Source organism: Cetorhinus maximus, chromosome 31, assembly GCF_964194155.1.
Source record: "Cetorhinus maximus chromosome 31, sCetMax3.hap1.1, whole genome shotgun sequence".
Classification (NCBI taxonomy): domain Eukaryota; kingdom Metazoa; phylum Chordata; class Chondrichthyes; order Lamniformes; family Cetorhinidae; genus Cetorhinus; species Cetorhinus maximus.
The window spans coordinates 9,196,191-9,268,279 of record NC_135909.1 but is presented as its reverse complement, the minus strand read 5'-3'; the positions used below and the strand labels follow the sequence as shown (position 1 = coordinate 9,268,279).

The 72,089-nt window shown below is 44.4% G+C and overlaps 8 non-coding genes across 8 annotated transcripts; 4 read left to right on the top strand and 4 right to left on the bottom strand.

The window, feature by feature from the left end:
- Window positions 1-2,975: 2,975 nt before the first annotated feature.
- Window positions 2,976-3,065, top strand: trnar-ucg (transfer RNA arginine (anticodon UCG)). Its single transcript is given in 2 exon segments — window positions 2,976-3,012; window positions 3,030-3,065. It is a non-coding gene; the product is annotated as a tRNA-Arg (tRNA).
- Window positions 3,066-11,687: 8,622 nt separating this feature from the next.
- trnag-ucc (transfer RNA glycine (anticodon UCC)) lies at window positions 11,688-11,759 on the top strand. Its single transcript has one exon. It is a non-coding gene; the product is annotated as a tRNA-Gly (tRNA).
- An 8,751-nt stretch (window positions 11,760-20,510) lies between these two features.
- On the top strand, window positions 20,511-20,583 carry trnaf-gaa (transfer RNA phenylalanine (anticodon GAA)). The gene has a single exon. It is a non-coding gene; the product is annotated as a tRNA-Phe (tRNA).
- A 3,003-nt stretch (window positions 20,584-23,586) lies between these two features.
- trnas-gcu (transfer RNA serine (anticodon GCU)) lies at window positions 23,587-23,668 on the bottom strand. Its single transcript has one exon. It is a non-coding gene; the product is annotated as a tRNA-Ser (tRNA).
- Window positions 23,669-24,298: 630 nt separating this feature from the next.
- trnap-ugg (transfer RNA proline (anticodon UGG)) lies at window positions 24,299-24,388 on the bottom strand. The gene is given in 2 exon segments: window positions 24,299-24,334; window positions 24,353-24,388. It is a non-coding gene; the product is annotated as a tRNA-Pro (tRNA).
- Window positions 24,389-35,069: 10,681 nt separating this feature from the next.
- Window positions 35,070-35,141, top strand: trnam-cau (transfer RNA methionine (anticodon CAU)). The gene has a single exon. It is a non-coding gene; the product is annotated as a tRNA-Met (tRNA).
- A 10,827-nt stretch (window positions 35,142-45,968) lies between these two features.
- trnat-agu (transfer RNA threonine (anticodon AGU)) lies at window positions 45,969-46,042 on the bottom strand. Its single transcript has one exon. It is a non-coding gene; the product is annotated as a tRNA-Thr (tRNA).
- Window positions 46,043-71,580: 25,538 nt separating this feature from the next.
- trnaw-cca (transfer RNA tryptophan (anticodon CCA)) lies at window positions 71,581-71,652 on the bottom strand. Its single transcript has one exon. It is a non-coding gene; the product is annotated as a tRNA-Trp (tRNA).
- Window positions 71,653-72,089: the final 437 nt, after the last annotated feature.

Here is a 72,089-nt window from a genome sequence, read left to right as displayed (position 1 = left end):
TGAGAAAGAATAGAGAATGACGGAAAAGACAAAATAGCAAAAAACACATGAAACAAGTTGGAAACAGAGTTTATAATCTAAAAATATTGAACTCAGTGTGAGTCCTGAAATCTGTAGGGTGCCGAGTTGAAAGGTGACCGTGTTCTTCCTCGGGCTTAAATTAATCTTCATTGGAACGGTGCAGCAGACCAAGGACAGAAAGGTCAGAGTGGGAGCAAGGTGGAGAATTGAAATTACAAGTGGCAGGAAAGTCGGAGTCAGGCTTGCGGACTGAAAGGAGGTGTTGGCAAAGCGGTCACTCAGCCTGTGGGGCCTCATCAAGTAGCGGAATCCATATTGTTAACACCAAATACATTATGTTAAGTTGAAAGCAGGACAAGTGTATCACTGCTGCACTTGGAATGAGTGTTTGGGGCCTTGAATGTTGAGAATGGAAGAGGTAAAAGAGGAGTTTCAATTCAAGCACTTGCATGGGATTGTGACCTAGAAAAGGGAAGGTGTACTGGGGGAGCACCAGCTGTCGCCGAGTGAATGGCCCGTTTGGAATGGTGATTGTGGAGGAGAAGGGAGGGTGTTTTTGGTAGTCATATCATGTTGGCTGTGGTGGAAATGTCGGAGTATAATGTGTTGAATATGGAAACTGGCGGGCTGGACGGTGAAAACCAGCGCCACTGAATCAACTCCGCTCAGTTTACACAGGATGCAATAATCCGCATTTCCCGGTCAGCAGCAATTACCACCTCACACAAAGATTTAGCCTCCCCGATGTTCCTGCACATTTCTCCAGGGATCTTGCCGTCCTGATGTCAGAGAAATGAACAGCCCCGCCCCTATCTAACTCCCCCATCTAAACCCAGCGGCAGAGTCATGGGACGAAAGGACGTGGCCCCTTTTTACAGCATTAGCTGCCTTATTCTGGTAGTTTAAATATCGAGTCATTGACTGTGGATGAGCGAATACATGACTGACTGGGTGAGTTGGTGAGGCAGTTTCTGGTGGACTGTGTACAGTTTTAGTCTCCTTAGTTTAGAAAGGATATCATTGCATTACAGCGGGTCAGAGGAGATTCAGTCGACTGATTCCTGGAATGGGAGGGTTTTCTTATGAGGAAAGGTTGAGGAGGTTGGGCCTCTGCCCATTGGAGTTTAGAGGAATGGGACGTGATCTCATTGAAAGATATAAAATCCTGAGGGGACTTGACAGGGTGGCTGCTGAGACTATGTTTCCTTTTGTGGGGGCCTCAACAATCAGGTGACTCAGTTTAAAAATATCGGGCTCTCCCATTTCAGACTGACAGAAGGTAATTTATTTTCTTTCTCTCTCAGTGGCACATTAATCTGTCGATTTCTCTTCCCCAGAGAGCAGTGGAGGCTGGGTCATTGAAAATGTTCAAGGGGAGTTGGAGAAATTTTTGACAAAGGAATGAGTAAAGAATTATGGGAGGCAGACAAGAAAGTGGAGTTGAGGCCACATTCAGATCAGCCATGCTGGAGCAGCTTCGAGGGTCTGAATGGACTGTTACTGCTCCTGATTTTCGTGTTCTTGTTCTTGTGTGCCTCTCTCGGCACTGCTGTCCCTGTCCTGCTCACCGTCTCTCTTGCCGGACTGCTTGGCGCCTCAGTAACCTCCCGCTCTCCGGCCTGCTCCCTACCCCTCAGCGCCTCACTTGCTGTTCTGCTTGTCACAATCTCCTCAGTTCTTGTGGTGAGATGGGCGGCGACAGGGGTCAGGAGGGAGGTGCCGAGTGGGAGGTGAGGGGCTTGGTAGTCGGGTAGCGAGCGGTGCGGCATAAGGGTCGGCGTGTAGCGCAGCGAACGAGGCGGCGAGGGCCTGGGGTCAGGGCACCTGGCATTCGGGAGCAGGGGAGTGAGTGGGAGGCAGCAAGTGGGCGACGGTCAACGGCTGAACAACGAGGACGTCAGCGGTGGGAGGAACGGCGTACGCACCGGCAGACTGAGTGGGTGCCGAGTTCCTGTTCCAGCTCGGTGTCAGGAGTTACAGTGTAAAACTGATCACAATTCTAGCATTGCTGAGTTCTGATGAAACGTCATCGACCTGAAACATGAACACCCTTTCACTGTCCACGCTGCTGCCTGCCATGAGGTGTAATTCTTAATTGTTTTCTGGTGTTACGACAGAAACCCAAAATGAGGGTTGACGCACTCTGGAGGACAATGAATGCATATAGCGGTTATCTCGCTTACTTGTGGAAGGCTCGTTGGTCTAGAGGTATGATTCGCGCTTCGGGATTTTCATTAAATGATTATGCCTCTCGGGTTCAAATCCCGGATGAGTCCTCGTGTGTCGTCACTTAAAATCCAAATTCATTTGCGAGCGAAAAGGCTGATTTTACTTAAACCGGGGCGAGGTTTCATAACCTGAGAAGCCATTACAGCGAAATTATCACTGCAAAACACGTGGAGTAAATGAAGAAACTGTTGCTCATGTAATTGGACGGTTAATTTATCCTAATAAGAGAAGTGTAAAAGTTAATTTATCCCAAACCTGGGTTCGATTGCGGAGAATGCATAACTCAATGTCTTCAATAATATTTCAAGGAGAAAATTTCAGATACAGATAAATAACCATTTTCTCACTGATCCATCATATATTTGATGAATACAAATCTGTCAAACTGAGATTTAAAATTGAAATGTTGTTTCCCGATGGGATCTCTGAAATTCCAGTCCCCTTTTTTGAGAGATGTTTCCTAATTTCACTCCGGAAACGTCATGTTTTTTTGACTGAGCCCCAATGCCCGCACACCCCTCCCCCTCTCCCAATTCCGAAATTTGCAGAAGTTTCTCTCTCTGACACTATTGTCTTAACATGTCGGAAACATAGATAAAATTGCTCATTAATTCGGTAAGAACGTCTTCCTTTGGTAATGATTTATATGAAGGGGCTGTTCTATGGTTTATTTTCTGAAATTTAGCAACGGTAGAGGGGAGGCCACGAGGCAGAGTGTAAGAGTTGGCCGCGTGGCCTAATGGATAAGGCGTCTGACTTCGGTGGTATTTGAAGAGGCTATCAGAAGATTGCAGGTTCGAGTCCTGCCGCGGTCGTTGTATGCAGAAATCTGTTTAACTTCCTGAAAACCGCGATTTCATTCGTCAGCTGAAGGTTCTGCGTTTCCTTCCAAACATTTCAAGGCTCTTTCTCACACTCTCTGCTCTTGTTAATTTGTGCATTAATTTCTAACTCATCTTTGTATTTTGTGTAGTTTGCTTCTCATCATTCAAAATGACCAAAACTTATCCCACAACCTGCAGCACACTCTGAGTCACAAGGTCTCAATGATGAGGCAGAACGGCAGCTGAGGAGAAGTGACAGGAAGCAAATCCTGCACTCCGGATCTCACTACCTCTCGGGACATCCTGTCCCCATGTGTCCAAAGATCTGTGGACCGAGAATTGAACTGTTCACTCACATGAAGACCCATGGCAGAAACTCACGGCCCTGAGTGGATGTCATCATCGTGTCGAGGAACAGACGATAACTATTGCTTGTTACAAAATACATAAAAGAAAAGGTCAACTCCACTCTCGTAGTATTTCTAAAACTGTCCCTTTCCAAATAATGTGAACAAGTCTTCTCGATTGTCTCTGATCTATCAACTTCACTAAATCAGAATGTGCTGCCATCTACTGGCCGCAGCAGAGCGGTAGAAACTCACATTGTCGGTGTCGCAGAAACAGGTCATTGTGAGGAATTTGTGATGTGATGTGATGGGGCAGACATAGAAATACAAATATGAAATACAATTTAGAAAACATGATTAATTAATTTATTCCCATTGAATCGGCAGCAGTTACAGGCCAACTATCGCCTGAAACAACTGAGACGATTTGATAAACTGCATTTAAAGGAAGTCAAGATAAGTATAGGAGGGAGAATGAATTTCAGGGATAAACAGAGAATGTTACATGAAGCATTCTAGGTGGAGGATCTTGTCGGGCAGTTTACCTGTTAGAACAAATGGCCCACTTTCAGTGAGGCATATTCTGCGTTGAATGAATCCAGATTTGTAAAGTGTCTCAGGGACTGACAGACACGTAATGAATCCCACACTCAAACTGAGTAAAAGACAGAGAGCTCCAGAATGAATCATTAACTCAGGCCTGGCATCAGTGACTGACTGATACACATTGAATCACACACTCTCACGGTGTACAAGAGACCGAGCGATACAGAATGAATCATACACACAGGCACAACATCAGAAACTGACAGATCCCCGATAAATCCCGAAAACAAATCCCGTCCCACGGACAAAGCGAAAAAGAATTAATCCACAGAGACCGACAGAAGGAGAATGAATTCCACATTCAAATCCTGTTCCAGCGACAAAGTGATGCAGAGAGAACCTCACACACGTACAAGTGGAAAAGTTACAGCAGAGAAGGAGACCATTCGGCCTTTTGTCTGTCCTGAGATTCTTCAACAGGAACTCAGCTATCCCAGTCCCCTGCCCTCTCTCCATAGCCATGTAAACGTTTCTCTTCAGGCAGTTGTCCAGTTCCACTATGAAAGCATCGATTTTAACCTGCCTCTACCACCTACTCCAGACAGTGCATTCCCGATCCTTACCACCCACCATGGAAGATTAATCCTCATGTCCTCATTGATTCGTTTAAAACCGGTGCCTTGCACAAAGAGAAGCTGTTTATCACTGTCTAATCTGTCTCAATCTGTCGCGGCCTCGTCGTCCTGTATTCCCGACCGTCAGGCATGGTTTCTCAGTCTGACCCCATCCCTGCAACATCAGAAAACTTCTTGGCCGACCCCTGCTCCTTGTTCGCATGTTCCATCAAATTACTCGATAAATCGGAATGAAGAACTTCCTTAAAGAAGCAGTCATTGGTTTAAATGAAGGGACTGAGTGGTGATTTAATTTCTGTAACTATGCAGCTTCTGGAGGGAGCCCAAGAGTCAAAGTGTGGAGTGTGGAGGAAGTGAAGATGGATAGAAGGTCAGCGATAGTGGGAACAAATGACAGATTGACAAAGGTGCCATGAATTAAAGGACAAAGGCAATTTCAATGGTAGCGATAAGAGCTAAAACAAATGTGTTGTTAGTGGTGTAAAGGTAAGAAAGCAGAATGTGATAATAGGAAACACGGATAGCATTGTGTGAAAGAACAACATGCAACAGGTAACAGGGGACCCTTTGGGGGATGGGGTGGGGGTGGGGTCGGTATTGAGGAATAAAAAGTTAGAAAATGAGATAGAAGGGGGGCAAAAAGCGGATTAAGCAGTCGATAAATGAATAAAAATAAAACTAAGTGGATAAAAAGTAAAATATTAATTTAGAAAAAAAGGGGATTAAAAGGGGGTGCGGATTGAGGAGAGAGTTCCTGGTCTGAAGCTGTTGAACTCAAGATAAGTCCGGAAGTCTGTAAACTGCCTAATTGCAAGATGAGTTGCTGTTCCTCCAGTTTGCGTTGGGCTTCACTGAAAAATCGCAGCAGGCCAAGGAGGACATGTGGGCATGAGAGCTGGATGGTGTGTTGAAATGGCAAGTGACAGACATGTCTGGCTCCTGCTTGCGGACAGACCAAAGGTGTTCCGCAAAGCGCTCACACAGTCTGGGTTTGATGTCTCCAGTGTAGAGGAGGCCGCATTGGGAGCAGCGAATGCAGTCGACCAAATTGGAAGAGGTGCAAGTGAAGCTCTGCTTCACCTGAAAGGAGTATTCTGGACCTTCGACGGTGAGGAGGGAGGAGGTAAAGGGCCAGTTGCTGCACCTTCTTGGATTGCATGGGAATGTGCCATGGGATGGGGATGAGGTGTTGGAAGTGATGGAAGAGTGATCCAGGTTGTCCCCGAGGGAACGGTCCCTCTGGGATGCTGACGGGCTTGGGGGGGTGGTTGTCGGGAGGATCAGGGGAAGGTGGTGGCATCATGATTGAGTTGGACGAAATGGCGGAGGATGATCCTTTGAATATGGAGGTTGGTGGGGTGGAAAGTGAGGACAAGGGGGACCCTATCGTGGTTGTGTGAGGGAGAGAAATGTGTGAGGGTAGAGGCGCGGGAGATGGGCGGGACATGGTTGAGGGCACTGCCAACTACAGTGGGTGGGAAACCTCGGTTAAGGAAGAAGGAAGTCATATCAGAAGAGCCGTTTTGGAAAGTTGCATCATCGGGACACATGCGAAGGCGGTGAAGGAACTGAGAGAATGGGATGGAGCCCTTACAGGAAGCGGGGTGTGAGGAGCTGTAGTTGAGGTAGCTGTGGGGGTCGATGAGCTTGTATTGAATATTGGTGGACAGTCTATTACCAGAAATGGAGTCAGAGAGGTCAAGGTAGGGAAGGGAAGTGTTGGAAATGGACGATGTGAAGGTGATAGAGGGGTGTAAATTGGAAGCAAATTTGATATATTTTTCCAGATCCGGACAGAGCATGAATAGGCACCGAAGTGAGTCCACCAGAGTTTGTTGGAAGTTTATCAGCATTCATGTACCCATTCAATGCATTTACGCGCTGATTGCCATTACCTCAGTCCTAGAGGCTTTCTTTAGTTTAAACACAGCCTGAGAGTCCCACAGTTTGATTTTGATTTGGCCGGATCAGGGTGCGTTGTCCAAGAGGTTTTTCAAACTTCTTTGCGTTCGAGATGGTGACAGTTATTGAAATCAGGAGCATGTTTAAGAACCCGAGAAATCATTGCAGACAGTATATCACTGCAATACACGTGAAGAAAATGAACGCAAATGTTAAAGAAGGTTAAAGAATCTGGATTGATCCTGATGCTGAAATCAGTCGGGTTCAATCGTGCCTGAATGAACATAGAAACCGACAGAACTGGAGTCCCGCAGTTTAATTTTATTTTATCCACACTTTAACTGGATTGTGGTATTTACACTGAGACGAGTTTGAGCCTTTTCTTGTGTTTGAGCAATCCGGTTCAGAGGGAATTAACAATCAGGGATTTGAGCAGGAATGAAATAAATTACTCAGCAGAATGTGACTCACGGGCACAGTAGGACAGTAAATGTTGGAGTTGGAGTATCTTTGGACAGAAGGTGTCGGGGTGTCAGTTTCTCGTGACAGAATTGATACCCAAGTTCCGCCGGTAAATCAGCAGGAACTCGATCCAACTCATCCACACAGTCAAGCTGGTGAAACAAAATGACTGGCGGCCTGGCTCTTCCGCAGATCACTCGGCTCTCGGCCTCCTGCAATGTTCCTATGAAGCTCAGGTACGCTCGAAGAACAGCGCCTCATCTTTCAATTAGACACTTTCCAGCTTTCCAGTGAGATCATTGAGATCAACAATATCGCTCTGGAAAAGTGTCCCCAACCCACCCACCCATTCTCCCTCCCTCCCGCGCCCCATTTTGACTTCGCTTTTCCTGTTTACAGAGGTTATTTCGAGATTCCTTTTCCACGTGTTTTTATTTTCGGATGGCAGTTGTTCATCAATCTGCCATTCACTCCTCCTCCAGAAACATCCTTTGTTTCTTTACTTGTTCCATTGATCTTACAGAGAGTTTTCAAGGAGACGACGGGCCTCATTTTGTGCTGTTGAAAATCTAAGAGCTTATGTTTCCCTCTCTCTGGCCATGCAGCATAAACTATTTTCTCATTTTTTTAACCGGCTTCCAAAATATCACAGGCTGTCGCTTTTGATTTTTTTTTTCTTTCCTTACATTGACTTACAGCTTATTACAAAACTAACTTTTCCCAGTTCGGGTGAAAGGTCATCGATGTGAGACATGGACCCAGTTTCACATTCTCTGTCAATACCTGAGCTGTGGTGTAACTCTTGCATTTTCTGACTTAACAATTGTGATGTGACAGGTTGGTTAAAAGGATTTGGGAGACAATGAAAGTTATCTTTGGTTCATGTAGCGTCACTGGCTGCCTCGTTGTTCCAGTCTTTAGTGGTATTATTCTCATTTAGGGGTGTTCTTTAAATTAGTTTGCTCGAGTTGTCAGGTTTAATTCCCGGACGAGCCCTCCTGAGATGTTGAAGATATTGGTGCACTTTTCAACCTCAGAGACTCGTCTTCACTCACTCTAAGTTGGACATTCCATCCCTGCCTGGATCCCTGTGTTAGGCGCAAGTTCAAAGTTGTTCATTTTATAAAAACAGTAAAATTCACTCTAATTATAAAACAGGAGTTTTAAAAGTACCGCAGCTGAAAATATAGCTATAAAAGCGGGAGAATCCGATCATGTCAGTGATTATCTGTGAAGTGTGATCCTGACGTGAGTGCCCGAGTCTAGAATGACGGGGATCCATGGAGACAGAGAGTGTCTGAGCCCAGAGTTCCGGGTCTCTGTGGAGGGACAGGAGAAGGTCATTCAGTCCCTCCTTCCTGTTCCAACACTCAGTTAGACAATGGCTGATCTGCGTCTTAGCTCCATCCAGCTGCCTTGATTCCATATCCTATTATACTGTTGCCTCGCAAAAACCTATTACTCACGGATTTGGAATTATTCATTGAGGCAGCATTTACTGCTTATTAGGGAAGACAGTTTCACACCTCTATCTTTGCGTGAAACACTATTTTTAAAGTCTCTCCTGAATGGCCCGGCTTTGTTGACATTCTGAAATAAAAACAAAGAAGCTGTTGAAAATAACTCGGCAGCTCCGGCAGCATCTGCGGCGAGTGAAACAGAGCCTCCCGGAACTGGCGAAGAAGTCACATTGGAATCGAAACGTTCGCCCTGTTCCAGGTCTGGCAGCATCAGTGGAGAGAGGGACAGAGTTAATGTTTGATTCTTCGCGAGAGATACTGTCAGACCTGATTCCAGAGAGCGGGGCCGGGAAATTATTCTGAATAAAACCAAAAAACTACTGCGGATGCTGGAAATCCAAAACAAGAACAGAATTACCTGGAAAAACTCAGCAGGTCTGGCAGCATCGGTGGAGAAGAAAAGAGTCGACGTTTCAAATCCTCATGACACTTCAATAGAACTGAGTAAAGTTAGGAGAGGGGTGAAATATAAGCTGGTTTAAGGTGGGGGATGGGGGGAGAGAAGTTGGGCGGGGAGTGGTAGTATGGACAAGCAAGCAGTGATAGGAGCAGTTAATCAAAAGGTGTCACAGACAAAGGAACAAAGACGTGTTAAAGGTGGTGATATTATCTAAGAGAATGTGCTAATTAAGAATGGATGGCAGGACACTCAAGGTACAGCTCTAGTGGGGGTGGGGTGGAAAGACTGACAGGGCATTACAGGTATATATTTAAAAATAATGGAAATAGGTGGGAAAAGAACAATCCGTATACATTATTGGAAAAAACAGAAGGGAGCGGGAAGAAACGGAAAGGGGGTGGGGATGGGGGAGGGAGTTCAAGATCTAAAGTTGTTGAATTCAATATTCAGTCCAGAAGGCTGTAAAGTGCCTAGTCGGAAGATGAGGTGCTGTTCCTCCAGTTTGCGTTGGGCTTCACTGGAACAATGCAGCAAGGCAAGGACAGACATGTGGGCAAGAGAACAGGGTGGAGTATTAAAATGGCAAGCGACAGGGAGGTTTGGGTCTTTCTTGCGGACAGACCGCAGGTGTTCTGCAAAGCGGTCGCCCAGTTTACGTTTGGTCTCTCCAATGTAGAGGAGACCGCAATGGAAGCAACGAATGCAGTAGACTAAGTTAGGGGAAATGCAAGTGAAATGCTGCTTCACTTGAAAGGAGTGTTTGAACCCTTGGACGGTGAGGAGAGAGGAAGTGAAGGGGCAGGTGTTGCAACTTCTGCGTGGGCATGGGGAGGTGCCATAGGTGGGGGTTGAGGAGTAGGGGCTGATGGAGGAGTGGACCAGGGTGTCCCGGAGGGAACGAACCCTACGGAATGCCACCAGTGGGGGGTGAAGGGAAGATGTGTTTGGTGGTGGCATCATGCTGGAGTTGGCGGAAATGGCGGAGAATGATCCTTTGAATACAGAGGCTGGTGGGGTGATAAGTGAGGACAAGGGGGACCCTATCATGTTTTTGGGAGGGAGGAGAAGGTGTGAGGGCGGATGCGCGGGAGATGGGCTGGACACGGTTGAGGGCCCTGTCAATGACCGTGGGTGGAAAACCTCGGTTAAGGAAGAAGGAGGACATGTCAGAGGAACTGTTTTTGAAGGAAGCATCATCAGAACAGATGCGACGGAGGCGAAGGAACTGAGAGAATGGGATGGAGTCTTTACAGGAAGCGGGGTGTGGGGAGCTGTAGTCGAGATAGCTGTGGGAGTCGGTAGGCTTGTAATGGATATTGGTGGACAGTCTATCACCAGAAATTGAAACAGAGAGGTCAAGGAAGGGAAGGGAAGTGTCAGAGATGGACCATGTGAAGATGATGGAGGGGTGGAGATTGGAAGCAAAATTAATCAATTTTTCCAGGTCCCGACGAGAGCATGAAGCAGCACCGAAGTAATCATCGATGTACCGGAGAAAGAGTTGTGGGAGGGGGCCGGAGTAGGACTGGAACAAGGAATGTTCCACACACCCCATAAAGAAACTGGCATAGCTGGGGCCCATGCGGGTACCCATAGCCACACCTTTTATTTGGAGGAAGTGAGAGGAGTTAAAGGAGAAATTGTTCAGTGTGAGAACAAGTTCAGCCAGACGGAGGAGAGTAGTGGTGGATGGGGATTGTTCGGGCCTCTGTTTATGGAAGAAGCTAAGGGCCCTCAGACCATTCTGGTGGGGGATGGAGGTGTAGAGGGATTTGACGTCCATGGTGAAGAGGAAGCGGTTGGGGCCAGTGAACTTGAAATTGTTGATGTGACGTAAGGTGTCAGAGGAATCACGGATGTAGGTGGGAAGGGACTGGACAAAGGGAGAGAGAAGGGAGTCAAGATAATGAGAAATGAGTTCCGTGGGGCAGGAACAGGCTGACACGATCGGTCTGCTGGGACAGTTCTGTTTGTAGATTTTGGGTAGGAGGTAGAAGCGGGCCGTCCGTGGTTGGGCGACTATCAGGTTGGAAGCTGTGGGAGGAAGATCTCCAGAGGAGATGAGGTCAGTGACAGTCCTGGAAACAATGGCTTGATGTTCAGTGGTCGGGTCATTGTCCAGGGAGAGGTAGGAGGAAGTGTCTGTGAATTGACGCTCAGCCTACGTGAGGTAGAGGTCAGTGCGCCAGACAACAACAGCACCACCCTTGTCAGCGGGTTTGATGACAATGTTGGGGTTGGACCTGAGAGAATGGAGTGCTGTAAGTTCAGAGAGACAGGTTAGAATTGGTGAGAGGAGCAGAGAAATTGAGACGACTAATGTCACGCCGACAGTTCTCAATGAAAAGATCAAGAGAAGGTAAGAATCCAGAGGGAGGGGCCCAGGTGGAGGGAGAATCCTGGAGGTGGGTGAAAGGATCCGTTGAACGGGGGGAGGACTCCTGCCCAAAGAAGTGAGCACGGAGGCGAAGGCGGCGGTAGAAGAGTTCAGCATCGTGCCGAGCCCGAAATTAATTGAGATGAGGGTGTAAGGGTATGAAACTAAGTCCTTTGCTGAGCACTGAACGTTCAGCGTCAGAGAGGGGAAGGTCAGGGGGTATAGTGAATACACGGCCGGGGCTGGGATTGGAAGATGGGGTGGGGACGGAGGGACAGGCAGGGGTGGAGGGTCCGAGATGGGTGTTGGTGTCGATGAACATGGTGAGAGTTATTGCAAAACAGTTTATCAATCAGTAACAAAATGTCAAAGATATAGTGTGTTTCGCGGTACTATAAATGCTGACTGTGATGTAAGGAAGTGTGCGATGGTGGTATAGTGGTGAGCATAGCTGCCTTCCAAGCAGTTAACCCGGGTTCGATTCCCGGCCATCGCAGCAGCGGTGTATTTTTTAGCCTTACCCGTGGTCAGACCACAATTCCGGACGCGTGGAGGTAATCTCTGTGGTTTCCAAAATGAGATAAAGAACAACAGAAAGTGTGGGGAGATTTCCAACAAGGAAATAAAGGACTAACAAAATAAAATACTTCAAACGTTTTCGTTATCACGTTTTTCGAACGTAAAATTCGGGCCTTGGTTGGAAAGACGCCTCACCTCCTCCCTCTCGCCTATTTCCGATATGTGGATGATACGTTTGCTATATTTATATCCGCAGTTGCATGTAACAATTTCCTTACATGTCTTTATGGGCTCCATCCTGCGCTCAAATTCACCTATGAAATGGAGCAGTCAAAATAACTCCCCTCCCTTGACACACTAGTTGAGGAATCTTCCAGAGGATTCTCTAGCAGGTTTACCGTAAGCCGACCTTCACTGGTCAATATACGCGTTGGGATTCTTATAGTTCCACGCTCTGTAAGATTGGTCTTATCGGCAACCTTGTAAATAGGACCCGAGCCATTTGTTCACCGTGCAAGCTTGATGCTGAAAGCGGGCTCATCAAAGGCATCCTGCAGGGTAATGGCTACCCTGATCAGATCATTTCGCGCTGTGTATCACACAAGCTCATGACCGGGCCTAAGACCGTCACTTTCCACCCTGAAGTATATTCTCTATCAGTATAAATTGTTGTCTTCCCCTTATATTGGTTTTCTTGGGAGTGTCCTGTTGAGTACAGAAGGAAAAGCTTTGACATGTCTCTTTTTTCAGCCATTTTCAAATACATTGGGGCTTATTTTCAATTTGAAAACCCGTTTCCGCTCTGCCCGTTTGGTTCAGTCAATCTCCGGCCCATTTTCTCATTGATCTTTGAAAGTTGATGAAATAGGCTGCACTCTGATTGGTTACAAAAGCCACCCAACAAGATTCCGAACACATTGACCATTCAGAAGTGGCCGACTGCATTCCCCAGAAGATAGGGGAAAGGTGAGTGCGAGAGGAATTCTTCATTCGTGGTGTCAGTGTGTGTAAGATTGTAGAAAGACCGGCGGTAGAGCCCAGGACAAAGCCAAAGTCAAGTCTCGCTCCTCCCGGGCTGGACTGCAGCTCCCCGCGGGACGTGTTCACAGGCTCCTGAGAAAGAGCAGCTATGCTGAGCGTGTGGCTGCTGGAGCGCTCCGCTCTTCAGATTGTAACATTCCCGGCCGCTTTCAGGGGACAGGATCAGAAATCAGCCGTTTCTCTCTGTCCCAATGAAGCCTGTGTGAAGGAGTCGGTTGGTAACCTATAGTATTGCGTTTCCAGTGAGCTGAGATTGGCTCTGTTTTAAATCGCTGCTTTGTTACAGCCGGTTACAGATAAGAGATTGAGAAAGTTAATCTGTTCCTAAAATAGCGCCAGGATTCTGTGACGCAAAATGCAATATTACAGCTCCTAAAGTGTGAGATTAAAATTGCCAGGAAATTAAGCCGTTTGGCTATTACCTATTTTTCCCTCAAATTGGCGGGCTTTTCGAGTTTGAAAATATAAGCCAATCGGCACTTCCAATTCCTTCTACCGGGCTCTCCGATTGGTTGAAGATTTAGATTGAGAATTGACTGACCAATCAGAGCTAGAGCCTGGCTAAAGCCTCTCAAACCATTCACAATGATTATTTATAGAGGTCAAACTGATGGAATCTGTATCTTCCACCCCACCTGCACTTGAGTCCTAAAATAAACTTTTTTCCAACAGGCAAATAATCGAAGGAACCAGAATAAATATGGTGTTTCCTCCAGCCAAGCTAGAATGAAGATACCCGCCAGCTCCTCCCAAACAGTCCGTACATTATCACTGACAGAGCGCAGAGACACAGACAGGACATCAATTTCACAGTCTCAGACAGCAGAAATAGTTCCAGAGTCACACTTTCCATCCATCAATCAAACAGCGCAGGAGAGATAGACGTTGTTCCAATGTTATCTCGACTCAGTACCACAGACGGGTAATCCACATTCTCACCCACGATACAATTTGCACCAGGCCAATCCCACAATATTACAGCCTTAGCTACAAACTAAATGTCAAATAAAACTGATGCATGTTTCCAATTTCAAGTTTACAGTCTTAACCTTAATAATGTACACTGAGATTCATGTTATGCAACGGTCCAATATTTGCACACATCATTAGTTTATAAATTGCATTATTAATTCCCACATTGTGTTCTGACACATACATTAGATGCAAATCCAAACCTTAAGTGCATTATCAGTTTGAGATATTATGAAAGTGAGTATAACCTGAGATCCAAACTCAGATTCTAGTTAAAACTCACCCTGATTAAGAAACTGAGATACAATATTAATTTGATGAGTATGAATTGAGCTATAAACTTCATGCTAATTCTCAATCCTCACACAGTGTCAAATTAAAGATACTTTACCAATTCAGGACTGAGCTCCATTTTGCATTTGTGTGGAAATTCTGACTCACAATCAGACACAATGCCACATATCAAATTGTTTCGTACAAGCAGGAGTTACACTTGCGGACCACTCCAGGATCAGATTAAAGGATACATTATCTTTCACAATTGTATGCACAGTGACAGATATTTAATACCATTGTTTGCTTTAAAGCTACCATATCAGTGGCCTTTTTCTCTGCTGGAAATGTATGTGGAATGAATCCAAAAATAAAATTAGTCCCAGAGACTGAAGGTTATATAATGAATCCCACACTCACACAGAGAATAATTCTCAGGCACATTTTCAGTGCCAGATGCTGAAAGATACAGGCTGTTCACTGCACGCACTCACAATAGCTGAATCTGAGTGATACTAAAGAAATATGACACACCAATTGTACCACTGAGAGATTTAGAAAGAGTCCAAGCATCACATAGAGTAACAGATGCTGACAGATACAAATGGGAGACCACACACTAGCACACACACTATAAACTCCACTTTCACATACAATACCAATGATTGAAAAAACACCAATTGAACCTCACTATTTTTTATACCAAAGTTTGACAGACCTGATTCAGAATGAATCTCATGCTCACAAACAGAACCAAGTGATGAAAGAAACATATGATTCCCTCACTTCTTTTACAATATCACAGATACAGAGTGCCATTGACAGATCTGTATTGAATCTTATACTCACACACGTTACGAGAGTCTGACATGTATGTAACGGATAGAGAATGGATACTACACTCAAAATCCTGACTTGGAAATATATTGCTGTTCCTTCACTCACTGGGTCAAAATCCTGGAACTCCCTTCCGAATAGTACTGGGGATGTACCTACACCACATGCACTGCAGTGGCTCAAGAAGGTAGCTCACCACCAGCTTCTCAAGGGCAACTAAGGATGGACAATAACTGCTGGCCTAGCCAGCGAAGCCAACATCCCACGAATGAATAAAAAAAGGGCACCAAAGACTTCAGATTCAGAATGATTTCCACGTTCACATGCAGAAGTACTGATTGATAGAGTTAAACACACACACATCATTAAAAGATTCAGAATGAGTCCCAAACTCATTTGCATTTCCAGAAAGTGATTGAGTACATAACACTTGCACACCTGCAGTTCTACGGGAAGGCTCAAAAAGTGTCCTCATACAATACCAGAAAATGCAATATGCAGTCTGAATATGACACAGGTATATTGTACCAGAGAATGAGAGACACAGAAAGACTCCAACACTCACTTTCAGCACCAGAAGCTGACTGATGGAGCAAAATCTTTCCACATGCAGTTCCACTATCAGTTTCAGAATGTAAACCACCTCTCTCAGTATCAGAAAATACTGATACAGATAGGAATGGAATATAACGCAAATATCCTGTCCAAGAGAGTGACTGTTACAGAATAAATCCAAACATATTGGCAGATCCACTGACAATGTCTCCACACTCACATACAGTAACCAGGACTGACAGGTTCAGAATGTCTCTCAGTTTCACACAGTACCAGTGAGTGACATAGATATTGAATCCCACATTTACAAAATGGGCCAGAAAAGGGCAGTGAAGAATGTATCTCACTCTCAAATACAAAACTACAACCTGACGGTTTCAGCACAACATTATGACTTCTGCTTGGTATAACAAAATATTATGAAATGTCATCTTCACCGTTAGTAATTACAAATAAATCCCTTCGCCGTCCAATAAAATATGAACGGTTCTTCTCTGTCCTGTCGCTCTCTGAGTGTGCTGACATCTACTGGCCAGGGCTGAGAAGTGCACAAGAGCGGAACTTTTTTAAAAATTCAATGGATACGAGATTCGCTGGCTCGGCCATCATATTTGTACAACCGGGAACACGTTTGTACTGCAGGGAAGCATTTTACACAACAACAAAGAACATTTCTCAACACCAGAGAGCACAATTCCACAGCAGGAAATATATTCTAAACATGTGAAACACTTTAAAACTATAATGGAACAGTAGACATTAAAGACCAAGCAGCAGAGTGGCGCAGCGGAAGCGTGCAGGGTCCATAACCCAGAGGTCGATGGATTGAAACCATCCTCTGCTATTAACATTCTCATTAATGCCAAAAGGGAGCATTTTCTGTTGCCCACAAGCATGTCCGTTATTTGCATGAGCTTAATGCAAAAATTCAATCTTGAACATGGTGTTTAGTCACAGACGGACACAAGCTGTAAATGCTGTGAACACATCCGAGCCAATTCCCTCAGCCCATTGACCCCAAAGAATTGGCACAGACGCAAATGGCCGGTGTGGCCACCTACTATTCACTATCATATTGTTAAGTCATTCGAAATTCCAGTGAGTCTCGATCCAACCTGATCAACTCTACCTCATTAGAAAACCCCCTCAGTCGAGGGGATACCCCAGTCACCTTTCTCGGGAACTGCCTTCAATGCAAGTTATGTCCATCCTTCAGTAATCAGGACAAATCAACACCAATTATTCTAGGTGTGGTCTCGCCAATGCCCTGTACAGTTGCAAAAAGGCTTCTCCGCTTTTCTATTCCAGTCCCCTTGCAATTAAGACCAACATTTCGCATGCGCTCCTAAGTATTTGACGCACCTAAATAATAACTTTTTATCAATGATTCTTATACAGAGGCACCCATATCCATCTGTACTGCAGCATTCTGCAATGTCATCTAAACATTTTTTGTAATTCTTGTACAAGGATGCCTCTGTACCACAGGATTCTGCAGTCTCTCTCCATCTAAGTAAAATTCCTCTCTCCTATGCTTCTTGCAGAAGAGACATTTCTGACATTTTACTACATTGTACTTGCATTTTATCCCCACTCACTTGAACATCTACATATCTATGCAGACTCTTTCTCCGCCCTCCGGTCTCACTCAGCTCTCACTCTCAGCTCCTCTGGCATATTCCCAAGATTCTGACTGTTTAGGAAATTCTCGGATCTTTCTTTAGTTCAAGATGGATGACCTCACACTTCCCAGTGTTGACCACCACCGACCACAGTTTTATTCACTCACTGAATCTGTCAATGACCCTTTGAAACTTGCTACTCCCACATACGCTACTAACCATGTCACCTAACCTAGTGTTATCAGCAAACTTGAATATAGGCTGGAAGTTATTAAAATGTACAATAAAACAGAAAATGCTGTAAAAACTCAGCAGCCCTGGCAGCATCTGTGCAGAGAGGAACAGAGTTAACGTTTGAGTCCATATGACTCTTCTTCAGAGCTCGCCACAACTTTACCCTTTATGTCCCTTATTCAATTTTGTATCCATGCTGTCGCTGCCCCTTTAATCCCAGCTGCTGGAATTTTACCAAGTTCATTATGTGGGACTTTTGCAAATCCCTTTGGAAGTCCAGACACACTTCATCATGCTCACGTCCCTGGTCAATGTTCTCTGACACGTCATCAAAGAGCTGTATTAAGTATTTCAGTGCTGATTTTCTGTTAAACAATCTGTGCTGGTTATTATTTATCAACTCATGTTCTACCGAGCGACAATGAATTTTGTTCTGGATTATTGTCTTTAAACATTTCCCCACCACCAGCATGAGACTAACTGCTCTGTAGTTACTGGATTTATCCCTCTCCATTTTAAACACGGATGTAACATGAACAATCTGCAGTTGTTTGGCTTCACTCCCATATCCAAGGAGGATTGAAAGATTGTGGCTCGAGTCTCCGCTATTTCCACCCTTCATTCCCTCAGTAATCCAAGATGTATCCGATGTTGATTGAGCAGCTTTTCTACTGTGAGCGGTGCCAGCCTTGTGATAGCTTCCACTTCATCTATTTTCACCCTATCCAATTTCCCCACCAATGACATTAGCAGCATTCGCTTGTTTTGTGATGACAGGTTTAGTGCAAAGTTTCCGAGGCAAATACCAGGGATGGGCCGGTTGTCTTATGAAGTGAGATTGAACAGGTTAGGCTTGTATCACATGGAGTTCAGGAGAGTAAGAGGCAACTAGATTCAAACCTTTACGATCCTGAGGGTCTTGACAGGGTGGAGGTGGAGAGCACGTTTCCTGTTGTAGCAGAATCTGGAACTAGGGGTCACTGTTTACAAATAAGGGGTCGCTCATTTCAGACAGAGTTAAGAATTTCTTTTCTATCTGTGGGTCGAGCGTCTTTGGAGATCTCTTCCTCAAAAGCTCGTAGAAGCAGAGTCTTTGAATATTTTAACGGCAGAGTTAGATAGATTCTTGAATAACAAGGGGGGGAGTGAAAGGTTATTGGGGGTAGGAAGTAATGTGAGGCTGAGGTTACAATCAGATCAGGCAGGGTCTTAATGAATGGTGGAGAAGGCTCGAGGGGCTGAGTGGGCTACTCCTGCTGCTAATTAGTTTGTTTGTATGTTCTCATTTAGTACATCAGCCATGCCCTCTCCCCAGACAGGATCTCCAAATCAGCCCCACTTAAAGTGACTGCACTTATGCTGGTAAAAAATCTTTTCTCAAACGCTCTCCCTTCTGATCTAATTTCCTTTTTCCATTTCTCCTCTGCACTTTCTGTATTCTGCTTGGTTCGCTAATGTATTATGAATCTGACTATTATCATCAGACTTATTTGGAGTTCCCACAGAGCACAGGATGTGTAGGCAACAGCTCTCAGCTGTCCCAACATTTCACTGAAATGAGTTGTCTATTTAAGTAAAGTTTTCGTTATTTAGAGAGTTCCACTCCTTCCCTCTTGTACTTTTGCTGCAGTATCTCGGTTAAAATTACACAGCAGCTCCTTCCCCCTCTGCACTTAACCCTCACTTGCAAATAATTGAATTTTTTAAGTCTTCACTCTGAAATTTACTCTCTCTGTGTTTGAGCTCACAGGTCACTTGAGTTCTTGTTTGTAATATTATTGCTCCACGTAATTTACCTGAAAGTAAGATTTGATTTTGAATATCAATTCATTTGCACTGTAATTCCAGTTTATTTCAATTCAATATATCAACAAACTAGAAGTTTGCTCCTAGTTTCTATGTTTGCAAGGGAAAATCTAGAGGTGACTTATTTGTTCTGCAATAACGTGCCTGCTCAACTCAGGTCAATAAATCCTGTTCTAAACAGAACGCTTTATCCAGACAATGCATCCACTTGATCAGCTGATGGTGCACGGAGCACTCAGCTTTTCCTCACTGATCTTCACAAGAGTTGATTCAGTTTTGATGTTGACTTGTTCGCTGGTGTCGATTTACTCAGACTCTTCACCTGATTTCTGTGCTGTCCAATGAAGCTTTCTCAGCAGAGTTCTCATAATAACTTGACTTATCCTCACAGGATTTCAAACTTAATGGTTTTTGAACTATTTTATCAAATGATTTCGTTTTGTAAACGTCACAATCGCTCTCATGATCAGGCAGAAAGTTTAACTGCTGTGATTTCAAGCAGCCGACTGCATTATTTGAGATGTCATTGAGACAGGATTTTGAGTTTGAATCCAGTCACAAAATCTTCCAATGAAGCTCAAGGTTCGCTGGAGGAACAGCGGCTCATCCTTCAATGAGGAACTTTACAGCCTTCCAGTGTGAACATTCAGCTCAACAATATCGCTCTGTAAAAACTGCCAACATTCTGGTGTCCTTCTGTTCCAGATGTGGGTTTGAGCCTCGGTTTCACTGAGATGTTCTGAATTGATCTTTTTCTTGACGTCACAAAGCGCTTTATTATTCAACACGTCTGTCCATTACAGGGGCTGATGGAAGATCCAATCAGTGAGGTGCGCATTCACCGTTTTAAAACATTATTTCAGGGGCTGTGAGCGTCGCTCGCAAGGCCAGTCTTTGTTACACATCCCAAAATGTCCTTGAACTCAGTGTCTTTCTCAGCGGGCAGTTAGGAATTAACCTCATATGTAGTCCAGACCAGGGAAGACATCCGAGAACCACCACTGAGATTAGAGTTTAATTGCAGGTTTTAATTAGTGAATTTAATTTCCATCAACAACTATGGTGGGAAATGAACCCACGTCCCCGGAATATTTCCACTGCTCCAATGTTTGACCTTAGAGAGAGATGGAAATATCATGTCGAAAGGACTCTCAGTCGGATCTCCATGTTATTGTGAACAAAAGTATCGAATCCAAGATCTTACAAGGAAAGCCGAAGCAAGCTGGCCTCATAACTTGGGTTGGAGAATCACATCAGTGATTCCAGGCGAGCTTCTGCAAAATCACCGCAATAAGGCGGAAACAGTTGATAAAGTAACGACGAAGGTGGGATTCGAACCCACGCGTGCAAAGCACAATGGATTAGCAGTCCATCGTCAGATACTCTCAGCCGAAATAGCTCAGTTGGGAGAGCGTTAGACTGAAGATCTAAAGGTCCCTGGTTCAATCCCGGGTTTCGGCAACAAGTTGCAAATCCTTTTAACTGGGCAGCTGCTGCTCGTGTTATTTGCCAGCTGATCGTGCCATCAGTTTTTGGGGATACCCAGTGCAGCTTCTGAGGGGAGGGGAGACTTGCCCTCCTCCAAAGCACACGGGCAGCTCTGTGCCCGCTGATCCACGTTACTGGAATAAAGCTCGGTTTCACCTTTCTTGATAAAAACATATGAAAAACCGCTGGTCAACTCAGCTCCCATTAAACTATGCTAACAGCCGTGCAACTCTCATATGTTCCCAGCTTCTGGTCCATCGATCGGTCATTGGGAATTTAAATTCCTGAAAATCCGTCTGTTGATCCATTGCAATGGTGCTTCTTTTAACATTAACCAGGGGACCGTAATTGGAATCAAATTAATCCATTGTTTCCCTCTTGTTTATTTTTATTTCTTTGTGTCTGTGTCTCTCAGTGATTAGGTCGAGAAATGAGCTCGCCTCTGTCATGCGGCGGACGGAGCTCATGAGTATTACAAATATTTACCCTTTCCTTTTAAATTCAGATCCGAATTTACCATTGAAACACAGGAAATGCTGCTTAACCTGCTCTAAGGGCACTTCTATGACTCACTGAAAAAACATAATTTGACCTTTCAGTAGAGCTCTTTGTGTGCAGCCGTTTCTGGGGGTCTTCGTCAGTCATGGATATTTGTATCGGATCTTAGTTTTCTGCATGTTTAGTGAGAAGCCCAATATGTCATCTGCTTTACAGAAGGAGTCGACAGTGACCTGGAGCTAAGTTTCTTAGTGAGCGCCCTGTTACGAGCGGGATGGGAGGAGTGCGCCGTTGGTCTAGTCCCACTACTCCACAGGTCGCAACATTAGCTCAAATGTTCATTTCACTCACCAAAATGGCCAATTATTTACCTTCGCCAGTGTTCCCGAGAATAAAATAGGTTTAAAAGTGGATTATTTCAATTAACCATAAATTTGTCTGTTTATTATAAAAAAAGGTATTTTCGAATAGAAAAATAAAGCTTATGAACATTCAGTATGGATCTGAAATTATGCGAATTAATCTTTCGAGATACCATAAATCACACACACACACACATACACACACACACGCTCTCCCTCTCTCACAAACACACACACACACACACACGCTCTCCCTCTCTCACAAACACACACACACAAACACACACACACACGCTCTCCCTCTCTCACAAACACACACACACACACGTTCTCCCTCTCTCACAAACACACACAAACACACATACACACATACACTCATAATAGAAAACCACGATATTAAAAAGAGAAATAGGGGAAATTAAAGCAAAATGATGGGGATGTTGAAAATCAGAAACAAAAACAGAAAATGCTGGAGAAAATCAGATGGTCTAACAGCATCTGTGGGGAGAAATAAATACAAAGTCAACGTTTCGAGTCCTTATGACCCTTCTTAAGAAAGGGGACAATTTTGCCAAACATTAAACGTCAATGGTTCAAGGCAAAGGTCAGGGTGTGCAGTCCTTGAGATGGGGTCAGTGTTCCACAGTAACTCCCCCAGCACGTGACAACATCAAGCAGTTGGTCCTTCTCTTCTCAAAGGAAAAAAAAGTCCACTTTTTAAAACAGTCTCCGAGGTATGTTTTCTTTCAGAACCATGAAAACCATGTGACCCTATTTGAACACAGCCCTATCGGGTTGAAATGTTCACAGCCTGATTTCAACATGGAGTTGTAGGCTTGTCTGAAAGAACATTCAGACTGGCAGAACTGGGGGTGTCTGTGGGGCCGGGGTGGGTGGAGTGGTGGGTCCGGGAGGCGAGTGTGGTGGCAGTTGGGGGGATGCACTGAGGGGAGGGACGTGTTGTGGCGGCGGATGTTGGTGGGTTGGGCGGGAGGGTTACAGCTTCATATTACTTGACCATATTTTAGCTGTGTTATAGGAGTTGCAGAAATTCAGCTTTAATTCGACTTAGTAAAGAAGCTCAGGGGGAATTAACGGTCAGGGAAGTTAGGCAGTGCTCACTTCAATTACTGGTCATCACATGTCTAAGTGGCAGTTTCTCAGGGCAGTAAGAGTTGAGATGGGGTTACTTTTGACAGAAAGTGTTGAAGTGGCATTTTCCTGCGACAAAACTGATAGCCAAGAATGTGCGGTAAATTAACAGAAAGTCCAACAACTCATCCACACAGTCAAGCTGGTGAAACGAAATGAATGGCGACCTGGCTCTCACCCTGATCACTCGGTTCTCGGACTCCTGCAATGTTCCGATGAAGCTCAAGATTCGCTCGAGGAACAGCGCCTCATCCTTCAATGAGGAACTTTACAGCCTTCCAGTGTGAACATTCAGCTCAACAATATCGCTCTGTAAAAACTGCCAACATTCTGGTTTCCGTCTGTTCGCAGATGTGGGTTTGAGCCTCGGTTTCACTGAGATGTTCTGAATTGATCTTTTTCTTGACGTCACAAAGCGCTTTATAATTCAACACGTCTGTCCATTACAGGGGCTGATGGAAGATCCAATCAGTGAGGTGCGCATTCACCCTTTTAAAACATTATTTCAGGGGATGTGAGCATCGCTCGCAAGGCCAGTCTTTGTTATACATCTCAAACTGTCCTTGAACTCAGTGGCTTTCTCAGCGGGCAGTTAAGGATCAAACTCATATGGAGGCCAGACCAGGGAAGACATCCGAGAACCACCACTGAGATTAGTGCTAAATTGCAGGTTTTAATTATTGAGTTTAATTTCCATCAGCAACTATGGTGGGAAATGAACCCAAGTCCCCGGAATATTTCCACTGCTCCAATGTTTGACCTTAGAGAGAGATGGAAATATCATGTCGAAAGGACTCTCAGTCGGATCTCCATGTTATTGTGAACAAAAGTATCGAATCCAAGATCTTACAAGGAAAGCCGAAGCAAGCTGGCCTCATAACTTGGGTTGGAGAATCACATCAGTGATTCCAGGCAGAGCTTCTGCAAAATCGCCGCAATAAGGCGGAAACAGTTGATAAAGTAACGACGAAGGTGGGATTCGAACCCACGCGTGCAAAGCACAATGGATTAGCAGTCCATCGCCTTAACCTCTCGGCCACCTCGTCGCAAAATGCGGTCTATTAAACCCCCTTCTATACTTTTTGCATCCATGAACCGTTGAAATAAATGATCCCCTTTGGTAAAAGCACTGAATATTCGGCCAGATGTGTAAAGATGGAAACGTAGTTTATGTCATTAAAATAAATGTGCATCACATCAGATCACGGACTGTTGTAAACCGACTGATGTGAAACGCTTCAACACTTCAACCTGATATCCAACATGTTTCTACACAGTGTGAAAACCCACCGCGGAAAGACCGGAACATACAAGCATTTGGTAGCAAAAAGAAACCCCTCCCAGCTCACTGCAAGCACCGGAACACAGCTAAAATGTGGTAAATTAAAATGAAACACTGGGGTTCCCAGCTCTGCTTGTCCTTTCAGTCAAGATTGAAACTGAGTGCAATCAGCCTCCCACATGAATCCACAAGTAGACAGTTCCCTCATTTGATGCATTAGAATAAATTCAGAGTCTCATGGCACGGAGAAACGCTCTTTAAACTTGGCATTCATTTATATCAGGTGTGTTGTGGTGATGCATTCCCTGCAATGACTTCCCGGGTGTTCAAACCTGGTCCTGATTTCCGGAACCGCCACCACCTCGAGCACGAAATAAAAATGCTGCATTAAGATGGGCTCGTCCGGGATTTGAACCCGGGACCTCTCGCATATCAACTCAACGAAAATCCCAAAGCGAGAATCATGCCCCTAGACCAACGAGCCACCTGCATAACAAAACGCAAACAAGGAATCCTTTCATTGTCACACAAAGTGCATCAAACATAAGCGAATTACAGTTCATGCTGGAAATATTTTCCAATGTTTTAGAAACTCCGGGGTCACTCAGCTCCTGACCTCATTGCAGCCTTGGTCCAAACCTAAATAAAACTGCCGAACTCAAGACGTGAGGTGCAAGTGACTGCACTTGAGTTCAAAGAAGCATTTGACCTAATGTGGCATCAAGGAACTCCAGCGAAACTGAAGTGAAAGGAAGTAAGGCGGGAAACTCTCCACTGGTTGGAGTCGTCCCCGGGGTTTCTAAAACATTGGAAAAGAATTCCAGCATGTACTGTAATTCGCTTATGATTGATGCACTTTGTCTGACAATGAAAGGATTCCTTGTTTGCGCTTTGTTATGCAGGTGGTTCGTTGGTCTAGGGGCATGATTCTCGCTTTGGGACTTTCGTTGCATGAATATGCGAGAGCTCCCGGGTTCTATTCCCGGACGAGCCCATCTTAATGCAGCATTTTTTTTACGCTCGAGGTGGTGGCAGTTCCGGAAATCAGGACCAGGTTCGAACACCCGGGAAGTCATTGCAGGGAATGCATCACTTCAACACACGCGATTTAAACGAATGCCAAGTTTAAACAACGTTTCTACGTGCCATGAGACTCTGAATTTATTCTCAGCAGGTGTGGCAGCATCGGTGGAGAAAAAATCAGTTAACGTTTCGAGCCTTCACGGCCCTTCGGCAGAACTGAAGCATAGTTAGGAGAGGGGTGAAATATAAGCTGGTTTAAGGTGGGGGGGGGGGGGTGGTGGGGGGGCGTGGGGGGAGAGAGAAGTTGAGGGTGTGGTGATTGTGGAGATAAGCAAGCAGTGATAGGAGCAGATAATCAAAAGATGTCACAGACAAAAGGATCAAAGAGGTGTTGAAGGTGGTGATATTTGTCTAAGAAAAGTGCTAATTAAGAATGGAAAACAGGACACTCAAAGTACAGCTCTAGTGGGGGTGGGGTGGAAAAGACTAACAAGGTTTTAGTTTTAGATTTAAAAATAATGGAAATAGGTGGGGAAAGAAGAATCTATATAAATTATTGAAAAAAAAAGGTGGGGGGGTGGAGAAACGGGGTGGGGATGGGGGGAGGGGGAGTTTAAGATCTAAAGTTGTTGAATTCAATATTCAGCCCGGAAGGCTGTAAAGTGCCTAGTCGGAAGATGAGGTGCTGTTCCTCCAGTTTGCGTTGGGCTTCACTGGAACAATGCAGCAAGGCAAGGACAGACATGTGGGCAAGAGAACAGGGTGGAGTTTTAAAATGGCAAGTGACAGGAAGGTTTGGGTCTTTCTTGCGGACAGACCGCAGGTGTTCTGCAAAACGGTCGCCCAGTTTGCGTTTGGTCTCTCCAATGTAGAGGAGACCGCATTGGGAGCAACGAATGCCATAGACTAAATTAGGGGAAATGCAAGTGAAATACTGCTCACTTGAAAGGAGTGTTTGGGCCCTTGGACGGTTAGGAGAGAGGAAGTGAAGGGGCAGGTGTTGCATCTTCTGCGTGGGCATGGGGAGGTGCCATAAGTGGGGGTTGAGGAGTAGGGGGTGATGGAGGAGTGGACCAGGGTGTCCCGGAGGGAACGATCCCTACGGAATGCCGTCAGGGGGGGTGAAGGGAAGATGTGTTTGGTGGTGGCATCATACTGGAGTTGGCGGAAATGGCGGAGGATGATCCTTTGAATGTGGAGGCTGGTGGGGTGATAAGTGAGGACAATGGGGACCCTATCATGTTTCTGGGAGGGAGGAGAAGGCATGAGGGAGGATGCACGGGATATGGGCCGGAGACAGTTGAGGGCCCTGTCAACGACCGTGGATGGAAAACCTCGGTTAAGGAAGAAGGAGGACATGTCAGAGGAGCTGTTTTTGAAGGTAGCATCATCAGAACAGATGCGACGGAGGCGAAGGAACTGAGAGAATGGGATGGAGTCTTCACAGGAAGCGGGGTGTGAGGAGCTGTAGTCGAGGTAGCTGTGGGAGTCCGTAGGCTTGTAATGGATATTGGTGGACAGTCTATCATCAGAAATTGAGACAGAGAGGTCAAGGAAGGGAAGAGAAGTATCAGAGATGGACCATGTGAAAATGATGGAAGGGTGGAGATTGGAAGCAAAATTAATCAATTTTTCCAGGTCCCGACGAGAGCATGAAGCAGCACCGAAGTAATCATCGATGTACCGGAGAAAGAGTTGTGGGAGGGGGCCGGAGTAGGACTGGAACAAGGAATGTTCCACACACCCCATAAAGAGACAGGCATAGCTGGGGCCCATGCGGGTACCCATAGCCACACCTTTTATTTGGAGGAAGTGAGAGGAGTTAAAGGTGAAATTGTTCAGTGTGAGAACAAGTTCAGCCAGACGGAGGAGAGTAGTGGTGGATGGGGATTGTTCGGGCCTCTGTTCAAGGAAGAAGCTAAGGGCCCTCAGACCATCCTGGTGGGGGATGGAGGTGTAGAGGGATTGGACATCCATGGTGAAGAGGAAGCGGTTGGGGCCAGGGAACTGGAAATTGTTGACATGACGTAAGGTGTCAGAGGAATCACGGATGTAGGTGGGAAGGGACTGGACAAGGGGAGAGAGAAGGGAGTCAAGATAACGAGAAATGAGTTCCGTGGGGCAGGAACAGGCTGACACGATCGGTCTGCCAGGACAGTTCTGTTTGTGGATTTTGGGTAGGAGGTAGAAGCGGGACGTCTGAGGTTGGGCGACTATCAAGTTGGAAGCTGTGGGAGGAAGATCTCCAGAGGAGATGAGGTCAGTGACAGTCCTGGAAACAATGGCTTGATGTTCTGTGGTGGGGTCATGGTCCAGGGAGAGGTAGGAGGAAGTTTCTGCGAGTTGACGCTCAGCCTCCGTGAGGTAGAGGTCAATGCGCCAGACAACAACAGTACCACCCTTGTCAGCGGATTTGATGACAATGTTGGGGTTGGACCTGAGAGAACGGAGTGCAGTGAGTTCAGAGAGAGACAGATTAGAATGGGTGAGAGGAACAGAGAAATTGAGATGGCTAATGTCACGCCGACAGTTCTCAATGAAAAGATCAAGAGAAGGTAATAATCCAGAGGGGGGGGTCCAAGTGGAGGGAGAATATTGGAGATGGAAAAATTGATTAATTTTGCTTCCAATCTCCACCCCTCCATCATTTTCACATGGTCCATCTCTGACACTTCTCTTCCCTTCCTTGACCTCTCTGTCTCAATTTCTGATGATAGACTGTCCACCAATATCCATTACAAGCCTACCGACTCCCACAGCTACCTCGACTACAGCTCCTCACACCCCGCTTCCTGTAAAGACTCCATCCCATTCTCTCAGTTCCTTCGCCTCCATCGCATCTGTTCTGATGACGCTACCTTCAGAAACAGCTCCTCTGAAATGTCCTCCTTCTTCCTTAACTGAGGTTTTCCATCCACGGTCGTTGACAGGGCCCTCAACCGGAACCGGCCCATATCCCGTGCATTCTCCCTCACGCCTTCTCCTCCTTCCAAGAAACATGATAGGGTCCCCCTTGTCCTCACTTATCACCCCACCAGCCTCCGCATTCAAAGGATCATCCACCGCCATTTCCGCCAACTCCAGTATGATGCCACCACCAAACACATCTTCCCTTCACCCCCCCTGACGGCATTCCGTAGGGATCGTTCCCTCCGGCGCACCCTGGTCCACTCCTCCATCACCCCCTACTCCTCAACCCCCACCTATGGCACCTCCCCATGCCCACGCAGAAGATGCAACACCTGCCCCTTCACTTCCTCTCTCCTCACCGTCCAAGGGCCCAAACACTCCTTTCAAGTGAAGCAGCATTTCACTTGCATTTCCCCTAACTTAGTCTACTGCATTCGTTGCTCCCAATGCGGTCTCCTCTACATTGGAGAGACCAAACGCAAACTGGGCGACCGTTTTGCAGAACACCTGCGGTCTGTCCGCAAGAAAGACCCAAACCTCCCTGTCACTTGCCATTTTAACACTCCACCCTGTTCTCTTGCCCACATGTCTGTCCTTGCCTTGCTGCATTGTTCCAGTGAAGCCCAACGCAAACTGGAGGAACAGCACCTCATCTTCCGACTAGGCACTTTACAGCCTTCCGGGCTGAATATTGAATTCAACAACTTTAGATCTTAAAGTACCCCTCCCCCCATCCCCACCCCGTTTCTCCCCCCTCCCCTTTTTTTTTTCAATAACTTATATAGATTCTTCTTTCCCCACCTATTTCCATTATTTTTAAATCTAAAACTAAAACCTTGTTAGTCTTTCCACTCCACCCCCACTAGAGCTGGACTTTGAGTGTCCTGTCTTCCATTCTTAATTAGCACTTTTCTTAGACAAATATCACCACCTTCAACACCTCTTTGATCCTTTTGTCTGTGACATCTTTTGATTATCTGCTCCTATCACTGCTTGCTTATCACCACAATCACCACACCCTCAACTTCTCTCTCCCCCCGCCCCCCCCCCTCCCCCCCCACCTTAAACCAGCTTATATTTCTCCTTTCTCCTAACTATGCTTCAGTTCTGCCGAAGGGCCGTGAAGGCTCGAAACGTTAACTGATTTCTTCTCCACCGATGCTGCCAGACCTGCTGAGTTTTTCCAGGTAATTCTGCAATTAATTCTGCATCTGTCAGTATCTGGAACTGAAAAGGACTATGGGATTCATTCTGTATCTTACAATCTCTGTTAATGAATGTCAGTAAAATTCATTTTGTGTGCATTATTTTCCGGTACTGGAATTGATGGCGGGATTTAACATTTAACTTTTATTCCATGGTACTGCATGTGAATTTGTGTCACATCCTGTATCAGTCACTATCTTTGTGTGTGTCTGTATGTGCATGCAGGGCTCATTCTGTATTTGTCAAAATCTGGTACTGAATTGGAATTTGGAATAATGTATTTTAATATATGTCTACATCTGGGGCAGAGAGTTACTGTGGGATTAATTGTATATCACTCGGTTACTGGGACTGTGTATGTGAGTGGGATTCGTACTCTATGTGACTTGGGAGCTGTATGTGAGGGTACTTTTCTTCCATATCTGTGTTTAATAGGTATCTCAAGAGTGGTCAGCAAAACCATTTATTTCACATTGTAGACTGCAGTTCAGGGTTAACCTGTTTATTGTGATTTGTTCTAAGATCACATGTAAACCTAATTGGGTAAGGATTGGGATGAGAGGTTTCCTTCCTGACAGGTATTAAGATGTGAATCATGTACAACACCATGCCTGAGATAACTATTGAGTACAGATCCAGAATTAATCCCAGAGTCATAAGCAACATCAAAGATTGAGAACAATAAAATAAACCCCACATTCACACACAAAACTGGACATGGTGAACTACTGGACAAACCCTATACGTTACCAGGCACGGACAAACTGCCCAATACACAGACAGCACCAGAGACTGACACATGCAGAATGAATCCCACATCTCACACAGTATCACTGACCAGTAGATACGGAATGAATTTCAAACTGTCTGAGATGTAGAAATAGAGAATGAATCAGACTTTCACACAGTAGCCCAGACTTACAGACACAGAGGAATCATGAGCAGACGTTCAGAATCAAAGCCTGATAGAGACAGAATGAACCCCACAGTCATTTGGTTATCTCCTCCTATCACTGCTTGCTCGTCCAAACAACACCACCCTCTCCCCCGCCCCCTTAAACTAGCTTATATTTCACCCCCGTCCCTATTTTTACTTAGTTATGTTCAAGGGTCATGAGGACTCGAAACATCAACTGTGCTCCTCTCCGCCGATGCTGCCAGACCTGCTGAGTTTTTCCAGGTATTTCTGTTTTTGTTACAGGCCTTTTCCTGTCTCGATGTGTCCACAGAAACAGCAGGAGCCAATTTATTGTGGACTGGTGCCGTCTGCTGGCTGCATGTGAGACGTGCAAAGAGGTAACTTCTATGGGGACATTTTAAATGAATGTGAAACGACATAAACATGGTGAGAATTATTGCAAAACAGTTTATCAATCAGACACAATATGCTAAAGATATAGTGTGTTTCGCGGTACTATAAATGCTGACTGTAATTAAAAAAAGTGTGCGATGGTGGTATAGTGGTGAGCATAGCTGCCTTCCAAGCAGTTGACCGGAGTTCGATTCCCCGCAGTTGCTGCTTATTTTTCCGCCTTACCCGTGGTCAGACCACAATTCCGGACTCGAGGAGTTAATCTCTGTGGTTTCCAAAATGAGATAAAGAACAACAGAAAGTGTGGGAAGATTTCCAACAAGAAAATAATGGACTAACGAAATAAAATAATTCTAACATTTTCATCACTCACGTTTTTCGATCGTAAAATTCGGGCCTTGGCTGGAAAGATGCTTCACCTCCTCCCTCTCGCCTATTTCCGATATGTGGATCATACGTTTGCTATATTTAAATCCGCAGCTGCATGTAACAATTTCCTTACATGTCTTTATGGGCTCCATCCTGCGCTCAAATTCACCTATGAAATAGAGCAGTCAAAATATCTCCCCTCCCTTGACACACTAGATGAGAAATCTTCCAGAGGATTCTCTACCAGGTTTACCGCAAGCCGACCTTCACTGGTCAATCTACGCGTTGGGATTCTTACAGTTCCACGCTCTGTAAGATTGGTCTTATCGGCAACCTTGTAAATAGACCCGAGCCATTTGCTCACCGTGCAAGCTTGATGCTGAAACCGGGCTCATAAAAAACATCCTGCAGGGTAATGGCTACCCTGATCAGATCATTTCGCGCTGTGTATCACACAAGCTCATGACCGGGCCTAAGACAGTCACTTTCCACCCTGAAGTATATTCTCTATCAGTATAAATTGTTGTCTTCCCCTTATATTGGTTATTTTGGGAGTGTCCTGTTGAGTGCAGAAGAAAAAGCTTTGACATGTCTCTTTTTTTCAGCCATTCTCAAATACATTGGCGCTTATTTTCAATTTGAAAACCCGTTTCAGCTCTGCCAGTTTGGTTCAGTCAATCTCCGGCCCATTTTCTCATTGATCTTTGAAAGTTGGTGAAATAGGCTGCACTCTGATTGGTTACAAAAGCCACCCAATGAGATTACGAACATTGACAATTCGGAAGTCGGCTGACTACATTCCCCAGAAGATCGGGGAAGGGTGAGTGCGGGAGGAATTCTTCATTCGTGGTGTAAGTGTGTGTAAGATTGTAGAAAGACCGGCGGTAGAGCCCAGGACAAAGCCAAAGTCAAGTCTCGCTCCTCCCGGGCTGGACTGCAGCTCTCCGCGGGCCGTGTCCACAGGCTCTTGAGAAACAGCAGCTATGCTGAGCGTGTGGCTGCTGGAGCGCTCCGCTCTTCCGAATGTAACATTCCCGGCCGCTTTCAGGGGAGAGGATCAGAAATCAGCCGTTTCTCTCTGTCCCGGCGAAGCCTGTGTGAAGGAGTCGGTTGGTAACCTATGTTATTGCGTTTCCATTGGCTCTGTTTTAAATCGCTGCTTTGTTACCGCCAGTTACAGATAAGAGATTGAGAAAGTTAATCTGTTCCTAAAATAGCGCCAGGATTCTGTGACGCAAAATGCAATATTACAGCTCCGAAAGTGTGGGATTAAAATTGCCTGGAAATTAAGCCGTTTGGCTATTATCTTTTTTTCCCCTCAAATTGGCGGGCTTTTCGAGTTTATCAGCCAATAAAATATAAGCCAATCGGCACTTCCAATTCCTTCTACCTGGTTCTCCGATTGGTTGAAGATTTGGATTGAGAATGGACTGACCAATCAGAGCTTGAGCCTAACTAAAGTTTCTCAAAACATTCACAATGATTATTTATAGAGGTCAAACTGATGGAAACTGTATCTTCTACCCCACCTGTACTTGAGTCCTAAAATATACTTTTTTCCAACAGGCAAATAATTGAAGGAACCAGAATAAATATGGTGTTTCCTCCAGCCAAGCTAGAATGAAGATTCCCGCCAGGTCCTCCCACACAGTCCGTACATTATCACTGACAGAGCGCAGAGACACAGACAGGACATCAATTTCAGTCTCAGACAGCAGAAATAGTTCCAGAGTCACACTTTCCATCCATCAATCAAACAGTGCAGGAGAGATAGACGTTGTTCCCATGTTACCTCGACTCAGTACCACAGACGGGTAATCCACATTCTCACCCACGATCCAATTTTTAGCAGGTCAATCCCACAATAGTACAGCCTCAGCTACAAACTAAATGTCCAATAAAACTGATGCATGTTTCCAGTTTCAAGTTTACAGGTTTAACATTAATAATGTACATTGAGATTCATGTTAAGCACCGGTCCAATATTTGCACACATCATTAGATTATAAATTGCAGTATTAATTCCCACATTTTGTCCTGACACATACATTAGATACAAATCCAAACCTCAAGTGCACTATCAGTTTGAGATATTCTGAAAGTGAGTATAACCTGAGATCCAAACTCAGATTCTGGTTAAAACTCACCCTGATTCAGAAACTGAGATACAATATTAATTTGATGAGTATGGATTGAGCTATAAACTACATGCTAGTTCTCAATCCTCACACAGCGTCAAATTAAAGATACTTTACCAATTCAGGACTGAGCTCCATTTTGCATTTGTGTGGAAATTCTGACTTAGAATCAGACTGAAAGCCACATATCAAATCATTTCGTACAAGCTGGAGTTACACTTGCGGACCAATCCAGGATCAGACTGAAGGATACATTATCTTTCACAGTTGTGTTCACAGTGACTGGGATTTAATACTCAGCCAAAGCTGACACACATTGTTTGCTTTAAACCTACCACATCAGTGACTTGTTCTGCTGGAAATGTATGTGGAATGAATCAAAACTTATAATTAGTCCCAGAGACTGAAAGTTATATAATGAATCTCACACTCACCGAAGCAGAGAATAATTCTCAAGCGCATTTTCAGTGCCAGATGCTGAAAGATACAGGCTGTTCACTGCACTCACTCACAATAGCTGAATCTGAGTGATACTAAAGAAATATGACACACCAATTGTCCCACTGAGAGATTTAGAAAGAGTCCAAGAATCACATAGAGTAACAGATGCTGACGGATACAAATGGAAGACCACACACTAACACACACACAATAAACTCCACTTTCACAAACAATACTGATGATTGAAAAACACCAATTGAATCTCACATTTTTTTTATAATACCAAAGTTTGACAGACGTAAAATTAATCGCACCGACAGATACAGAATGAATCTCATGCTCACAAACACAGCCAAGTGATGAAAGAAACATATGACTCCCACACTTACTTTACAATATCACAGATACAGAGTGCCATTGACAGATCTGCTTTGAATGCTGTGCTCACACACGTTACGAGAGTCTGACATGTATGTAACGGATACAGAGTGGATACTACACTCAAAATCCTGACTTGGAAATATATCGCTGTTCCTTCACTGTCACTGGGTCAAAATCCTGGAACTCCCTTCTGAATAGTACTGAGGATGTTCCTGCTCCAAATGCACTGCAGTGGTTCAAGAAGGTAGCTCACCACCACCTACTCAAGGGCAATTAAGGATGGACAATAACTGCTGGCCTAGCCAGCGAAGCCAACATCCCATGAATGAATAAAAAAGGGCACCAAAGACTTCAGATTCAGAATGATTTCCATGTTCACGTACAGAAGTACTGACTGATAGAGTTAAACACACACACACACACACACACCATTATGAGATTCAGAATGAGTCCCAAACTCATTTGCATTACCAGAAAGTGACTGAGAACAAAACACTTGCACACCTACAGTTCTACTGGCAGGCTCCAAAAGTGACCAGACGCTCATACAATACCAGAAAATGCAATGTGCAGTCTGAATATGACACAGGTATATTGTACCAGAGAATGAGAGACACAGAATGACTCCAACACTCACTTTCAGCACCAGAAGCTGACTGATAGAGCAAAATCCTTCCACACATACAGTTCCACTGACAGTTTCAGAATGTAACCCACCTTTCTTCAGTATCAGAAAACACTGATACAGATAGGAATGGAATATAACACAAATATACTGTCCAAGAGAGTGACTGTCATAATAAATCCAAACACATTGGCAGTTCCGCTGACATTGTCTCCACACTCACATACAGTAACCAAGACTGACAGGTTCAGAATGTTTTTCAGTTTCACACAGTACCAGTGAGTGACATAGATATTGAATCCCACGTTCAAAAAATGGGCCAGAAAAGGGCAGTGAAGACAAAATACAAAACAACGGTCTGAAGGTTTCAGCACAACATTATAAATTCTGCTTGGTACAACAAAATATCATGAAATGTCATCACCACCGTTCGTAATTTCAAAAACCTCCCTTCGCCGTCCAATAAAATGTGAACGGTTCTTGTCTGTTCTGTCGCTCTCTGAGTGTGCTGACATCTACTGGCCAGAGCTGAGAAGTGCACCAGAGCGGAACTTTTTTTTAAATTCAATGGATAAGATTCGCTGGCTCGGCCATCATATTTGTACAACCGGGAACACGTTTGTACTGCAAGGAAGCATTTTACACAACAACAAAGAACATTTCTCAACACCAGAGAGCACAATTCCACAGCAGGAAATATATTCTAAACATGTGAAACACTTTAACACCATAATGGAACAGTAAACATTAAATACCAAGCAGCAGAGTGGCGCAGCGGAAGCGTGCTGGGCCCATGACCCAGAGGTCGATGGATCGAAACCATCCTCTGCTATTTACATTCTCATTAATGCCAAAAGGGAGCATTTCCTGTTACCCACTAATCGTCTCTGTTATTTACATCAGCTTCCTGCAAAAATTCAATCTTCAACAAATCTCTGATATGGCATTTAGTCACAGACGGACACAAGCTGGAAATTCTGTGAACTCATCCGAGCCAATTCCCTCAGCCCATTGACCCCAAAGAACTGGCACAGACACAAATGGCCGGAGTGGCCACCTCCTCTTCACTATCACTATGATTATCTGAATAGAAAAAAACATCCTCTTAGATGGAAGCAACATCGTGAAGTTCATATGTTTTAAAGTTAATTCACGGGATGTTGGTTTCGCTGGCTGGGCCGGAATTATTTGCCCATCCCGAGTTGCCCTTGAGATGGTGGTGGTGGGCTGATTTCTTGAACTGCTGCGTTCCGTGTGGTGTAGGTACACCCACAGTGCTGTTAGGAAGGAAGTTCCAGGATTTTGACCCAGCGACAGTGAAGGAACGGCGATATATTTACATGTCAGGATGATGATTGACTCGGAGGGGAACTTAGCCGCAGGTTTTCCGATCTATAGGACACCCTGCAGTAATTCGTCATCTTTATTTGAACAGCAGCGTCCTCCCTGTGACATGAACCACCGAGAAGGACAAAACTATCAGCATAGCGGAGACAGCATCGCACCAAATACACAGTTCATCATTATCTGGACAGAAATTGTCATTCCTTCTTAATCACTGGTTTAATTTATGGAATTCCATCCCCATTATTAATAATATTAACCATAATAATTAACCATAATTATCATGAGTTTCATTCCTTCGGTACAGATTACACTAAATTATTCTTTGAGTACCTCTGATTGTTTCCTGTCTTGTTTTACCTGTTAACAGCTGATGGGAATTTAACGTCCTCAGTTTACCGCTAAATTCCATCCTTATTGGCCTTACTTGAGGTGATAACTATCATGTATGCGACCTTTCTGCTCGAACTGAATGTCTGTCTCTAACATATTGCGTTCACCCATTGCCAGATGCTCATTCACTATCATATTGTTAAGTCATTCTAAATTCGAGTGAGTTTAGTTCCAACCTGATCAACTCTTCCTCATTAGAAAACCCCCTCAGTCAAGGGAATATCCCAGTCACCTTTCTCGGGAACTGACTCCAAAGCAAGTATATCCATCCTTCAGTAATCAGGCCAAATCAGCACCCATTATTCTAGGTGTGGTCTCGCCAATGCCCTGAACAGTTGCATCAAGGCTTCTCCGCTTTTCTATTCCAGTCCCCTTGTATTTAAGATCAACATTCCACCTGCCCTCCTAAGTATTTGACGCACCTAAATGATAACTTTTTTTTCAATGATTCTTATACAGCGGCACCCATATCCATCTGTACTGCAGCATTCTGCAATGTCATCGAAACATTTTTTTGTAATTCTTGTACAAGGATCCCTCTGTACCACAGGATTCTGCAGTCTCTCTCCATCTCAGTAATATTCCTCTCTCCTATGCTTCTTGCAGAAGTGGGCAAGCTGACATTTTACTACATTGTACTTGCATTTTATCCCTACTCACTTTAGCATCTACATATCTATGCAGACTCTTTCTCCACCCTCCGGTCTCACTCAGCTCTCACTCTCGGCTCCTCCGGCATAGTCCCAAGATTCTGACTGTTTAGGAAATTCTCGGATCTTTCTTTAGATCAAGATGGATGACCTCATTCTTCCCAGTGTTGACCACCACCGGCCACAGTTTTATTCACTCACTGAATCTGTCATTGACACTTTAAAACTTGCTGCTCCCACATACGCTACTAACCATGTCACCTAACCTAGTGTTATCAGCAAACTTGAATATAGGCTGGAAGTTATTAAAATGTACAATAAAACAGAAAATGCTGTAAAAACTCAGCAGCCCTGGCAGCATCTGTGCAGAGAGAAACAGAGTTAACGTTTGAGTCCATATGACTCTTCTTCAGAGCTCGCCACAACTTTACCCTTTTTGTCCCTTATTCAATTATGTATCCATGCTGTCGCTGCCCCTTTAATCCCAGCTGCTGGAATTTTACCAAGTTCATTATGTGGGACTTTTTCAAATCCCTTTGGAAGTCCAGACACACATCATCATCCTCACTTCCCTGGTCAATGTTCTCTGACACGTCACCAAAGAGCTGTATTAAGTATTTCAGTGCTGATTTTCTGTTAAACAATCTGTGCTGGTTATCATTTATCAACTCATGTTCTACCAAGTGACAATGAATTTTGTTCCGGATTATTGTCTTTAAACGTTTCCCCACCACCAGCATGAGACTAACTGCTCTGTAGTTACTGGGTTTATCCCTCTCCATTTTAAACACGGATGTAACATGAACAACCTGCAGTTGTCTGGCTTCACTCCCGTATCCAAGGAGGATTGAAAGATTGTGGCTCGAATCCCTGCTATTTCCACCCTTCATTCCCTCAGTAATCCAAGGTGTATCCGATGCGGATCGAGCAGCTTTTCTACTGTGAGCGGTGCCAGCCTTGTGATAGCATCCTTTTCATCCTATCCAATTTCCCCACCAATGACATTAGCAGCATCCGCTTGTTTGGTGATGACAGGGTTAGCGCAAAGTTTACGAGGCAAATACCAGGGATGGGCCGGTTGTCTTATGAGGTGAGGTTGAACAGGTTAGGCTTGTATCGCCTGGAGTTCAGGAGAGTAAGAGACAACTAGATTCAAACCTTTAAGATCCTGAGGGTCTTGACAGGGTGGAGGTGGAGAACACGTTTCCTCTTGTACCAGAATCTGGAACTAGAGGTTACTGTTTAGAAATAAGGGGTCGCTCATTTCAGACAGAGTTTCTTTTCTATCCGAGGGTCGAGCGTCTTTGGAGCTTTCTTCCTCAAAGCTGGTGGAAGCAGAGACTTTGAATATTTAAAAGGCAGAGTTGGATAGATTCTTGATTAACAAGGGTTGGGGGGGGGGTGGGTGAAAGGTTATTGGGGGTAGGCAGGAATATGAAGTTGAGGTTACAATGGCGGAGCAGGCTCGAGGGGCTGAGTGGCCTACTCCTGCTGCTAATTAGTTTGTTTGTATGTTCTCATTTAGTACGTCAGCCATGCCCTCTCCCCGCACAGGATCTCCAAATCAGCCCCCCTTTCAGTGACTGCCCTTATGCTGGTAAAAAATCTTCTGTGTTTTCGATTGTTACCTGCAAATCTTTTCTCATACGCTCTCTCTTCTGATCTAATTTCCTTTTCTCATCTCTCCTCTGCACTTTCTGTATTCTGCTTGGTTCTGTAATGTATTATGAATCTGACTATTATCATCGGTCTTATTTGGAGTTTCCACAGAGCACAGGATGTGTAGGCAACAGCTCTCAGCTGTCCCAACATTTCACTGAAATGAGTTGTCTATTTAATTAAAGTTCTCGTTATTTAGAGAGTTCCACTCCTTCTCTCTTGTACTTTTGCTGTAGTCTCTCGGTTAAAATTTAGAGAGTTCCACTCCTTCCCTCTTGTACTTTTGCTCTAGTCTCCCGGTTAAAATTTAGAGAGTTCCACTCCTTCCCTCTTGTACTTTTGCTGCAGTATCTCGGTTAAAATTACACAGCAGCTCCTTCCCCCACTGCACTTAACCCTCACTTGCAAATAATTGAATTTTTTAAGTCTTCACTCTGAAATTTACTCTCTCTGTGTTTGAGCTCACAGGTCACTTGAGTTCTTGTTTGTAATTTAATTGTTCCACGTAATTTACCTGAAAGGAAGGTTTGATTTTGAATATGAATTCATTTGCATTGTAATTCCAGTTTATCTGAATTCAATATATCAACAAACTGGAAGTTTGCTCCTAGCTTCTATGTTTTCAAAGGAAAATCTAGAAGTGACTTATTTGTTCTGCAATAACGTGCCTCAGTTCAATAAATCCTGTTCTAAACAGAACGCTTTATCCAGACAATACATCTACTTGATGAGTTGATGGTGCACGGAGCACTCAGCTTTTACTCATTGATCTTCACAAGAGTTGATTCAGTTTTAGTGTTGACTTGTTCGCTGGTGTCGATTTACTCAGACTCTTCACCTGACTTCTGTGCTGTCCAATGAAGCTTTCTCAGCAGAGTTCTCAATAATAACTTGACTTTTCCTCATAGGATTTCAAACTTGATGGTTTTTGAACTATTTATCTAATGATTTAGTTTTGTAAATGTCACAGTCGCTCTCATGATCAGGCAGAAAGTTTAACTGTTGTGTTTTCAAGCAGCCGACAGCTTTATTTGAAATGTCATTGAGACAGGATTTTGGGTTTGAATCCAGTCACAAATCTGGCTGTGATGCCTTGTGGCTCCAGCTGTCATGTGACCTGACAGGGGATGACCACATATTTACCCGAGTCATGTACCTGTAGATTGGGCGATTTCTTAAACACTTTCACTGGGGCTGACTTGGTCACAGTCTCCTTTAAAACACAGGAGTCTTTCTTCAAATCCCACTACGAAATTTTCTTGTAACATGGAAGGCTGACACTCCAGTACTGAGGGAGGTGCTGTCCTTCAGAAGAGACATTAAAACAAAGCACCGTCCATCCTCTCATTTTATTGTAAGTGATCGGATGGTGCTGCGGTAGAAAACAAACGAGCAATGGAGTTATCCCCGTCCCGAGTACTGGCTGATATCTATCCATCAATCAACAGCCCGAAGTATGATCACATTGATGTTTGTGGGAGTTTCCTCTGTGCAAATTAGCTGCCCCTTTCTGACAGAAAGTGTATGTTCCTTTTCCCTTAACCAGTTTCGGTTTTGCTCAATTAGACATGAAATCTGACTGAAAACTCAACTCGGGTGGCACTCAAAATCACAACAAATGAATCATTAATAAAGGATAGAGGGTCTAATTGATCAGAGTGTGTGAGGGGCTAATGTTTTCTGTATGAAGAACTGATTTCATTAAGTCACTAACCTCGGTGTCCCAGCTCAATGTAACCCTGAACAATAACTGGCAGCAGGTTTTTGAAGAGATGATTAAATTGAGCCCTGATGTTGATGAAGGTTCCCCTGCGCTATTGAAAGGAGCGCGGGGAATTCTCCCACTGTCTTGACCAACTTTCCTGACTCAATAACACCACCAGAAACTGCTGCACACAAAGAACTAACGGAAGGATCAAAGTTTAAAGTGGAAAACCAAACCCCTTCCCGGCTTCACACAGGAACATATCGCCCTTCAAAAAACTTTCTTCATCAGATCCAATATCTTATCATTGAGATACAGGCACCTCCTCCTGCCTGAATTCATTATGTGCAGGAATTGGATTTATTTTGTTTCATCAGCTCACAAAAGTATGCAGGAGCCGGGAAACTTTCATGATTTCCTGTGTTTCAATGAGAAATTATCAGCTGAAATTTTTAAAAAGACACAGAAAATGCTTGTATCACGGAGCAGGTTTGTCCTTCACAGAATTAATACAAACACACTTCCCGTCCAATCAGTGAGGGAAGTCGACACTGAGAGAATATGAACAGAGAGGGAAACAACTGGATTCTAATTCCGCCCCGCTGAAAAAAAACGATAGAATTGGGTTAACAGACAGATGTTTCAGGATTTAAATTCCCAAATATTGATCAAAGGATTGGCAGCTTGTAAAATCTAGGAAATGCAGGTTGGAGAGGATAATTTAATTATCTGCAGTATTTACTCGGGCTTGAGTTGTGTGCAGAATTCTAGTTCAGGACTGGAGACTGTCAATATTGAGAGAATAATGGCATCAACAAAGGCTAACACCTCGTTTCAGTTCCCTCCAGATTTAGTTTTTTCTTTATGAAGAGTGGGTGGAGGAATTAACTTCATGAGGCAATATGTACACACTGGATCATAATTTGAAAGCCTGCTCGGTCCAGGACTATGAAAATCGGAATATACAAACAGAAGTAAAATATTCTTCCCTCATGTCTGTTCTGCCATTTAATGAACTCATGACTGGTCTGTATTTTAGCTCCGTCTATCCCTCTTTGTTTTGTAATTCTTAAAGTTCTTACCAAACAAAAGCCATTAGTTTCAGTTTGGAAATTTTTGATTGACTCCCAGCTTTAACGCTTGATTGAGGGAGAGAATTCATTATTTCCACCACCTTTTGTGTGAAGAAGTGCTTCGTGAAATTATCCCTGAAAGGCTTCAATCTAATTTGAAGGTTATGTCCCCTTCTTCTGGTCTTCCCCCGCCAGAGGTAATAGTTCCTCCCCATCTACCCTGTTAAATCATTTAATCATCATATATATCTCAGTTATGTCGCCCCTTAATCTTCGATATTCAAGGCATTACGAGACTAGTTTTCGAAATCCGTCATCATTTGAGTCTGGTATCACTCTGGTGAAATTCTGCTGCTCCCACTCGGAGGCCAATCTATCCTTCCTGAAGTGTGTTGTCCGGAACTGAACACAGTGATCTAAATGGGATCTAAACAGAGTTTTATAAAGCTGTTGCATGAAGTCCAATCCTTTGTTTTCTACTAGCATTGTTAGCGTATTTTTACCTTCCTGTCCACTAGCTTTTAATGATGTCTGTACATAGCTTCCTGCTCCTCCACATTTTCCCACATCTCAGCACATAAATAAACAATCTGCTCTATCCTCCATAGGATTAATTAGACGGCCCATCACTTTAAAGTTCATTTGCTAAAACTTGCTCACTCACTGAACTCATCAAGCAAATTTCAACTTAAATGTGTTCCCCAAGGATAATGTTATGTTCCTGCTCCATCGTCATTAACTTTTTCCATTGCCTCCTTTCATGAATCCTGTCTGATAATCATTCCAGTATAATTTGGGTGAAGAACTGTAATTGTCAGTCACAGTTTTGATGAAGTCTGAAGAAATCCGTGATCTCCAGTGAGATATTGACAAGCAACGGATTTCAGTTTTCTTTTATTCAAAATGTAACAAAACAGGAAGCAACAATTAATTAATAATATCCACCAACTAGCAAACCCACATATGCAAAACACAATAGATTAGCAATCCAGCACCTTAAACTCTCAGTCACCTGATCACCTGTCTGAGTTTTAGAACACAGTCTCACACCCTTTTTCCATCCATGAAAAGTTGGTAAGAAGGTTCTGAATGAGCCGCCTGGTGCGCAATGTTGGAAATGCAGCTTCTGTAAGTGAAAGGAATTTCTATTACATCAGGTCAGGGACTGTTTGGAATGGACCAAAGTGAAACATTTCCTGACAAATTAAATTGTGACAATAGAAAAATCTTACAGAGTGTATGTACTCTTCATTGGTTGTCAAACATTCTGTCAATTGGTAAACCGTATTGTATAAGAAACAAAATACTTGGGATGATTTTAAATACCTGTACTAAATCTCCCCTTAACGTTCCCTGTGATAAGAAGAACACTGGCAGTTTTTAACCCAGTCCATCCATATACAGGATCCCTCACCGCTCATACCATTCCAGTAAATCTCCACTGTACGCTCTCCAAGGTCTTGCTGTTCTTCCCATAACTTTTCCATAGCCCTCACCAGGATCTTATATTCATTATTATAATGGGATATGCCTCCAATTCTTTGAATCCCATCTACCCACATGATTCTTGTTAACTAAGATATGATGCATTATAGATGAGGAAAGGCTTCCATCAATGTTAATTTCATTAAAGGCGTCGAAAAATGAATTTTCAATCTTTATTAAAAGAATCTTTGTGAAATTCGCTAATCAGCCCATGAAAACCCCACTTCCTTCATTCCACTTATTGCTATTTTTATTTCTATTAATCCTAGTTCTTTACTACAAAGCTTTCCCTCTTCTCCTTTACATCCTCTTCAACAAAAGTGCTCATTTTATCCATCCACAATTTACAACTGCCTTCTTTTCTATTTAACTCTTGTTTAAAAAGAGGTACTGGACGGACTGGCTGAACTTTATGTTGGTAAATCGCAAGGACTTAATGGGATGCAGCTGACGATGCTGAGAGATGTAATAGTGGAAATTATGACGTTACTGGCCAGAACCTTCAGAATTCAATTTGTTTTTGTAATGGACAGCAACAAACCATTTATTTATCCCAGGACACAATATTGAGTTAATATGAATCGGTGCTGAGCAGGTTCTAACGTCCCGGGTCTCCAATTCTTTTTTACTTCAGTGACCGGTCCTTGATGTAAGCTTTTGCTTCACAACTCTTGTTTATTACGGGAAACAAAAATGAATAGAATTTAATCGGCGCAGAGCAGATTCCAACGCCCTACATCTCAGTTTTGATGTAAGTTTTTTCCTCTAGATATGAGACCCCACCTCCTGGGAACACAGCAGCAATACTTCCAGGATCTGATTTACAACCTTGAAACTCAGTGAAAGGCTTTCACCCTCCCCTCGGGCTCTGACCGCCGCTCTACCCCCAACATTCCGCTTGGATAAGCAGACAAAACAACTTCCTTCCCAGCAGTCCCCCAGTACAGACTGGATAATGTCCCAAGCTGGTATCCCGCTAATCTCACATTGCTCCACCGATTTATGCTATTCCCCCAAACTCCGGGAATCTCGGCCCAAATCCCCAGACCTTCATTATCTCCTTAACCAACATTTTCTCCCCTGATTAAGTCCACCCTGAGAAGAGGGGCTCGGCATTCCGAGTTCCTCTGCAGACATCCGGTTGCTGCTAATGGACCAAAAGATGCCTAAAACCTGAAAGAAACCCTCTGGCACAGCCCTCTGAACATGTCTCCATTAGGCCGTATGTCTCCATTAGACCGTGCAGTCACTCACTTTTCCATGAGCAGCTTCATCCAATTCAGGATCGCGGGGAGTCCGAGACCATCCGGACAGGCAATAGGCGTTGGCGGAGTTCACCCAGGACGTGGACTCCAGTCCATCACAGGCACACACTCACACACACACAGACACACACTGAGGGGCAATTTACCGAAGCCAATCCACCTAACCGGAGAAAATCTACACGGATACGGGGAGAAAGTGCAAACTCCACTCGGACAGACACCCGACCGAACCCGGATCCCTGAAGCTGTGAGGCAGCAGCGCCTCCGCCCACCGCGCTGGCAATACCTGCTTCATAGATAACAACAGCGCCAAGTATGAGCCATTTCGGTGCCAGCATCCTGTGGAAATAGAGGATTCAAAATAAAACAGAATTAAAAATACTGAACAGATCCTCAGGGAGCAGGACGCAAGTCAAAGTGGAAAAACCCAGTGGATTTGTCGTCGAAACTTTTCACCATTGGACAATGGCAGCTGAAATCATTCCCCCTTCCCCCCTCCTCCCCTCCCCCTCCCCCCCAACCCCCACCTACCCCACGCCCCGCTTTCATACAGACCAAAAATGTTCCTGCCCTGATTCACTTTTGCTCAAGTTGTTTGCAATCAAATGAAGAAAATAAGCTGTCGGAGGGAATTTCCATGATTTATGGAAACACCAACAGCCGCCAGTTGTCAATCACTCAGCCCCATCAGACCCACCCACACTGACGGGAGCTTCCTGCATCCAGCACTGGCCCTGTCGCACTCACCAGCTGCTCACCCAGACCCCACTCTCACAAACACTGAACATTTTTATCCAGGCCCTTCAATTTATTTTTAACAATGAGAAGAAATGTTCACATTTCATCGCAGTTTGGTTGAACGGAACAAATGTTAAACTTTTGACCGTCACTCGGTAACCACGCTCGACATTCCTTCAATCAGTTGTATAAATTATCGGCTGTAAGGATTTAATTCACTGGGTTAAATAATTTCCATGTGAGGAATGTTCCAGTGTGAGAATGGAGGGGGCCGGGCTGACTGAGCTGTGTCTTCACCGCTTCTGGGCAGTGGGAATGTTCACCCTTCATTCTGCTCCGATTCACTTTCCCAAAGGGAATCTACAGATTCTCCAATCTGGGCCCTGGGGTTTATTCATTGGTTCCTTTCAATTTGTCTCATTTTTCCGAATAACGATGTTTTCCGAAATTCGGGGAAACCCTCCCCTTACATCCTGCCCCAGTCTAGGGTGGAACAGGCCGATACCGACACCAAACTGGTCACCTCCACACTGGCAGATACAACACGGTCACACTCTGCTTCAGTGAGATGAATGTCGAGAGCGGTTTCTTGGGAAGAAATTGTGGCTGATTGAGGTGCTTAGAAAGTCCTGATTATTTGTAATGAATCCGTCCCAAATCCATTGGAATGTCCGTGGAGTGACACCTAATATCCCTCTTTGTGAAAGGATATTTAAGATAAATGATAATCTCTTTCGGTGAAACGTGTTGAGCAGGTTGTGAGGAGAACTCTTTGAAATGTTCATGTGCTGCCACGTTAACAACATGTAAACAATTGACACTTTTTCACAAATACATTTAAACCGAATGTCCACCTAGATGTAAACTCAGAGTATTCAGCATTTTAAACGGAGTGGAAAACAGGTTCATTGCACATCTGCAGTGAGGTCTCAGAAAACAGAATTTGCCAACTGCTCGTTACAGCGTTCACACAGTAAACTATTGTTCACCTCTCTTCCTCTTATTTCCGGTGATGAAGTTTGAATCCTATCGCTGACCCAGTGAGTTTTACCTTGCTCTGTTGTCTTGTTCTTCCAGAGTCTGGATGTCAGTGTTCTGAACTTCAACTGTTAAATAGAATAGCGCCCATCTCTTCCGGTGGAGTCACACGAGGGAGGGTTTCTCAGTGTGAGTGGCCACTTTCCAGAAATCTCTTCTTCAGTTGTGTTGAAATGTTAGAAGGAAACCTGCTGTACAAGCGAGGGCAATTTGAGCTAGCAATTTGGAAATACTCATCAGAACCAAGAAATGATTTGCACTGTTACGGAGGACTTGCTCAAATCAGCTCAAAACTTGTAAATGGAAGCAAGGCTCCGCTAGGATTTGAACCCAGGGTCTCCTGTTTACTAAACAGGCGCTTTAACCAACTAAGCCACAGAGCCCAACACCAGTGGCGACATCTCATGAACAGTTAGTTATATGTCGCAGATCGGGCACGACTTCGGTCCAGAAAACTGGGGTAAAGTATAAAATGAGTGTAGAGCCTTTCATGATGTGGTAAAGAGACACTTCACACAAAGGGTGGTGAAAAATTAGAACTTTCCTCCCAAAAAGCGAACGAAACTTAGAGTCAAATGGCAATTTTAAAAATGAGGTGGATCGAGGTTTTTTTTGAATCAGCACTGGTATGATTGTCTGTGAATCCTGCCAGGAAGCTGGAGTTCAGATACAGATGATCCAGGATCCAGTTGAAGGGCAGAACAGGATTTTGACCCAGTGACAGGGAAGGGATGGCGATATATTTCTAAGTCAGGGCGGTGTGTGTCTCCACTGAATGGGGAGCTCACCATACTGAAGGGACAATCCCCTCCGCGACCGCTGCTCTACTGCCAATATCCCCTCCCCTTTTAACCGCACCTTTCTGTGCTAATGCAGGGGATACAACGTCAGCTTTTTATCTCCTCAAAACCCAAACACCTCTTCCAAGTGAAGCAGTGATGCACTTGTCCTATTTTTCAGTTTAATGTCGTGTGTTTGCAGGTGATGGTGTTCCCATGCGTCTGCTGCCCTTGTCCTTCTCGCCGGCAGGAGTGGCGGGTTTGGAATGAGCTGTGGAAGGAAAGTTAATGTCAGGAGGGGGATTCGTCACCCACGCTTCCAGAAGAATAGGGCAATATAAACACAGCACTTCAGACCACTCGGCCATCATAAATCGCAGCTGCGATGTATTGGGGCACTAACCCATTGAACTTTGCACAAATGTTTTGAATTCTATTTTCATCTTCATTGCATTAGAAGCTCGATGTGATTTTCCTTTTTTCAGCACCTGTCAGGTTCCTGTATCTGAGTCCCATCCTTCCCCAAGCCGCCGGGGGGGTGAGGAGCTTCTCATTGCTGCATTGCTCTGTTTGCTCAAATCAACAAAGACCCAATTCCCGCCCGACCTGTTCCTCACACGAAGGTGATGAGAGTGTAAGATCTGAGCGACGTGAAGTGTCCATTGGAAAGTTACATCCTGGCGACAGGAATATCTCTCCGCAGCTGTTTTCGGACCTGCTGAATATTCCCCGCATTTCCTGTTTCTGATTTTGTGCCTTCATTACAGCAGTTTTTTTCACTGATAACCCAAAACTTGTCTCTCGGGGCAGCTCCAGCCATAGATTTTCTGTGATCTCCTCACCTACATGTTCTCTCTTCACTTTCCTACACACATGTTTTAAAGTCGGCTGTTTTCACACTCATCATCCTGCGCCATGGATTTCAATCCCTCCTTCCCCGACACACCTCCCCCTACCCCACCCCCCGCCACGCAATTACACCTCACGCAGTCTAAGCATTTCTTAGGAATTCGCAAAGACGAGGGGAGAATTAATCCACACGCACATTCAGTAGCACTGAGTGATAATGGGTTAATCACACAGACACACACACGTACAACCACACACACCCCAGCCCCCAACCGCCACCCAACAAACACACACACACACACACACACAGACACACACAGCGCCATTGTGAGATTCAGGATGAGGAGATTCAGAAAGTTGCTTACAATACCAAAGACTGATTAATACAGAACAAACCCTGTCATTTAAAGCACCGGAAGCTGACTGTCAGGCAAATCAATTGCACACGTACAGCTCCACTGACAGACTCAACTTATGCCCAAAACCTCATAAAGTATCAGAAGATGCAAAGATACATACTGAATATGACGAAGATATATTGTGTCTGGGAATGACAGATGCAGAAATCTGATCCTGTTACTGGAAGAGTAATCCAGCGATCCCAGGCTCATGCTCTGAGAGCCATCAGCAGCAGCAGAATTGTATTCGACCATAATTGATACACTCCTGGCCCAGCACATCACCCACCCTAATATTCCCATCAAACGGCGGAATCAACCTGTATACCGAGGCTCTGCCGAATGTCACGACTCATTGGGGATAGTTCGCTGCAATATCAAACCCCACTGCTCCCCGAGCAGCGACAAATGTGAAAAAGTTTGATCAGCCACCAGATTGCCCCAATCCTACCTAACTGTTTAATTTAGGCTAACAGAATATGAGCACTAGGTTTGTAAACTTAATAAGTAAATAATTGTTTTGATCAAATTGTCGTTAACAAATGGCAAAAGAAAAAAAAATAGCTGCTAACTTATAACACGATAACTTAAACTCCACCCCCTTCTTAAACCCCTACATACACACGCACGCACACACACACACACACACACATACACACAAGGCACACAAAACATGTATTTTAAGGGTTGGAAAAAACAGTTCATTAGCACCAATCTGGAGTACAGGGTTCAATGGGTTGATTTTGATTGATGTCTTCGAAATTCCTTTCAGATCTTGTTGATGACACGAGGTGGCCTTCCAGCACTTTCAGAATTTAGTTAATTGGATGACAACTTGCCTTTCAATGTCTCTAACAGTGGTTTTCCCTTTCCCTTTTTATACTGGTTTCCTCAGAGAGAGAGCTGGTTATAGAGATATGAGGAAAGAGATTTTAAATGTTTTCTCTTTGCAGGCCAAGAGCTAACTGCTGTACCACTCTTCACACAAAACCTTGATCACCAGGTCAGGAGCCAATGAAAATGTTGGCAGACAGCTCCCTTGGTCCAGAAATCCTTCCTGGCACCATCCTGTCTTTCATGACACACTCTGTTCCGGGATTGCAGCATTGTATATATCTCTCATTCTGTTCCAATGAGCATGTCTTTCAACATGCAGCCATTGTAATTCTAATCCACAGTCCAACAGGAAATAAAGAGATATGTTCTTTACAACAGCCCAACAGAAATGAGAAAATATGTTTCTTACACTGTGAATAAGAAAATACCATAGACATTTGGCCAACGAATTAATCCCAATTTCCCTAACAGTAATAATGGCTGATAGATACAGAATGACTCCCACATTGGCAATCAGTACCACTGACTGATACAAAATTTATCCCACCCTCACTTACAGTACAAGACACATAAAGAAGGAATTCTACTCTCACAAACGGTTCCAGAGTGAACAAAGCTCATTCAGGTACAGAAGCAGAGTTTTATGGATATGACATGAATCCCACAATCAAATTTACTCCCAGCGATTAACAGATGCAGCCGAGTCTTGAAGACATTAATCCCATTGTCGTTTAACCAGATTTGTACACAAGAACTGGAACATTTCCTTTTTTTGCAGAGATGTGGGCGTCGCTGGCGAGGCCAGCAGATGTGCCCTGTCCACAAAAAAAGCAGAATAAATCCAACCCGGCCAATTAGTCTACTCCTGATCAAAAAAAGAATGATGGATGGGGACTTCGACAGTGCCATCAAGCAACAGTTACTCAGCAATAACCTGTTCATTGATGCTTGGTTTGGGATACACCAGGACCATTCAGCTCCTGACTGCACTGCAACCTTGGCCCAAACATGGAGAAGAACTGAGCTTAACTGGCGAGGTAACAGCAACTGCCCTTGATATCATGGAGGCATTTGAACTGAATGCTTGCCTTTTTAAAGCTATTGTAACAACCACAAGGGGTCTCAATACGCGTTACAATGAATGAAACACTTTTCAAGTCTAATTAATGGTCTAATGTTGGAAATTGCTGAACTTTGGAACAATTATACATTGTTGGAAATCCTTAAGGAACACACGCAAACCGAAGTGGTTCTGCGGCGCAATGGAAAGCGGGTTGAACTTCTAGGCAGTGATAATTAAGGTATTCAAAGGTTGTGGTTTACAGTCCCACTGTAGTCGGATTTTAGATCAGGTTACAAGCAAATCAATGAGTCATCATTCATGCAAGTAGAAATAAAACACTGCGGATGCTGGCAATCTGAAAGACAAACAGAAAATGCTGGAGAAAGTCAGCAGGTCTCGCAGCGTCTGTGGAGGGAGAATAGGGTTAATGTTTCGAGTCCGCTATCACTCTGTTAACTCTGTTTCATTCTCCACAGGTGCGGGGGGGCGGGGGGGGGGGTGGGGGGGGGCTCCTGTCCGCCCCCACTTTCTATCTGAACCACTGACCAGAAGAATCTCACCTTCTCACGGCAACTTTTCATGAAACTGGAAAACACCAGGCCTGGCCAGAATCAGTCTGTTCATTCTTCAAACAGTTTCCAAAGTTGACATATACAGCTAGCGGGAACAGTGGCACGCAGCACAACACAGTCCCCTCCCACAACTCATTCTCCGGTACATCGATGATTACTTCAGTGCTGCTTCATGCTCTCATCTGGAACTGGAAAGATTTATTAATTTTGCTTCCAATTTCCACCCCTCCATCATTTTCACAAGGTCCATCTCTGACACTTCCCTTCCCTTCCTTTACCTCGCTGTCTCAATTTCTGGTGATAGACTATCCACCAATATCCATTACAAGCCTACCGACTCCCACAGCTACCTCGACTACAGCTCCTCACACCCCGCTTCCTGTAAGGAGTCCAGCCCATTCTCTGTCGCATCTGTTCTGATGATGCCACTTTCCAAAACAGTTCCTCTGACATGTCTTCCTTCTTCCTTAACCGAGGTTTTCCACCCACGGTGGTTGACTGGGCTCTCAACTGTGTGCTGCCCATCTCCCGTGCATCAACCCTCACACGTTCATCTCCCTCCCACAACCATAATAGGGTCCCCCTTGTCCTCACTTATCACCCCACCAGCCTCCGCGTTCAAAGGATCATCCTCCGCCATTTCCGCCAACTCCAGCATGTTGCCACCACCAAACACATCTTCCCTTCACCCCCCTGGCGGCATTCCACAGGGATCGTGCCCTCCGGGACACCCTGGTCCACTCATTCATCACCCCCTACACCTCAACCCCTCTCACGGCACGTTCCAGTGCAACCGCAGAAGGTGCAACACCTGCTCCTTTACTTCCCCTCTCCTCACCATCCAAGGGCCCAAACGCTCTTTTCAAATGAAGCAGCATTTCACTTGCTCTTCCCTCAATTTAGCCTACTGCATTAGCTGCTCCTAATGCGGTTTCCTCTACATTGGAGAGACCAAACACAGACTGGGTGACCGCTTTGTGGAACACCTTCAGTCTGTCCGTAGGCATTACCCAGACCTCCCTGCCGTTTGCCATTTCAACACTCCACCCTGCTCTCATGCCCACATGTCCGTCCTTGGCTTGCTGCATTTTTCCAGTGAAGCTCAACGCAAACTAGAAGAACAGCACCTCATCTTCCGACTAGGCACTTTACAGCCTTCTGGACTGAATATTGAGTTCAACAATTTTAGATCATGAACTTCTCCTCGATCCCCACCCCCTTTCCGATCCCCCTTTTTTTCCATAAATTGATATAGATTTTTCTTTACCCACAGATTTCCATTATTTATAAATATATTTCCATCCATTGTTTTTTCTCTACCTTTTAGCCTATTTCGATCCCTTCATCCCCCCCCCATTCCCACTAGGGCTATCTGTACCTTGTTTGTCCTGCTTTCTACCCTTAATTCGCACATTCCTTAGATAATATCGGCACCCTCAACACGTATTTGTCCTTTTGTCTATGACAACTTTTGGCTATCTCCACCAATCACTGGCCCTCTATCCAGCGCTACCTGTCCCCCACCCCCCACCCCCCCCACCCCACCCCCCCGCCCCCCACCTTAAACCAGCTTATATTCACCTCTTTTCTATTTTTACTTAGTTCTATTGAAGAGTCATACGAACTCGAAATGTTAACTGTGTACCTCTCCGCAGATGCTGCCAGACCTGCTGAGTTTTTCCAGGTACTGTTATTTTTGTTTTGGCTTTCCAGCATCCGCAGTTATTTGTTTTTAACTCTCTGTTTAATTGACTGCCACTTCACTTCAAGGAATGCCTACCTTGAAGAAGTATTGCTCTTCTCTCCATCAGGCTTTCCGTATCTCTCTTATTCCTTGTTCACTTTCATTGCTTTCCATTTCTCTCCTGGTGTTTGACAAGGTGTTTACTAAAACCCGCTTTCACAGCCATATTTCCTTTCTCAGTGACTGTCTCCGTCTCCGACTTACCCCACAGGGATTTCAACTGAAGCTCCAACCCTCATGTTTCGAATCCACCCAGGATTACAAGTATCTCCGGGCCATACAATACTCCTTGGACTGCTGTTCTCGTCGCCTTCTGAGATCCACACTCAGAGCCATATGAACACACTCAACCTCTCCATCCAGCAGCACCGCCGCACCCTATTTCTAAGCTGCCCGTGCCCCCAGTTTCATTTTGTTCTTCGTCTCATCCGACGCCTCAACAAGAAACTTTGTCTCTTTCTTTCAGGTGCAGAGGAACGCAAGCTCCAACAACTCATCGACACCAACACCCATCCAGGACCCTCCACCCCTGCATGTCCCTCTGTCCCCATCCCATCTTCCAATCGCAGCCCCAGCCGTGTATTCGCCATACCCCCTAACTTTCCCCTCTCCGATGCTGAACGTTCAGTGCCCAGCAAGGGACTTAGTTTCAAACCATTACGCCCTCATCTCAATTAATTTCGGGCTCGGCACGATGCTGCAGTTTCCTTCTGCAGCCTTCGTCTCCATGCTCACTCCTTTGGGCAGGAGTCCTCTCCCCGTTCAACGGATCCTTTTACCCGCCTCCAATATTCTCCCTCCAGTTGGACCCCTCCCTCTGGATTCTTACCTTCTCTTGATCTTTTCATTGAGAGCTGTCGGCGTGACATTAGTCGTCTTAATTTATCTGCTCCTCTCACCCACTCTAATCTCTCTCTCTCTGAACTTGCTGCATTCCGTTCTCTCAGGTTCAACCCTGATATTGTCATCAAACCTGCTGACAAGGGTGGTGCTGTTGTTGTCTGGCGCACTGACCTCTAGCTCGCAGAGGCTAAGCGTCAACTCACAGACACTTCCTCCCACCTCCCCCTGGACCATGACCCCACCACTGAACATCAAGCTATTGTTTCACGGACTGTTCCTGAACTAATCTCCTCTGGGGATCTTCCTTCCACAGCTTCCAACCTGATAGTCGCCCAACCTCGGACGGCCCGCTTCTACCTCCTACCCAAAATCCACAAACAGGACTGTCCCGGCAGACAGATCGTGTCAGCCTGTTCCTGCCCCACGGAACTCATTTCGTGCTATCTTGACTCCATTCTCTCTCCCTTTGTCCAGTCCCTTCCCACCTACTTCCGTGATTCCTCTGACACCCTACATATCAACAATTTCCAGTTCCCTGGCCCCAACCGCCTCCTCTTCACCATGGACGTCCAATCCCTCTACACCTCCATCCCTCAATGGGATGGTCTGAGGGCTCTCCGCTTCTTCCTCGAACAGAGGCCCGAATAATCCCCATCCACCACTACTCTCCTCCTTCTGGGTGAACTTGTTCTCACACTGAACAATTTTTCCTTAAACACCTCTCACTTCCTCCAAATAAAAAATGTGGCTTTGGGTACCGGCATGGGCCCCAGTTATGCCTGTCTCTTTATGGGTTATGTGGAACATTCCTTGTTCCAGTCCTACTCCGGCCCCCTCCCACAACTCTTTCTCCGATACATCGATGATTACTTCGGTGCTGCTTTATGCTCTCGTCTTGACCTGGAAAAATTTATTTTGCCATGGGAGGGGGTTGAGGTGTAGGGGGTGATGGAGGAGTGGACCAGGGTGTCCCGGAGAAAATGACCCCTGCGGAATGCCGCCAGGGGGGGTGAAGGGAAGATGTGTTTGGTGGTGGCATCATGCTGGAGTTGGCGGAAATGGTGGAGGATGATCCGTTGAATGCGAAGGCTGGTGGGGTGATAAGTGAGGACAAGGGGGACCCTATCATGGTTCTGGGAGGGAGAGGAAGGTGTGAGGGCAGATGCGCGGGAGATGGGCGGGACACAGTTGAGGGCCCTGTCAACCACCGTGGATGGAAAACCTCAGTTAAGGAAGAAGGAAGACATGTCAGACGAACAGTTTTTGAAGGTGGCATCATCAGAACAGATGCGACGGAGGCAAGGGGACTGAGAGAATGGGAGAGAAACCTTACAGGAAGCGGGGTGTGAGGATTTGTATTCGAGGTAGCTGTGGGAGTCGATAGGCTTGTAGTGGATATTGGTGGACAGTCTATCACCAGAAATTGAAACTGAGAGGTCAAGGAAGGGAAGAGAAGTGTCAGTGATGGACCGGTGAAAATGATGGAGGGGAAGAATTTGGAAGTAAAATTAAAACATTTTTCCAGATGCAGACGAGGGCATGTAGCGGGACTGAAGCAGTCATCGATGTACCGGAGAAAGGGCAAGTGCTGGAGAATGGGATTGGAGTAGATAGGGGATTGATGACTGACGCGGGCACGATGGGCCGAAGGGTCTCTTTCCGTGCTGTAAAACTCTATAACTCCATGATTGTGGTTTAAATGAGAAACTGGTTCGTTAATGTCGGTTGGCGATGGTGACTCAAGTTACTATTCACTTTCCCTCCGAACCATTGAGCAGAATCATCAAATTCTCCGGACGAATCCTCCAAAACACATTGAGAATTGTTCGAACGCAGTCAGTTTTCTCAGCCCTCAGGCAGACTTCAACCTGTTCATAAGCAGCCAGTTGGTAATAGTGACATGCAGCATGACACTGCCTCTCAGAACTGCCCTGTCATCTCTCCAGACTGTTTCTGGGAGACACCTTTAAACAATAACATGATGAGGCCGATGTGAACCTACACCACTGGATATCAAGACCAACACCATTACCACGCGGCTCTCACAGCTGTAATGAACAGCTCCTGTTGCAGTTTTCGATCAGACAGTGGAGGGTTATCCCGGGTTCCCTGTCAGATGACATGCTGCTTCAGAATGTTTTCCAACTGGATACATGGGGCGAGCGGCAGTGAGAATATTGGAGGGCCGGGGGTAGATTCCCCACTTGTCAGGCTGGAGTTTCGCGTCCATTTCCAGACAATTCCCTTACTCGATCTGAATCTAATTCCGGTCCCTTGATGATTCGCGCATTTCCTTGTTCCACCATTGGAGGCCGTGCCTTCAGCTGTCGGAACCATCAGCTCTTCAATTCCTTCCCTAAACCTCCCACCCCTCCTTTCTCCTTTAACGATCTCTTTAAAATCTTCCTCTTTGATGAAGTGTTTGGCCACCTGGCCTAATACATGTATCGGTATCAAATGCTGCTTGTTGCCTCTCCTGGAAAGCTCCTTGGTCGGGTTTACGACTGCACGGTGTTGAAATGGCCTGAATGTGGATAAACACACATTCTTCTTCAATCTTAAGAAAGTGTCCCCTGCATTTTCCTCATGTCGCCTATGTCGACAAAACAGTAATGAGTTGCACAAAATGATGAATGATTTTGGTAGACTAAATAAGGAGAACTTTTTTTTAATCCAGTGACAGAAGGGTCAGTAACCACAGGACCCAGTTTTAAGGTAAATAGCCACTTGGTGGCACAGAACTGGAGTGTTTCTGATAAAAAAAGAGACATGCTGTCGAAGTTTTTCATCTTGCACTTATCAGGACAAACACACGAACGCCAAATTTCAAAGGGAACAACATTGAAAAGTATGTGATAAACAGGGTGCTGATTGGTTGGCATGTGGAATCTGACTGGTTAAGGCGTTGCCATGGACAATGCACCAAGAAACAGTTAATCCAAAGCTTTTGTTTTAATTCCAAAAAAAGGCAAGCCAACTCTGATTGGTCAAACATATCAACATGCGAGCTTACGAAATAGGAGCAGAAGTCGGCCATTCTGCCCCTCAAGCCTGCTCCGTCATTCAATAAGATCATGGCTGCTCTGCTTGTGTTTCGATTTTCACATTCCCATCTACCTCCGACAACCTTTGATTCTCTTACCTAACATGAAAATTTGTACCTTTGCCTTAAAAATTTTCAGTGATCTCGCCTCTACCGCTTTCTGAGTCAGGGAATTCCAAAGTCACACAACCATCTTAGAGAAAACAAATTCTCCTAATCTCTGTCCTAAAATGGCGGCCCCTAATTTTAAAACTGTGACTCCTAGTTCTGGACTCACCCACAAGAGTGAATATCATTTCCACGTCCACCTTGTCAAGACCATCCAGGATCTTATATACTTCAACCAAGTCACCCCTCAATCTCCGTAACTCCAGTGGAAACAAGCCCAGTCTGTACAACATTTCCCCATAAGGCATCCCGCTCATTGCAGTTATTAATCCAGTCAACCTCCTTTGTACCACCTCCAACCCATTTACCTGCTTCCTTAAATAAGACCAAAACTGCACAAAGGGTGGGAGATATGCTCTCATCAATGCCATTTATAACTGAAGCATAACATTGTTACTTTTATGTTCAATTCCTCTCGTAACAAAGGGTAGCATTCCATGAGTTTCTCAATTACTTGCTGTGCCTGCACTAACTTCCTGTGAATCGAGAACTAGAACAGCTAGATCCTTCAGCATCTCGGAATTCTGCAGGCGTACCCCATTAAATAATAATCTGTTTTTTTTAATCTTTGTGCCAAACCGAAAAACTTCACCATCTGCCAAATGTTTGCCCATTCATTCAACCTATCTATATCCGTCTACAAACTTCTTATGTCCTCTTCGCAACTTACCTATGTTTGTTTCTTCTGCAATTTTAACAACTATGCCTTGCCTACCCTCATCTAAGTCATTGATATAAATTGTAAAAAGTTGAGACCCCAGCACAAACCCCTGCGCGACTCCACTCGTCACATCCTGCCAAACAGAAGAAAATTACCCATTTATGACTGCTCTCTGTTTTCTGCCAGCTGCCAATTTTCTACCCACACTAATCTGAACAGTGATGATCGGCTTGAAGTTGACAGTAGCAGAGAAATCATTTAGCGGATTTCTCAAATAGCACATCGAGGAAAGGGAGCTGGTTACACTGTTCATTTTCAAATGTGAATATGAGCGCGGGATGGAACACGTTAACGTCTGCAAGGAAATGCTTACTTACAACTACATGTTGGTTGTTAATTCCCTCTGAACGAGATTGCGGAACCACATAAATGCCCATTTTCTCCTCAGTGAAACTCCTGGAATACAGTGTAAATGCGGTCAAATAAAAACCAAGCTGCGGGGTTACCAGCTCTGTCAGTTCTTTCAGATAATATTAAAACAGAACTCATCAGCCTGCAACCTGAACTCACAAGCATGGGGTTACCTGAATTGCTGTTTTGGGATAATTTCAGAGTCAGATTATATAGGCAAACATTTATAAGGCCTGTGTTTATTTTCCCCACATGTGCAGCGTAGATAAATTCTAAGCAATAACGACCCGGATTCTCAAACCTGCTCCCGATTTCGGTAAATCCCACCTTCCAGAGCACAGCTCTTCATTGTTTTCCTTACGCGGCCCACATCTTGGACCAAAAGCCACAAACAATGATGTTTGGCTGGGGGTTGAACCCTTCACTTCTCGCAAACCAATTCAACAAGAATCCCTAATTAAGGATCGCACTCCTAGACCAAAGAGCCAGCGGAGATGACCCGCTTCAATGAATATAGATGTTGATTGCCATCAAAGTGCTTCAGTCACCCATTTACATCGCTATAGTGAAAAGACAGCAATGAACAATTCCAGCTCAGCTCCGGCTGTAATGCGGGGAGTGAAACACTTTGCTGCTCCACAATTTTAGTCCTGCCCAGGTGTCCTGATTGTTAATTCCCCCTGAACCGGATTGCTGAAACGCTCACTTTCTGCTCAGTGCAAATACTAGAAAACAGCTCAAATATCGAAAAAATAAATCAAATTATGCCATGCTGTGTGTTCGTTCAGGCAAAATTGTTGTGACTGCATTGGGCATCCCACCTGAATCCACAAGGAAGGAGTTGCTGCATTTGGTGCAGTGGGATGAATTCAGAGTCCCATAACACGAGGAGGCTTTGCGTTCATTTTCTTCACGTCCGGTGAAGTGAAGTATTCTCTGCAATGAACTTCTAGGGTGTTTCAATCTCGCCCTGATTTCCGCAATTAGAATTTGAAAACAAGCAGGGCTCGTCCGGGATTTGAACCCGAGACCTCTCGCTAGTTCACACAATGAAGACACCTAAGCGAGAATCATACCCCTAGACCAACGAGCCAGCCGGTAACGTACCCCTGGTGCAACTAAGGAATCGTTTCAATGGCACCTACAGGCGACCAAACATCTTTGGACATCGTGATTGGGAAATCAGACATTTTGGCAATTACTCCGCATCTCGGGCAGTAATAAGAACAGTGAAACCGATGTTCACGTTTCACATCAGTGAAACGCAAGAAAAAAGCAAAAGCGGCAGCCTGCGATGTATTGGAAATCAGTAAAGATAAAAGGAGAATAAAGTTTGTGCAGTTTGGCCAGAGAGAGGGAAACATAAACTCTAAGATTTACAACAGCGCAGAATGAGGCCCGTCCTGTCCGTGAAAACGGATCCGACTGTGCAGCCAGATGTGCAATGTTGGAAATGTCGTTTTTGTTTTTGACCTTCACCAGGACAGGCAGTAAGATGTAACATTGATTATCATACAAACCGCGAGAGATTAAATCACAATAAAACACAAAGAGCGATAAATAACCTGAAACAACAAATCTATTGGATTGAAATGTTGAATTTCGATTGATATATCGCAAACAGCCAATTGAATTGGATCTTCGTCGTTTTATAGATCCGGAAGAGAAAAGAGAAACTGATGAAAAATGAAAAAAAAAACGATAAGAAATGAAAACTAAAACTGCTGCCTTATTATCTGTTTCTTCACTCACCCTTCAATACTGGATAAAACAGAATGGAAATAACTGGATGAATTTAACCAAACGGATCCCGATCTGAAACGTTTACTCTGTTTGTCCCGCCACAAAAGCTCCCAGTTCTGCTGTGTATTTCCAGCTTTTTCTGAGTTTTCTTCAGATTTGCAGCATCTTCATTATTTCGCTTTTGGAATGTATGAGAAACCTCGGTGAACACTCGCCCTTCCCCCTTGCGTCGTGCCCCAGTCTCATTTTAAGTGGCCCAAAGCGACCCTCACACCGTCACCTCCACGCTGACAGATACAAGGTGGTCACGCACTGGTTCAGTGAGATTAATGCCGAGAGTGGTTTCCAGGTCCAATGCAATCGCAAAAAGAATCGTTGATTGAAGTTGTGGGGGATTGCGGCAACTTTGAATTGTGAATTTGTGCAGCGAATTACTTTATGAGAAGGGACAATTTCAAACAGCCATTCTGAAAACCTTTCTGAAAAGAAAATGATTCGGCCCTGTTTTGCTCAACTTCACAAATTAATCCAAATGTTAGTTTCTTCGACAGGGATTTAACCACAGCCTGTTTGTTAGGAGGATATTTTAACTAAATTCTCATAGAATCAGAGCAGAGGAGCTTGAAGACTTGATCTGAGGAGTCTTGGGGGTGTATTTGATGTGTTTAGCTCTGAATTTTCCGTCTCTGGGTATGTTACGATTCCGTGAGTTTGCTGTTCTGTGTGATTGAGAGGGAGGGAAGCAGGAAGATCTGTGAAAAAGTTTTCCCTTTAAATATTTCACAGCTCCCCCATCTATTTTTGGTATTCGTTCATAGGATGTTGATATCGCTGGATCGGCCAGCATTTTTTGCCCATCCTGAATTGCCCTTGAGAAGATGGAGGTGTGTTGCCTTCTTAATCCGCTACTGTTATGACGCGGCAGATGGCGTGAGCCAAGCGGATCAAATCCACAAAGGAAACTTGATCACTCGGTCACAACGATTTCGCAATTTGCATTTTATTTCAAGGTGCGTGCCCTGAATTCAGTAGTATTATATCTACCAAGACTATAAAGGTGTTTTCAAAACTAAATTAAACATTTATTAGCAAAATAAATTATTTCAAGTACATACATAGGTCTACACATTACTGCTACAATAACTTGTAAATCCGCTAATTAATATGGCTTCCAGTTACACCCCCGTTAAGGCAGCGTTAAAAAATAGATTTAAACTGCTCCAGCCAAGTCAAACACAATACCCTGAACAGTAGAATTCAAAGTGGCTTTTCCCAGCTTCGGTTTCTATAGACAGTGCCTTAATGAGCAAACACTGGTGGCTTTTCACACTTCTGGTGGATCTTGCAATGCCTTCCCTTACACAGAACTTCTATCTCCTTTAGACAAGTTTCTCCCTTTTAATGTATATTCCATTTTTCCCATATGCCTTTGGAACTTTACTTTTCTCATAATATAAATCATTGCATGGTGCTCATATTATCAGAAACCTCTGGGGGAAAATAATTACAGTGCATGGCCTAGCTTCTCTGGCTAGGCGTAACATTCTATCATCTCTTTGAAATTCATACTACCCTGATTTATCTAAAAATACAAATTCTCCTCACCTCACATTCTAAAATTTCAGCCATGTTTACGAAATTAGCATCTCAAACAAAGCTTCCTCTTGATGAGTCAAGCTTCCAGACCAGCTGTCTCTAACTCAATTAAAGCCCACACACGCGCACAAAAACTATTCATACCGCGCTATTAACTCACTTTTAAAACAAATCACAATAACATTATGAGAATTATTATACTGTTGTGATAGCTACAGTCCATGTGTTGTAGTTACATCCACAGTGCTGTTTCGGAGGAAATTCCAGGATTTTGACCCAGCAACAGTGAAGTAACCACGGAAAAGTGCTATCTCAGGATAGTGTGTGGCTTGGAGGTGAAATTGCAGATGGTGGCCTTCCCATGATTTTGCTGCCCTTGCCCTTCGAGGTGGTAGAGCTGCGGGTTTGGAAAGTGCGATTGAAGAAGCCTTGGTGAGTTGCTGTAGTGCCTCTTGTACATATTGCTGCCACTGTACGTCAGTGGTGGGAAGAGTGCATGTGTATTGTGGTGAATGAGGTGCCAATCAAGCGGATTGCTATGCCCTGGGTGGTATCGATCTTCTTGAGTGCTGTTGGAGCTGCTCTCATCCAGGCAAGTTGAGAGCATTCCATCACACTCCCGACTTGTGCCTTCAAGATGGTGGAGCAGCTTTGGGGAGTCAGGAGGTGAGTTACTCAACAGAATTCGCAGCCTCTGACCTCTGATCTTGCAGCCACTGCATTCAAGTGGATGGTGCAGTTCGATTCCTGGTCAATGGTAGCCCCCAGTGTGTTGATAGTGGGAGATTCTGAGGCAGAACTGCCATTGAATGTCAAGAACTGATGATTAGATTACTTCTTGTCGTGGATGGTCATTTCCTAAAATTAATAGCACGAATGTTATCTTCCACTTATCAGCCCAAGCCTGAATATTGTCTAGATATTGCTGTATATGTCCGGACTGCTTCACTATCCGATGAATGAATGGTGCTGAACATTGCACAACATCCACCAACATCCCCACTTCTAACCTTATGATGGAGGGAAGTTCATTGATGAAGCAACTGAAGATTGTTGGGCCAATGGCATTCCTCTGAAGAACTCCCTCAGTGATGTCCTGCAACTGAGCTGAGTGTCCTACAACAGCCACAACCACCTTCCTTTCTTTTAGGCCTGACTCCCCCTGATGGGGAGTTGTCCAGCTGATTCCCATTGATTTCAGTTTCGCTAGGGCTCCTTGTTGCCACACTGGGTCAAATGTTGCGTTGATGTCAACGGCAGTCACTCTCACCTCACCTCTTGAGTTCAGCTCTTGTGTCCATGTGTGGACAAAGGCTGCAATGATTTCAGTAGCTGAGTGGCCCAGACGGAGCCCAAACTGAGAGTCAGTGAGCAGGTTTTTGCTGGGTAAGTGCAGTAAGTGGTGATAGCACGGTCAACGACACTTTTCATCACTTTGTTCATGATGAAGAATAAACTAATGGAGCAGTATTAGGATGGGTTGGATTTGTTCTGCTTCTTCTGGACAGAACATACCTCGGAATTTGTGCACATTGGCGTGTAGATGCCTCTTCTGTCTCTAGTTGGCAGCTAGTTCTGGAGCTCAAATCCAGCCATGTCCAACAAATCCAATTGGAGAGGTCAGGCGCAATCGGGCAGCGATTAAAATCACTTTCCGTTAAATTCACCCAGTTTTTTTTACATGTTTTAATGCAGTATTGATTGACGACCGGATAAACAGAAAACAAGGGAGCAGCTCCATCATTTCTTTTCTTCCTATCGACATTTTTTCCCTCCGTTTCTCTTTTCTCTCCCGGGTCTAGAAAATAACGGGAATTCCAATTTCCTTTCCTTTTCCATCGATGGTTTCTCATTTCTAAACGATATTTTACATTCCAATCGAATCGATTTGTTATTTCTCATTGTTTTTCCGCACGTTTTGTTTTGTTGAATTCTCTCACGGTCTGGTTGATGACCAATGTTCCGTCTCACTGTCTGTTCTGGTGAAGATCAGCAGCACCATCCGCCTCGTCGCTTGAGGCTGCGCCTCGCCACTCCATGTGGAATTAAATCAACTCGTCCTGTCAGTTGGCATTTTAAAACATATTAGAAGACTCATTACTTCGAAAATGGCTTAATGTTTAAGGCGTCTGTGTGATGGCCATGTTGATGCGATCCAATGATTAGATCTTCCGCTTATTCCGCGATGTTATATTTACAATGTGACGAAACATGTTGCACATGGTCTTGCAGTGTTTCACATCAGCCCATTCATAAAAATCCGTGACCTGATGTGATGGAAATGTAATTTGCCGAGAGAAACAACATTTTCAACAAGTACCTGGTGATGTAGTTAAAGAGTTGGTTTTAATTTTCCAAAATTCTCTAGATTCGGGGTAGGCTACATTAAGTTGTAAAATAGTTAATTTAACACCTGTATTCAAAAAGGCCGGGAGGCAGAAAGCAGGAAACAATATGCCAGTTAGCTTAACATCAATCGTAGTGAAATTTTTAGAAGCTAATATTAAAAACGTTATAACAGGGCACTTAGATGAATTCAAGGCAATCAGCAGGATCAACATGGTTTTGGGAAAAGGGGAATCATTTTTAACCAGTTTGTTGGATTTCTTTACTGTGAATAAAGGGAAATATTGGATGTACTATATTTAGATTTTCAGATGGCATTTGGGTCATCGGCATTGTGGAGACTAATCGCAGACTGGGTGACCATTTTACGGAACATTGTTGCTCAGTCCGCAAGCATGACCCCGCCTTCCGGTCACTTGCCATTTCAAATCACCATCTTGCTCTCAGGCTCACATTTCCGCTGTGGCCTGCTGCAATGCTCCAGTGAAGCCCAACGCAAATGGGAGGAACAGCATCTCATCTACTGGCAAGGCAATTTACAGCCTTCAGGACTTAACATTGAGTTCAAAGACCATGAATTCTAACCACCTCCCCCTACATGGTCATCTGTTACCTGTTCTCATATTTGCCTTTGGAGAGCGCTGACCCTTGTTCTGCTGTTAACACGTTCTGTAATCTTACCTTTATGCCCCATATTAGCATTTACTGTAGTCTTTAACACGACATTTAACACTCCCCTTGTCTTGTGACCATGATATCCTTGTCAAGTCTCTGCTGAGGTCCCCACTATCCCTCACCTTCTGTTTTGCTCCATTGCTCCACCCGCTCTCTTCCACAGTATAAAATCCATCACATTTCTACCTCTCTTCAGCTCTGAAGAAGAGTCAAACGGAGCCGAAACTTTTCTCTCTCCACAGATGCTGCCTGGCCTGCTGGGCTTTTGAAGAAGTTTTTATTTCAAGTTTCCAGCACCTGCAGCATTTTAGTTTCATTTTAATGCACGATTCCTGGATTCCCAGCCATCGGAAATAGTTTCGCTCTCTGATGCTATCGCCTTAACATGACGGAAAATTCGATCAAATTACTCGTTAAATGGACAGAAGGACTTTCTTCAATGAGTGGTTTAAATGTTCCGTGGATTAATTTCTGGAATTTATGGAATAAATACAATCACATATTTATTCATATGGGACCAGTATCGGTTTTATTAGGCAGTGTAATGACCGCGTGGCCTAATGGTTAAGTCTTTTGACTTCGGTGTGCGTAATGCTATCAGAAGATTACAGGTTCGAGTCCTGCTGCGGTCGCTTTATACAGAAATCGATTGGAACTTTCTGAAAACCGTGGTCTTCCTCGTTAGTTGAAGATTCTGCTTCTTTTCCCAAACATTTCAGAGCTCTTTCTCAGAATGCAGTGTCTTGTTATTTTGTACAATCTTTGTATTTTGTTTCCAACTGGAACAAAAGGCTTTGCCTCAACCCATTTCATGGGTTTAATAAAATGCTTTGGAAAAAATTCCAATCTCTCCGTGAAGCGGCTCAAACATAAGCTAAACGCGCTGCTTTGGCGTACAACAGGGCTGGACCACAAAGTCACTGTGTTCCTCATCTTGAATCCCAGATTAATCTCCATGGACAAAAGCAAAATACTGCGGATGCTGGAAATCTGAAACCTTCGGTATGTCCGCAAGCATGACCCAGACCTCCCTGCCGCTTGCTATTTCAACACACCACCCTGCTCTCAAGCCCACATGTCGGTCCTTGGCCTGCTGCAATGTTCCAGTGAAGCTCAACGCAAACTGGAGGAACAGCACCTCATCTTCCGATTAGGCACTCTACAACCTTCCAGACTTAATGTTGCGTTCAACAAATTCAGATCATGAACTCTCTCCTCTATCCCCACCCCCTTTCCGATCCTCCTTTTTCCAAATGTATATTTTTAAAATATATTTTTATTTTCCCACCTAGTTTTAAATTTATTTCGATCAATCGTTTTATCTCCACCTTTTAGCCCATTTGGATACCTTAGCCCCACCCCACCCCCGCTGGGGCTATCTGCCACTTGTTTATCCTGCTTTCTACCCTAATGTCACCATTAGCACACTCCTTAGATAATATCAGCACCGTTAACACCACTTTTCCCTTTTGTCTATGACATCTTTGGCAATCTCTTCTTTGCCTCCACCTATCACTGGCCCTCTATCCAGCTCCACCTGTCCCACCCCCCCGTCAACCAGCTTATATTTCACCACATTTCTATATTTCTTTAGTTCTGATGAAGAGTCATTCGGACTCGAGGCGTTAATTGTGTTCCTCTCAGCAGATGCTGTCAGAGTTGCTGAGTTTTTCCAGCTATTTTTATTTTTGTTTCTAATCTCCGTGGACACGTGTTTAAATCCCGCGATGGTAGCTGATGGAATTCAAACTCAATTAGGTAGTAAATATGGAATTGTGATCTCATATTAGTAATGGCGACCATAAAACTATAGTCAATTGTTCTCAAAACAAATCAATTTCATCAAAGCGCTTGAGATACAGAAGTCTGCCGCCCTGTCGGTGTCTGGCCCGCATGTAACTCCCCACCCACAGCAATATTATTCCCTTAACTGCTCTCTGAATTAGCCGAGGAAGCCACACAGTTCAAGGGCAAATAGGGAAGAGCAAAAAAATGCTGGCCCTGCAGGCGACGCCCACATCTCATCCAAAGAAGTATAATTAAGAAATAAAGAAATTCCTGGTGGACAGAGACGGAAGGAGTGACAGGTTGGGTCTTTTTTCTCTTATAACGACAAACGTTACGATCCCAGCTGATGTTACTGCTGGGTAAGTCAGATCCAGGGTGGAACTTTATATGATAGATCGTATACGTTTTTTGCTAAGAAACGTGAAGGATGGTTACTGAACAGAATCACAGGGGTCTGCTGATGAAATTTTAACACAATAATAAAACATTTATTAAGGAAGGAAAGGCAAAGTACGTTACACCGATCCTTCATCCAAACTATACCTTAACTGATATACACAAATTCATAAAGATAACAGAAACTACAAAAATATCTTATGCTCTAACGTTCGCGGCAAGTGTACAGTCCATGTAGCTGAATGAGTGAGCTGCAGTCGGACATACCACACTCCGAAACCAAGTTTCGAGGGATTTCTCATTAATCCCCCAGTTGCTCATCGGACTGTGAGGCAACTGGTCTCAATGAAACTCTGTCTTTCTGACAAGGGTTTCCAATCTTCACATTCGAAGATCTCGCTTTGGTATTCTGTCCCAAACGACGCTTTCTCTCAGATACCTTCAAGAAGGATCCACCTCCAGGGTTTCAGCCTCTCTTTCCAAGGTTCTTTTCTCCTGGATCTATCCGCACATTCAAACTTCACCTTCCACACGGACACTATCCGGTATTAGGCCCCGCCAAACAGAACAACATTGCTGCAAAGGTCCATAATAAGGGCCAACATTTGGCTGTCTACGCAGATTTTCTGGCGTCTTGCAAGGCCCAGCTCGTTCTAAGTCTGCTCCGCGCGGCTCTGACTCTGCTCCTCAATCTTCACTGAACAGGATCTGTTTCAGATTCCTGTCCTCATCCTTCAACTTCCTGAGACCTCTTTCTGTACCAGTCCCTGGTTTGGGACTGCTCCTTTGTTTTGGGACCTACTCCATGTAACTCCTCTCTGTCCAGCTTTTTCTGGCACTTTTTTTATCAGAATGGAACTCTCTTCTCAGTCACCTGCGCCCCTTTTCACGCTGTTTTGCTTTTGGACCTTCTTTTACTTCTGCGCAGGCGCAGAAGTAACTTCTAACCTGGAAAAAAGGAAACGAATTGCGCATGTGTGCAAGGCCGTGTCTCGGCCTGAAGTCGAGAAAATGAGCCGACCAGCACATGCGCACTGCCAACAACGTCGCTAAAAGAACAACCTGCGGATGTGCGACCATTTCAGAACTAGACTATGCGACCCCTTGGGAACTGCAGTTCTCAGTCTCCGAGGGCTCGATCTCCATTTTGAAAGATAAATTTTAGCTTGTTCCTTTTTGGGTTCATCACAGGTTTCAGTTCCCTCCAGATTAAGTTTTACTTTCTGAAAAGGGGGTGGAATAATTAACTTTAAGAAGCAACGTGTACAGACTGGGTGATAATTTGATAACCTGTTCAGTCCAAGATTATGAAAATTGAAACATAGGAACAGAAGTAAACTATTCTTCCCTCATGCCTGCCCTGCCTTTTAATGAACTCACGACTGGCCTGTATTTTAGCTCAATCTATCTCTCTCGCTCTAATTTTAATGTTGTGTATCTTTGGCCTGGCTTCCCCCCAACAGACGTCATGTTCTCTACTTATCTACCCTGTCAAATCATTGAATCATCATAAACATTTCAGGCAGATTACCCCTTAATCTTCGAATTTCAAGGCATTACAAGACTAGGTTTTGCAATCTGTCCTCACCATTTGAGTGTGGCAACACAGCTGCACCCACTTCTCACTCTTCCTCAAGTTTTGTTGTCCAGAATTCATCGCAATGATCTGAATGGGGTCTAAACAGTATCTTACATAACTGTAGAATGAGTTCAATCGGTTGTATTCTATTAGCCATGTTTTTTTCACCTTCCTGTCCAATAGCTTGTAATGATGTCTGTACATGGCTCCCTGTTCTTCCACAGATGCTACCATCTCACCACAAAAATAACACCCTGCTCTAAGTATCATATGTTTATTTCAAAGGGCCCTAAATTTAATCTTATTTTGCTAAAACTTGCTCACTCACTTAACTTATCAAGTAAATACTAAATTAAATGTGTTCCCTAATGATAATCTTGTTTTTCTGCTCCATCACCATTATTTCTTTCTGTTGCTTTCAGCTGGTGTAAATCCAGAGAATGGAAGGGAGGGAGGAAAATATCTTGCTGCCTTTCATGAATCCTATTTTATCATCATTTCAGTAAAATTTGAGTGAAAAACTGTAACTCTCAATCTCAGTGTTTTTATGGCCTGAACAGACCCGGAATCTCCAGTGAGATATTAACAAGGATAGGATTCCAGGCCTATTTGATTCAAAATGTTAGCAAACAGGAAGAATCAATTAATTGATAATATCCACAAACTAGCAACAAGGATCCAAATCAGAATGGATCATCGGTCCTTCACCTTAAACTCTCTATCACCTCGTCACCTGTCTGAGTTTCAGAACACAGTCTTATACTCTTTTTCCATCCAGGACCGTTGACAAGAAGGTTCTGAATAGGCAGGCAGGTGTGCAATGTTGGACATTCAGCTTCTGTGAGCAAAATAACCTTCCATCACATCAGGTCAAGGATTGGTTTTAATTTACAAACGTGAAACATTTCCTGACAAATTTATTTCGGACAAAAGCAAAACTCTGCTGATTATGTTGAATTTGTTCATTGGTTACCTAACATTCAGGCAATGGAAAAATATGGAATAATGTGTATAAGAAAAACATATGCCTGGGATCAATTTAAATACCTGCACTAAATCTCCCCTTAACACTCTCTGTTGTAAGAAGAACATCCCTAGTTGTTGTTTCTTTGTCCATCCACATCCGGAATCCCTCACCGCTGATACCATTCCAGTAAATCCCCACTGTACGCTCTCCAAGGCCTTGCCGTCTTTCCTAAAACTTGTCCCTAGCCCTCACCAGGATTTTATAATCCACATTATAATCTGACATGCCTCCAATTCTTTGAATTACGTCTATCTGCATTATTTAGATAAACTAAGATTACAATACATTTTCGATCACGATTGAGCTTTTTCAATGTTAATTTCCTAAAAGATTTAGAGGAAATAGACTTAAAATCTCTCGAAATAAACCTTCGTGAAAATCTGCAATCAATTCACGGACAACCCTCCATTCCACTTATTGCTACTTTTGTTTCCGCTAACTCTACATCTTTACCACAAAGGCCTCTTGAAACCATCTTCAAGAAAGGTTCTCACTTTTTCCATCGACAATTTGCAAATGTTTTTGTTGTTCCCAGAAATCTTGTGAAAGAAGAGGCCCGAGCAGGATTGGCTGCAATGAATGTTAATAAGTCACGAGATCCAGATGTGATGCAGCTGAGGATGCTGTCGGATGCAACAGCGGAAATCCTGAAGGTACTGGCCAGAATCTTCCGAACACTGTTTGTTATTTTTAATGGACAGCTACACACCACTTGTTTATTACAGGAAACAAAAATGAATAAAAGTGCATCAGAGATGAGCCGATTCTAACGTCCTACATCTCCAGATTTTTTATTTGGTAATGAACAACCCATCCTCGATGTCAGATTTTTGCATTAAGAATGAGAACCCCGCCTCCAGGGAACACAGCACCGATACCTCCAAGATCAGATTTGCAACCTTGAAACTCAGTGAAAGGCTTTCACACTCCCCTCGGGAACTATGGCAGAGTGTGTGGAGTCACCTCAGAACCCACAGCCCCGGAGTGGAAGGAAGTCATTCTCAGCCACGAGGTACCGTCTAAGACAGGAGACTAAATTCTTTTGTGAGTGTCTCTGGGTGATGAACTGATGGTGCTCGGAGCTCTCAGCGTTTACTCATTTATTTCACAGGAGTTATTCAGTTTTGACGTTGATTGGTTCTCTGGTGTCGATTCCTCGTATTCTTCGCCCGATTTTCTGTCCAATGAAGCTCTCTCAGCAGAATTCTCATTAACGCCTTGTCTTTTCCTCGCAGCGTTTCAATCACGATGTTTTTTGAACTATATTATTAAAGGCTTGCAGCAGCCAGCTTCCAGGAACAGCAATGTGATGAAGGCAGGATAATCTGTTTTGAAGTGATGTTAATTGAGGGACAAATGTTGGCTCCGACACGATGGAATAACTCCGGTGCCACTGTCCGAAATTGTGCCATGGGAATTTTACATGTGCAGGCAGATGGCACCTCAGTTTGCCATAGCATCTCAAAACTGGCAACTGTAACAGTGAAACTTTGGCTCAGCGCGGCACTGAAGTGTCTGCCAGACTTTCTGCTCAGAATTCTGGAGATATTTTGAACTCACAACCCTCTGCCTGTAAAAACTTGAGAGCAACTGACTGAATCATAGTTCACAGAATAGTGCAAAGACAGGGGACATTGTACTCTGAGAGCAGAAGCAGCACTAGATTGTTATTTGGAGAGGTGTTACAGAGAATGAGAGATTAACACTCACAGTTGAAAGAGGTGGACTTTTTAGCAGGGCAGGGAGAGAGAGGTTGCAGTAATTTCGATTCGAGTGTTGATATCAGAAAACGTTAGCTTTGTTTTAAAGATTGGATGTGATAAGGCGTCAGAGGCTGAGAAGAAATTAATGATAACAACTCTTATCAGTCGGATCCACATAGGGAGGAAGTGATGGTTTCTGATTCCCACATTTGTCCCAGGAATGGAGCAGACACCATTACAACATTGAGAAGTTCAACGAAACAAGGAGGGAACCTCTTCAATCGACTGTCTTTGAAGACAATGGGCAACACCTGCTGTGGTGTGTGAGCTTTATTCTGAGGTATGCCGACATCACATCTCCACCGACTGGAAGAGGTTATATTTTATCATCACAGGCCACGTGAGTTAATAATGCCAGAACGAGCAGTTTCTCAGTGTTTCCAACTCCTTGACCTTCTCGAAGAGTTAAATTGTTTACCACGATGTACTGTAATACCCACAGAGGGGTAACAATGATATATGACACTATCCAGTAATAAACCACATTTAAAACCGAGATCCCATCTTCCCCACTCGGAGGGATGTGAACAATCTAACCAGGCTATTTACAGCAAGAGAATAGGAGTTTTACCCAGAGTCCTGGGATCAATAATAATCCCTCATCCAGAATCACTGAAACAGGTTATCCAAATATTGATCAGGTTCCTGCCTGTGGGATCCTGCTGTGCACATTCAAGCACGAATCTCAATTACCAAGACGCCCCATCAGCCCCCTTGCCCAAAATACCCACCCATTGGCTGTGAGGTTTTGGATCTTTCTGCGGTTGCAAAATGTGCTGGCGAAATGCAAGTTGCCCCTGATTCCCGCCCTCCCTCTAGCTCCCTCCCTCTTTTCCTCCGTCGCTCTCTTCCTCGTTCTGACAGATGCTGTCCCCCACAACCCCTTCCATTTTCTCTCCCGTTTCTATTCCTCCAGTCGCCAACCCTTCAGTCCCCTCAACCCCGAAATAACCTTCCTTCTCTCTAATCTCATTCCCTTTCCCTGGGATCTGTCCTCTCCCCAGGCTCCCACTGACCCCGGGCTCGGGGACTCTCAGGCCGGCACGGGCTCTTTAACCGGCTCCATTCACAGGAAAAGTAACTTCAGTTTCCACAAAAACATCCGCTCTCTCTCAAATCCCAAAACTGAAATTCAGGCTGCCCGTTAATGTGAAGAGGCGGGTGTCGGGCTGCGGTTTTCGCTCCTGCTGTTTAATGCAGGTCGCTATAACTGGATACCGTGAGCAGAAAGAAATTGCTGCTGTTTTTAGACATTTGTTTTAACTGAACTCACTGTCGCTCTGCTTTAAAAGGACGAGTTTGAATCTCCTGACTTATGGATAAAATAAAGTCGGGCGATTATAGCTTACATAACCAACTCTAGCTAACGGAACTAAGCAGCTATATGGACGGAAGCGGCTGCGGATTTAAACCCCATGATGGACACTTTGTGTTTTACTTCTCATACTGGGTAACGGAACAATTGCAAAAACAGTAGATACCCCACATCGCTGAAACATTGTTCCAATGTAAAATGAAAACTGAACCGGAAAATCGGAAGGGATGACTTTCATCATGGTTTTGAAATTCAACATTTCGGTGGAATCCAGACACAATGAACTTTGTGCCCAGACAAAAGCTTCAAGTACAGTGAAGAGCCATGAGCCTGACGTGATTTGAACACGCAACCTTCTGATCTGGAGTCAGACGCGCTACCGTTGCGCCACAAGCCCAGCTGTAAAAAGACAGCTGTTGCTTGTCCTAGATTCACTTCCTTAGACCTTGATCATATTCAGTTCATTGAAAATCAAACAGGGATCATGAAAGGGAACATGATTTTCCCTCCATTCCTCGTTGCCTTCTTTGCTTTCTGTGGATTTACATCACAAGGACGAGTAGCAAGAAAAGCAAAGAACGTGAGAGCAAACGCAGAACAATAAGCCGTGGGAGAAGTTTATTTTCAAATTTCATAAATAATTTAAATGAGTGAGAAATACTTTGGCAGTTGGATTCACAATGAACCATAATCTGACTGAGGCCACGAATGCACGAGTTTCGTTTCGTTTTGTTTTTAATTGGTGAGATGTTGCCAACTATGGAGGAGCAGAGGCCCAAATTATACAACTGAAAGTTAGCGGACAGGTAGAAAGAAATAACGATGCAGGGTTTC